Consider the following 68,121-nt stretch of genomic DNA (forward strand, 5'->3'; position numbering starts at 1 on the left):
TGGAACCGAAGAATGAACGTTTTGCGGTGCTGCAAATGCTTGCATTTGATGCGGTACTTGGATTGTTTTGCCACGAGTTACCGGCATGCAATGCGCGAAAGTCACGTGGTCTGTCAATCTCTATAGCATCAACTGTACAATCCATTGTAAATAGTAGTCTGTCCTCTGGTGTTGTACCAGTCAATCTCAAACATGCAGTGATTCAGCCTCTACTCAAGAAACCTGCTCTTGATCATGATATTATTGCGAATTACAGACCTATTTCCAAACTGCCTTTTATCTCAAAGATTCTTGAAAAGGTAGTTTACAAGCAATTAATGTCCTTCCTAGAAGAACACGGTATTTTAGAAGTTTTCCAATCTGGTTTTAAAGCTTTACATAGTACCGAATCTGCCCTTTTAAGAGTTTTTAATGATGTGTTTTTGGCAAATGACTCAGGTGACTGTGTTATTATTGTGCTGTTAGATTTAACTGCTGCTTTTGATACAGTGGATCACAATATTTTCATTTCCCGTTTAGAGCAGTTGGTGGGTATGCGGAGTACCGCACTGCAGTGGCTCAGATCCTATTTGGCAGAGTGAACTTTCTCTGTGAAACTGGGGGAGTTTTTATCCTCTGTTGCTTCTCTTCAATGTGGGGTCCCACAGGGTTCAGTTTTAGGCCCGCTTCTTTTCTCTCTATATCTCCGACCCCTTGGGTCTATTTTCAGGAAACGTGGGATTTCTTTCCACTGCTACGCCGATGACTCCCAGATTTATTTCCCACTTAAAAAGATAAATGGCTTCTCAGTAGACCTGCTGCTCAGATGCCTTGATGAAATAAGGGCCTGGATGGCTTTGAACGTTTTACATTTTAATGAACAGAAAACAGAAGTGATGGTTTTTGGTGGCGCTTCTGAGGCCACTATTATAGATCTTGGTCAAAGGAGCTTGCAAAGAAAAGCGTCTGGACTTCTTTAGGTTGCTTGAAGACGTTTCACCTCTCATCCGAGAAGCTTCTTCAGTTCTAAGGTCAAATGGTGGAGAGTCCCAGATATAAACCTTGTGGGAGTTTCCCCCCCACAGAAGGACAAAAGGACCCCCTGATGATCCTCTAATCGCCTGAGCCAAGGTGTGAAACTGGGTGTGGGTCCCAATCAGCCAGAGTTTCGGGTGTGTTCATTGTGAAACCTGGCCCCACCTTATCATGCGAATTCCTGAGGTCAGATGGCCCAGGATGTGAGTGGGCGTTAAGGCGTCTGGGAAGGATCTCAAAACTGGATTATAGATGGCAGAGACTTGGTGTCGTAAGCCCCGCCTCTGTTCAAAGATGGTCGCTCACAGTGGACATAGATGGCTTCTTTCACTCCTCTTTCAAACCATCTGTCCTCTCTGTCCAAAATGTGAACATTGGCATCCTCGAAAGAGTGAACTCTGGTTTTATGTTAAAGTGCTTTATAAATAAAGGTGGTATGGTATGGTATAGTATAGTTAGGGCTGGACCAGGTGACCCTGGATCCTCCCTTAGTTATGCTGCAATAGACGTAGGCTGCCGGGGATTCCCATGATGCACTGGGTGTTTCTTCTTCATGTTCAACAAACATGTTTACAGCCTGATCAGACCTGAACTATGACTCACCTGGATTGAAGTGTGCATTATCAAGGGCATGGCCTCTGAAGCTGCTGGTCATACTCGTCATACTCTGCTTTGCAGCTGACGATTGGTTGCTGGTGGACACTCCACGCTCTGGTTGCCTGGGGAACCCTCTAATGTATTTAGTACCAGGTCGTATGCCACTTCTGGGTTTTCTTCAGTCTCATTGGATCATCTGGATGTTGTGTTTATTTCGGGTCCAACACTTCCTGTTGCTGACGGTCACTTCCTGTGAGGAGAAAGAGCTCTGGTCACTACTTCGATGTAAATCAATGTGGACAAAGACTGGCATTCAGGTTAGCTGCTGGCCTGCCAGCCCAGTGGAAGCTGCACGGAGTGGAAGTGGCTAACTTAACTCCTGGGTTCCTCAGATTCATCAATCAATGAAGCAATCACACAAATATAAACAAGCAGAGTGAGGGGGCGTGGCTTAAAACCAAAGTCACAGCAAGCAACCTGGGGGCGATCAAGAAGCTTCCTACTTGACCTCCATCTTTGTCTACAGTCTGTGTAAAGGTGATTCCAACAGTCTGCAGCAGGTCAGAAACAAACCTGAGACTCCGCCTTCTCCCCAGGTCATCACCTGTCCCACACAGCGACTGTCAGGCTGACTTCCTCACGCGGAGGAGGAGGCACCCCTCTTAGCAACAGAACTAAAAATACTGCCTGTTTACTGTTTGTGTGTGTGTTTGTGCGCATCTTTAAAATATCATGACAACCAAAAGCTTTTAGTTCAGAGAGTTTAAAGATTTCAAAGAAGCAGAAACACGAGAAGACCACACACACACACACACACACACACACACACACACACACACACACACACACACAGCTGAATGACACTCTTGCTGCGAGTCAGACTGATGGTGCGTTCCAGATTAACAACCCCACCTCAGCTTTCCCCTCCAACCCCGGCTTAACATTCCAAGATGGCGGCAGTGACGGTAAACAGCTGTTTCTAACGTTTTTCCTTATTTGAGCTGATGGAGTAACAAAGAAGCTGATGGTATACAAATGTAGCACAGTTAACAGACAGCTGTACTGCGTATTACTGCTGTGCTGAGAAAAGTTACATGTTCAGAATTTACCTGAAAATAACACTCTGTAGATCTGTTTACCTCACACCGCTACATCTGTATATGTCAGAGGTTGTGTGTGGAGGCGTGGAAGAGATGACCCAAACGCTGGACTCACGGTGCAGAAATGAAGAGGATTTATTGGAGGGTGAATGAACAAAGCAGGAACGATGGAGTGACTGACTGGCTGAAAGACTGGAAGGATGGCTGGCTGACTAGCTGAACGTACAGACGGAGACGACGACATAACATCAATGACACGACAGAGAACTGGTGAAACCGAGGAACTTAAATACACAGGTTGAATGATGACAATGATTGGAAACAGGTGAGTACAGAGCTGAACATAATCTGACTAATGACATGGAAGACAAGCTGACACGGGGAAAAACAGGAAGTGAGAATATTAATGTGGCGAACTAAACTGAACATGAACAAACTGAAATCACTGGGTCAACGACCCAGGAAACCTGACAGTATATATGTAGCACATCTGTATATTTGTTCATAGTACACCTGTATATCTGCCCGTCTGTATAGCAATATAGAACATCTGTGTGGTGCACAGATCATCTGTATATCTGTACATTTGTTTGTAGTTCAGCTGTATATTTGCTCTTTCTGTACATCATCTGTTCATAACTATTCCACCATTTAAACTACCCTTATCTGTCTATATCAGTACATCTCTATATTTGCTCTCTACTTAACTTATCTGTATGTATTCTGCTCTTATTGCACTTGCTACTCTTGCACTTCTGATTAGATGCAAACTGTATTTCGTTACCCTGTATTTATACATGTGTAATGACAATAGAGTTGAATCCTAATCCTAATCCCTGCCACACAATCATTCCATCGATCAGTCAAGTCTAAGCAGTCTGTAAGCGCCGTGATAGCCAATGAGCAAGCATGGCGGTGGATAAAATTCTCATCATAAGGCTTCAAAAGCCAGCATGTGAAATCCCACCCACCCATCTTTATACATCTGAATCGCCCCAATCCATTTTTAATAAGTCATCAATAATCAGTCATGTGATGAATCACTTATCGTTAAAATATCAATAACATATAAAACATCTATGTGTGCTCAGGGCACGACCCTGTCTTCCTGGCTTTTTCAGGCCACCATGATGTGGCAAACAGTTTACTGAGTGACAACTCAGTGGCAGCAGGTATATTAAGCCACACCCACTCCAGAGTACTGTTGTTACCTGTGATTATCGTCCTGACTGAATAAAAGGATCAATAAGTGTTAGTGTTTAAAGTTGCTGATTTGCTGTCAGCTGACTAATAAAGAGGAGGAAAGCTGGTGGTTGAACGGCTCAGCAGCAGGACACTGGCACCCTCCACAGGACAAAAAAAGAAAAGAAAAAGCTCAATCTGATCGGTGAACACTGGAAAAACACAATTCCTGTTATTAATCATTGATAGTAGGGGTGCAACGATACTCAAAATTCACGGTTCGGTTCGATACGGTTCGATATTTTTTCGATACAAAAAAATTTTTCATGCCTTTTTAATTTGTCATTTATTAAAATTATAAATATATATTTTAACTCAAAAGTACAGTTTTTAAATTTAACCCTAACCCTTTTTGCGTGTTTTTTATTTTGACAGCGAATGCGCACCTGCAGACCACTTATGTGCAGCCCTGGTTATTTAGCTCGTCATATTGCAGCCACAGAAATTCTTTTGTCCATGAAACCATAAAGCTGCACTTTCTTTTTGCCTTATAGTCTGATTTGTCATAACTTCTCCGTTTTGTGGTAAGCTTTTCTTTGGCTGTCACTTCTTCACCCTGACCTGTCTTATTTGGCTCAGCAGAACTAAAATATATATCCTGCTGCTTTTACACACGCACTCACATAAGCTCAGCGATTCTCTGCGCGATCAACCTCTCACATGTTTAAGCTGCGGGAGATTTCACTTGTCATGTTTGCATAGTAAGCTAACGATTAATAAGACGATGTCAGAGGAATTGGTGCACAAATTATCATCACTCACAGATCAGTGCTGTCGCTCTCTATACACAGTTCGCACGATTGCAAAGTGAAAGCAAAAAAACAAGCGCAAATTCAAACGCGATTTCAATATGTCACATATTGACAGTGGCTCACCGATGCCAATGACATAATTACCCAGCTACATTTCTGAAAGAATGCAAAAGCATTGACATATATTTTTCCTACAATAGCCCGACGGGCAGGGCAGAGATAGATTTTGGTAGCCCGACTGAAAAAATCGCTAGCACCGGGATGTCGGGCTAGCGATTTTGCGAGCCCTGTATCTGATGGAGGAATCACTCATCTTTGGAAAAGAGAGTTTATTACAGAGAAATGTCTCTTTCCAAAATAAAAGCTATACTATCCGCTTCTTCTGGGCTATATTCTCAGCAGCATAAGGAGAATCATGTGCTAACAGCTGTCTAAATGACTCGGCTAACGTTAGTAGCATGCTTGTTGTTTTTGTCTTTGCACTAGGATGATGTCGGTGTAAATGTGCAGTCATATTCGTTGTGTTCCCACTAGTGCTTTCAGGTTAATCTCGTTGAAATGACCTTAACGCCACAACACGGCAAATCTCTGTTAACGAGCTACCGCCGATCGCTCCGTGCATGGGGCTAGACGGCCAACACGTTAACGAGCTAACTGCGCTAACACACTAGTTCCCACCCATGTAATTGAGCATTGCGTGGCACATCCAACATACTGTTTTACTTTAGTGCATGACTCGCTTACCTTCAGGGTCATGCCTCACATGAAAACCAAAATAATTCCAAACGTCAGATCTGAATGAGGGTGGGGGAGGTCCATGTTGCTGAGAGCTTAACTTCTGTCTCGCTAGCTTGCCCTGCGCTCTTCCTTCTGACGATGCTGTCTGTGTTGAGCGCTCAGTGGATCTGCGCTTGACAGTGCAGCCTAGGCGGAGTAGTCGAACGCAGATTCACTGAGCGCTCAACACAGACAGCATCGTCAGAAGGAAAGTTGATAAAATAAATGACAAATGTTGTATTGTTCGATACATATGCGTACCGAACCGAAAGCACTGTATCAAACGGTTCAATATCTATACAATATCGTTGCACCCCTAATTGATAGGTCTACTTTTTTAGCTTCGCACTCCTGTAAAAACTTTATTTAAACATGTGATCAGCGATCAATAACATTGAGTTTGTTTTCAGTTAAAAAAAATGTAAATGACATTTTTTATTTACAGCTGATTGATATTCACTTCATTCACACGCTCTCAGGATGCTCTGACCAAGCGATAAAGCACAAACAATGATCTGAAACCAGACACTCACCGAGGCTGCTGAAGCCAACCAGCCCTGCGACCTTTGACCCTTCAGGTAACGATGCGATTCCTGTCAAACGATGCAGAGGGCAGTGTCATCGAACAGGTGATAACCAACCGGACGGCCGCTGCGATTGGTTCTTTGTATTCTTGGAAATAAGCACCTGAGCCCAGGTTTTGCAGATACTTCCTGTTGTGATGAGGAGCGCCGGCGTGCAGGTCGGAGGGTTTCATCCTGACTTCCTGTCCTCCTGGAAAGTACTTTTACTCGGGTACTGAGCTCCGTCTCTGCTTTTTCCCCATTGTCCTGAGCACATCACCACACTCTGCTTTTACTTGTTTAAAATCTTTTATTTAAAACTCAAACACCACAAAGAGTAAAACATCTTGACCCTACAGACAGGGTGAGGGTTCAAAGGTCAGAGATGGGGTTACCTCGCTGCAGATACATCAAAATAAAAAACTTCAAAAACCCCAAACTGAGTCTATTTACAGTATTGCCTTAGAAGTGGTGAGTTCACCCTGACCTCAGCAGGTCACACACTTTGACCTGTTGAATGACAACACACCAGTTCAAAGGCAGCAGGGGGCGCTAACACAGCAACAGTAACGACCACTTCAAAGCGACTGTGGTGAGGAAAAACTAACATAAATAAATAAAGTGTATTTTTCATTTTAGATGGAAGGAGTTTAGTGTAACTTTCTTCAAGCCGTTTAGCCTCTGAAATGCATTAAAAACGATCATAAAACATCCAAATCACACAATTTCAGTTTATTTCACATCAGCTGATATTTTCGGAAGCACCGCCCCGTTTTTCCTGACTGGCTCCTGAATGTTCCAGCTTTTACTCTGATGGAGGAGCTGATATCGTGAAAACTCAAACGCTCCCCTCACGTTCTCAGCTTTATTATTAAACTAATCACTTCCTGTTTCACTGTCATGTTTCTCAGAGCTACTGGCTGTAATTGGGCGCTGAGCTGATCACATTTAGTTATAGATTCAGGGCAGAGAAAGTCAAAGGTCAAACAGTAAAACAATAAAAGGAAGGTCATGAGGAGATTTGGAGAGCGCGCCCTGCTGCTGGGAAGGTGAAAGTGCGTTTATCGGATGGCTGCAGTTCCTGCTCGCAGTAAACCACCAACGAAAACCCGAGCAGATAGCGAGGTGGGGCCGGGCTGATCAGACGAAGCGGGCTTGGACTCATTGGTCTAATTTTCATCTGTCTGTAGCTCTAACACGCTAACGCTGGAAGCTAGTGGCTTTCTGCTGTGTTGGAAGTGTAGGACAAACCATCGGGAGGTCGTTCAGTCCCCTCGGAGGAAACGCCGCCCCTGAAATAATAAAGAAAACGGCGACCAGAGGAGCTGAAACCCACTGAGGACGCGGGAAGCTCAGCAAACTAGCGAGGCGTTCAAACGCGGCTCAAAGTTCGGGGTGGGGAAAAGAGGGAAACGTGGCGTCTTCAGCAGGAAGCGTGGGGTTCGGACAAAATCTCTCAGAAATTCTCTAAAATTAAACACTTGACTCACAAACGCAAACTATCTCAAGGGACGCCGCCGCCAAGGAGAACAGGACGCCACACAGACGGCGGCCAGCTACAAGATTAGACATCATCATCATCGTCATCCTCCTCGCCTTCATCGTTCGCCTGTCTCTTCCTCTTCTGTCCCTGAACACCCGCCGCATCATCTGCAGAAACAGAACGGACCAATCAGGGCACGCCCCGCCCACCTGGAGCCTAGATACAGCTGCAACACTGAAACACATGCTCACCATCCTCCTCCTCTTCGTCTTCCTCATCGTCATCCTGAGATGAAGCACAGAAAGAAGAGAAGCAGATTTACGTTTCTGACTGGACGCCTCTGACAGGAAGTGAACGAACACGTTATCAGAGGAAACAAATTTAACTCGTCGTCAGGTTCAGAGGACCAAAAGTTCCAAAAACAGATGTAATAGAACATAATGAAAAACAATAATGTAGGAAATAAAAACAAAATGAAATACGTCATAAAAGAAGGATAAACAAATACAAAGAAATGATTACATTACAAATGGAGAAATACAAAAGTGTCGCTTTTGGTGAAAATTTTTTGTTAATGACAAATAGTTGTTTTGGTGCTTTTAATCCTCAAAACTGTCAGTGACGGGGGGCGTGGCTGACAACAGAAGGTTTGGCTGTCGGACACACACACACACACACACCACACACACACACACACTGCGGGGAAACTCGGGGTTCAGGGTCTTGGGCAAGGACACTTTGTCATGCAGACTGGAGGACCTGGGATTGTCTGCTGACCCCAGGATCATCTGCGGCTCCACCTGCAGGATGAAGCTGGATTTGCTCACCTGGTTGGCGCGGTTCACCTGGAAACCCAGCCCCGCCTCTGCACTCTCCGAGCCGTCCTCGTCCTCGTCTTCCTCCTCATCGTACGCGCCAGTTGGCCCCGCCCCGTCCTCGCCATCCTCATCTGCAAACACGCACACGGGCATGACGAAACAGAGACGAGGAGGAGGACGGCGCTCCGTCTGAGCGGGTCTCACCTTCGTCCTCCGCCTCGGAGTCGGGTGCCTCGTTGTCCTCCTGGTCGAAGCCGTCCAGGTAGGTCACCTGGGGCAGCAGCTCAAACACGCTCTCCCGGTACTCCTCCAGAGATGTGATCTCGCAGTTAAACAGGTCAAGGCTCTGCAGGCTCTTCAGGTGTTGCTACAGGAGGAAACGACACGTTAGAACCTCAGAACGTTTCCTCTGTGAGCATGGCTGGAGCAGCGCAAGAACCTCACCAGCGCCTCCACGGTGCTCAGCTCCTTGATCTTGTTCCCACTCAGGTTCAGGTAGGTCAGGTTTGGACATTTCTCCGACAGCATCTCAAGAGAACCCGACAAATTGTTATCGCTCAGTTCCAACTGAGGGGGAGCAAAGACAAGAATGTCAGGAAAACCATCCGCCAGGAGAACCACAGTCCATGTGTGAAACAAAAAATTAGGATTTCTTCCTTTTCACTTTGTGGGTCCACTACACCTTCATTTACACATTAATTTAGCAGATTTTGATTTTGGTGGCATTGGTTCTTCATACTGCCAGTTACACCTGTCAAAGCACAAAGGCCCCCTGCTCGTTAGATCTCTCCCACCCGCAGAGGGTGCTCTCTGACCTCAAACCCAATCTCCTTCTTCCCCCTGAAAATGTTTGAATGCACCGTTGATGAGGTCAGACAGGTGAGCTCACCTTGCGTAGTTTGGGCAGCGAGGGCAGCTTGGCGAACGAGGTCAGACCAACGTTGACCATGCTGAGGAACTCGAGCTCCGTGAACTCATCGGTCAGACCGTCGACCTCGCCGTCTGCCGAGCGGCTGTTGTCCAGCACCAGCTCTGCGATCTGAGGACAGAGCAGAGCATGATGGGACATAAGCCTCTGTGTGTGTTTTATTAATCAGTTTGAACATGAAGTATTGATGAACCCTATACCTGACTGTACAGAAGACAGAACGTGATAGATGTGATATTTGTTTATTTATCAGTTTATAAGTCAAGCCCGAGTTAACACGAGGACCACAGTCGAGGTCATTCTGAGCCTGTACAAATTATTAATTATACTTACAGGTTGCCTGGCAACTCATATTGATTAAGAAGGCTGCTGTAACATGAGCCAGAGCGAGCCAGGCGTGATGGACAGGTAAACACTCACACTTATAATCAGAGTGGGCGGAGAGTGTGGAAAACCAATCAGAGCAAATAAAGGTAAACCCAGTAGAGATGGCTCGACAATGCAGCTGAACAGGTGAGTGCAGAGCAGGTAGTTATCTACATGTAAATTAGCCCTTTTGTCACGTTTGATCGTCCACACAGCCTCCGTCAGCTGGATCAATAATCTGATCGGAGATCAGGGTTAGTGACGTTGACTCTCGCTGGCTTCCTGTTTATGTAACGCGCCCGCACCCCCTCCCGGCTCCTGTAGGGAGGGGGCGGCACTCACCATCTGCTCACCCCCCCCCCCCGAATGGCGGAGCGTGTTATTCAACTGCTGCGGCTTATATAACGCATAAGCGCGCGCACGCGGCACCATACGACGGGCGCACGGACTCCGGTACTTCGCTGTAACGGAGATTAGGACATTCCCGAGCAGTAATCCAGTCCTAATCTGCAAGGCTAAAACCGGTTACCCGGTACTCTCGTTACAGTTACGGCCCGCAGGGTCCGCCAGGAGAGAACATTTCCGCGGTTAATCCGCTTCTGTGACCCGGTACCGCCTCTGAAACGAGCTCCGTGTCGCTGTCCCGGAGGCTCCGAGGAGCGGTCTGTTCCGGGACTCACCGTCCACCCTAGGCGGGTTACCCTGCCTCCTCACGCCGGACCCGCTGGGATTAAGACTATAAACCCGCTGCTATTCGGACGGCCAGAGCTGAAGGATGCTCCGCATCCCGTCGTGACCGTCAGCTGGACGCCCGAGAGCGGGCACCCGGACCCCGGGCGCACCTGCCGGGCCACATCAAAGACCGAACGGCTCACCTCCGCCGGGTTCCGGTTCCGCAGCTCCAGGGTGATCCTCTTCTTCATGTCCATGCTGTGGCGGTGAACGGCTGACGGCGTCCCGGGGTCGGAGCGGTGCCTGCCTTCCTCTGCTGGCTGCCGTTCGCCTACTGATCCTCCATGATACGGCGAGCCCCGCCCACCAACCCACGGGGTTGGACGTGCACGCCTGAGCCACCGCTGATTGGACGGCGGGCACATCAATCAGACTTGATTAGGTCTAGTCCTACCAGATAGGTCGTTTGTCATGAAACCCAGACGGCACTGCAAAGCTTCATGGGAGTTGCAGTTTAATCGCACAAAAGCTTCCTTTTTCTTTCATTGAATTAAAGAAAGATCAGAGTGAAATAAAGCAGTTCTAATAAAAAAAAATGAACCGCTCTATAATTATTTACAGGACGGAAGCGCTGCACTAGTTTCAAGAGTATGAATACAATTAAACTTGACTTTACAGCTGGCTCAATAAATGCATCATGGATATAAAACTTAAACATCATTGTAATCATTTTGCCATCACAGCAGCAGCTGGCCCTTGTTGCTTTGTCAGTCTCCCAGCACTCATCACCCCTGTTACCAATTAAGTTTGTGCAGAAAACACTTGAATGCAAAAATCAGAGCCTGGATGCCACGGTGTCCAGCTCAGTTCTTCATCCAGAATCAGGGACGCGTTGTTCATTCGCCTGTAAGCTACAGGACAGGAGCTAAACTAAAACAGGACATTTCCTTAAGGTCAGTAAACACCTCGCTATTAGCTTATGAAACAAGCTTTTATTGAAAGGAAGAAGCGTTTACCTGAGATCACAGGTACACAGGCAGCCGCCATCATCATCATGAAGCATTAAGGTACAGTTTACAAAAATACAAATTTATATGTACACTGAAAAAGTCGACGTCACTGAGTGTATAAAAATGGCTGAAGTTATACAGGTGATGGAGGACAGGTGTGTTCTCAGGTGGGCTTCTATAAGGGAGCAGGCTGGGCAGACATGAGCCTCGCAGAGGAGCACTCCTGCAGCCTCAGGTGTGACATCGCCTATCTCTGAAATGAAAAAGTGAGCGGTGGAGCAGTGCAGGTGAGGCACACTGTCCAGGATCAGGCAAGCTCAGCTATACTTGACACTTTTCACCTGGTAGGCCAATTAAGGTTTCCATTTCCTGTCTAGAGTATCCTGGAATGAATTAGCGTTTAGCACTTCCTGTCCTGACAGGAAGTGAAAGATTCTAACAGGAAACACATTATTCACGGTGAAGCATTTACACAGAACAGCTGTTTGCTTACGAGACAGCTGTGGCGGTGACCTTGAGGTGATGTGACCAGTCTGATGTTGGTGTAAAAATCAAAACATGTAAGTGTCACAAACCAAAGTGGGAGGAGTTAAAAGACCAAATTTAAGGACGGTTATGTAGATGAGTGAGGTGGAGGAGGGTGGAGCAGGGCAGCGTCACACTGCTGGTCATGTGACTTCAGTAGTGACATCAATAGTCACCTGACCTTAGCGTGCCCCTTTAGAAACCACCTGGAAACAACATCATAATTAATGAACAGAGTCCATGATGGAGCTGGTTCAGCTCAGGTCAAAGGTCACAGGAAGACAGAGTAACGCTTCCTGCAGCTCATGAACACAAGGTCACATCGGAAGAACACAGCAGAGTCCGAGCATTCCTGGAAAACCGGCTCCTTTCACAGCACCCTCCGCTGGATGGTGAAGGGGGTAAAGCGGGTGTGAGTGGCAGGAATCAGTCCATAGAAGGAACATTTGAAGAAGCTTCCTCTCCGCCAGCGCCGGGCAGAGGAAACACGTTAAAGCGGCATTCGGGGAACAAATGGCTGAGGGTAAACAAGGTCCCTCTTCCTCCTTGGGTCATCAATGTCCTCTACGCGGCAGCCATTTTGGACCCTGCTGAAAAAAAGAAGTGAAAGGTTTCTAAACCGGGGAGTCTGGATGGCACTGAGCCGAACTCCGCCCCCTGTTGAAGCATGTGTCACGCCAGGATCAGGTCTTTTTGTGGGCATGAGTACATCGTGCAAATCCCGCCTGCTGCGCTCCGTTAGGAGCTCACCTCCGTCGCCTCTCCCCCCGCCTCCACCAGCGTCACTTGACCCTCCTCTCCCTCCATGATGATGCCCCCCTCCTGCAGCACCACCATCTCGCCCTCCTCCTCCACCACGCCGCCAGATCCCTCCTCCTCATCCTCCTCTCCTCCCACCACCTCCTCGGGGCTGGCAGCAGCGTTGGTGGCGCCAGCCGCCGTGTTTGCGGTGGCGGTGCCAGCCTGACTCTGGGCCATGGCCTCCAGCTTGATGCGGTACTCCTCCGCCTCCTGCTCCTTCCTCAGCAGCTGCTGTCGGTACTCCTGCGCCTTCCTGTTGGCCTCCTGCAGCTGCCTCTGCAACAGCTCCTGCAGGAAAACAAATAATCCTCATCGATCAGCACAAAACCATACAGACCAGCGCACCCCACCCAAACCACGGAGAGAAACCCATGTGGTGTGACGTGTGCACACGTATTGAATGCTGGTGTGGTTTCAGACATTTGTAGCACTGAGGAGATTTCGAAAGAGGAAATTGTCAGATTCATGAAACTGGACTTCAGGTTTGGACATCACGCTCGAGGATCACGCCGTACGCATTTGCAACTCTTTTGGGGAAATTTCGCTCCAAACTAACCCACACTGTGAACCCACCCACAGCACCGGCTCACAAATGATCCCCGATTCAAATCCAATTCAATTACAGCGGGGCAACGACAACGGTCTAACTTCCTGTTGGGTTTGTGGCGTGGTTCCAAGAGGCACGGCCATGTTAACGGCGCTACAGAGCCATATTCAAAATAAAAGCATTGGATGAAATCAACTTTAGATCCACACACAGTGGAGCTGGCACACATCATTCAGGCGAACACAGCTCTGCAGGTTTATACAAATCTGACACACACACACACACACACACACACACACACACACACACACACACACACACACGCTTCTTTATGGTCCCTCAAGACTACAGTGGGTCATTGGCAGGGTGACATCTTGTTAGGCCTGGGGTCAGTGTTGTTTTCTATACACTGTAAAACGCAGCTCGCTGAAACTGTGAGCGGCGTTCAGAGGTCACTGATCACAGTGTGGAGGCGGCGCTCACCGTCTCTCCCGTGTTGTTGTGGTTGTTGGTCACCTCCAGCTTCCTCTTCCTGGAGGGCGGGGGCTGCGGCTCCTCCGTCACCACCTCCTCTGTCACGGTGTTGGCAGGCACGGCAAGCACTGGATAAGATAAAATAAAAATCAGGATGTAAATGGCCTCAGGACTTCCCGCCACTTCCTGTTCAAAGGCATCAGCATCATACTCTGCTGTCCATGCTGCATGGTGACGAAGAACGGCTGTGCCATCCCTCCTGTTGTCTGCAGGTTTCCGTGCTGGTCGGTTACTATGGTGATGACCCTCTGACCACCTTCGTTTACGACGGTGGCGTGCTGGATGTTGGAGTCAAGAGCGCTGGCAGCCATCGCTTCCTCAGAGTCTCCTGAAAAACAAAAGGGGGTCGTTACAGCGATGCTGTCTGCGGCTTCTCATCGGTGTCGGGGACCGCGGTACTGTTTGTGCAGCATTTCAAAAATGGCGTGAAGGAGGCGCTCTCGTGACTCACAGAGTATTTCCACTGACCAGCCATTCGGTGGCAAGAAATCTGCTGAGGTTGCATTTTTGGATCGCTTGGAAACCCCGGTGTAGTAAGTACTGAAAAATGACCAGCTGCTACCACCGTGTCAAGCTGTGACGTGCCGACCAAAGAGGTAGAGATGGAAAAGGGCTCTGTGTGTGTGTGTGTGTGTGTGCACACATCTCACCTGCATTGGCCTTGTTGAGCAGCTCGGCCAGGTTGACCACGCCCCCCTGAATGGCAGGTATGCCCTGGATGATGAACTGTGGTTGGTTGGTGGTGCTGCTCGTCTCCACATTCATGCTCACCTGGTTCATATTCACCTGATTCTGCATGCCCTCCTACACACACACACACACACACACACAGTGAAGCATTCATTAATTTAAAGGTGCCTTTTTCTGCATTTCTACCTCCGCAGAATCAACCAATCAGGAGGCTTCTGTTAGTAGCATTTTATTTATCCTCACTCTGGCGCCATCAGGTGTGCGCAGGTGCTTTGTACTGAAAGGCAAAGACCCTACAATCATACAAAGTAACCCCACCCACTTCCTGTAAACACTGTACAAAGACACAGGAGAGACTTTTGGAACGCCCCCCATGTCCTTTTCTTCTGCCGGCTGTGGGTGTAAAGGGGTTGGGATAGGTTAGGATCCAGGCTGCTATGATTCCTGTTTCCTGTTATGAGGGGAGATGTTATCAGAACGTGTGATTGCATGATCACCTTGGTCACCTATAGCATGTCAGAGTTTCTGGCTTCGATCCTAAGCCCGTTGGTCGGCAGCTCTGAACATCCAGACATGTTGAGTCATTATGGAGGCAGATGAAACCATGGTCTCATTCCATGTTACACCTCTCTTCACTTGCATCCCAGTCACTGAAGTGTTGGAGGTAGTTCGTAATAGAGCAGGGCGATATGGCCAAAAATATTTATCACGATATATATATTTGAAAATTTGCGATAACAATATAACTGACAAATTGAAAATAAAACAAAAAACCCATCCATTTGTTTTCACTTAAAAAAGCAGCTGTTTTTTTGTGCATTAAAGCTATAAAAACATTTAACAGTGCAAATGTAATGTAATAACATAATGTAATAAATTCTGTTTTCATGGATGCCTGGATGTTAAACTTCATAGTTACACCTGGTAAAACAGCTACGCTGATCATTTTATTAAGGATGAAAGAATTTAGACAGTTATCAACCACTTCAGCCCCATGCCCCTGGTACCGGGGGCAAAAAGGAGGAGATCACGTTTAATTGGTTATAACACGGGGTGAGAAATATAAGTCCAGACATGTGGTGTCCACAGAAACCTCTGAATCTCAGCTAAAATGTCATATAAACCATTTCTACAACCACCAAATACATTGAAAACAAGCCATGATTAAACGAGCAGTTATGTAAATGCGCAGAAGACTGCTAAACAAACAAAACCGAACCGGAAATTCTCCAGACTTCATGTAACCGGCTAAAGATAGTGATAGCCCTGGAAGCTAACCAGTCTGACTCCACACACCAAGCTTCACCACGATCAGACCAAAATTCACTGAATGAACCGCAAAAGAAAACCACAAAAACACACAGCGGCGCAAATACGCTAAGACAGAGATTGGCTTACCCAGGGCTGTAATTTTTCACTGTTTCACTTTAGAAACATAAATCTTTGCACAGATGATGTTTATATTATGTTGGTTATTATATTATGTTGGTTACTGAAATTCTGGAACCAAATGTGATCTGAGGCATATTTTTAAAAGGGTTATTATATGCTAAAAATTTTAAAAAGAATTACGCAAGGATAAAATCTACTTACTTTTTCTGTGTTCCAGTCTCAGTAACTTTGACACAGTAATATCTGCTTCAATAGTTACACCTCTGATGAAATCTCACAAGTGTTAGCTTTATTTTGATACCAAGATTGTAAGCACAGAGTTTGTAATTGCAGAGAAATAACCAATTAAATTTGGGCATTGCATTTTCGAGCATGAAGCTCAGAAACCCCCTTCAGGCTTAAGAGGTTAACTCTCAGTGATGGTGCAGTGTTCGTTTGACTTTGGGACCTGAAGCTGACGGAGGTTTGGACCCAGATTACTCCCTGATTTAAGAGCACCTCCGTCCGACAAATATGGCAATAACGACGCCCGCTTGCATGTTCTACAAAAAAAAAAAAAAAAAAAAAAAAGTGCTTTGTTGTGTATCTGGCAGACAACACCAAACCAGTTCCACATCACTGAAGTTGCAGCATTTTTACAAACCAATTCTGGTTCATCCGTTTCACTCAACGAGCCGCTTTCCCCCTTCTCATTCTCTGTTGCTGCCATGCTTTTTCCACCATGTGCGTATTATAAACAAAGGCACTGCGCGTGCATGTTTTACCCGTATTCTATCACAATATTTTATTTTGTTATCATTGCCTAACATTGTACCGGTATTACCGTGAACGGTATAATATGGCCCAGCCCTAGTTCGTAAGAGATTACAGGATAACCCCAACCTCAGCAACAGGACCACTCTCAGCATCGACTACATGTGTTTGAACTGTGTCTTCATTTCATCCGTTTCAGAAGTGGAGAAGAGGGCTTTGCTATCCTACCCTGGAACATCACCAAGCCATTGGTTCAGGTATGTGGATGACACCTGGGTGAAAATCAAATCTCAGGACGTTCCACAATTCACGGATCACATTAACTCGGTGGACCGACACATCAAATTCACCAGGGAGGATATGAAAAGTGGCAGCTTAGCCTTCTTAGACTGTGAGATTTCCATCAGTAATGGGGGACATCTAAAAGCTGACGCACAACTGCCGCCCAAGCGAAAACCTGTAGTGATCCCGTACATGTCAGGCGTATCGGAGCAGCTGAGACACATTTTTTCTAAACACCGCGTCTCTGTGGCTTTTAAACCCCAAAAATTGGCCCACCCCAAGGATCTGACAGCCCATTGTTCCTTCAGTGGGGCTAGTTTTAGTCATTGTGCAAATGTCCCGTTTATAAGGTTGGAAACCTGCAGTCAGCTGAGACTGAAGAAGTCACCTGGATGATGACGAAGGGTCCAGATGAATAGAATCAACCTTTTGAGAAGTGCATGTGTGGCGCGGCTGTGGGGGACGCGGACACACCCGAGCAGCAACCGCGCCTCAACAGCTTCAAAGCAGAGTGCACTGGGTCCCGTTGTTGTCGTTGGTGTGTGTTAGACAGCAACTGAAAAGCTGCAGCCGTGTGTGAGGTACGACAACCAGAAATAAAAGTGCTGAAAATGTGGTCGTCTCTGCCACGCGTCTGTCACGGTACAATTAGCTCAGACCTCTGTGTGTTTACAGCAAAGCTTGTCATTAAAGCAGGATTTCACAGCAGCAACAAACTGAACTCAGCTTATTTTTCACAGCAGTGTGCACACACAGCGCCTCTCTGCAGTAAACAACAAGTGAAACAAAGACAAGTGTGTTAGTCTGTCGGATTATTGACTGAGTGTTTGTGCTACTGAAGCACAGTAACACAAGTGCTGTCATCACTCGAGCTGCTCTCAGCTGACTGACGGTGTCACGGACGTGAAATGGCTGTAAATAAATTCTATCAGTGACTGCAGCACAGAAACTCTCAGCAGCTCACTGCACCAGACGGAAAATGTTGTTATAATGAACATTGATCCATTGTTCCAGTCTGCTGCTATGAATTATGGGATAGCGTTTTCTGCTCCCCTTTCATAAAGAACACTCCAGTGTCTCCTCTGCTAAAGGAGGCAATAAAGGAAGCATTAAAGATCCTTTCCTCAGCTCTGATTACGGCCTCCCGGCAACAAACATTCCTACACAAAACAACTCGGGCGAAATGTCTGCCTCACCTGATCTCCGGGCAGCCTGAAAGTCTCTGTTATCGACCTCGCTGCAGAGTGCGAGCACACCTGTAACCTTTCTGTCACACTGAAACCTCAATGTTCTGCTTCTGCTTGTCGACTCACCTGCAGCAGCAGCATCAGCTCCGTGTTCTGGATGTCCATGGCGATGTCGAATGGCGTCTTGTCGAATTTGCTGAGCGCGTGTACGTCAGCGCCGTGCTTGATGAGCGTTTCAGCCACGCTGTGGTGCCCATGCTGTGCTGCCCAGTGCAGCGCCGTCATCTTCAGCATGTCTTTGGCGTTGATGTCAGCGCCGTTCTAAAAGGGAGGTCCACATATGTCAAAGATCACAGCGCTTAGAGCACACAGAGCCTTCCAATGAAGACAAGCCGTCTTACCCGGACCAGCAGCTCCACGATGACCGTGTGTCCCTCGGCGGCAGCCATATGCAGCGGGGTGCGGTCCACTTTGGTGCGGGCGTCTCTGCTGACACCGGCCCTCAGCAGGACGTCGGCAGTGGAGTAATGGCCGTGCTGAGCGGCCAGGTGGAGTGGGGACGTCCCAAGCTGAAGGTGAGTGAGAAGGAGCCAGAACAGGTGAGCTCAGGTGCAGCTTTCTATCTCAGAGTCTCAGAAACAACTCTTTTTCAAGGTTCAAGTCCCACCCTTCATCCACTCACTTCCGCGTATCCTGTTCAGGGGCGCTGGAGCCTATCCCAGCTGTCTTAGGGTGAGAGGCGGGGTACACCCTGGACAGGTTGCCATTCTGTTGCAGGGCTAACACATAGACACAGGCAACCACTCACATTCACACCTAACTTTAACCTAACCCGCTAACAAGTCTTTGGACTGTGGGAGGACGCCGGAGTACCCGGAGAGAACCCACGCAAACTCGACACAGAAAGACCCCGGCCTGATGGTGGAACTGAACTCTTGCTGTGAGGCAACAGTGCTAACCACTGTGCCGCCTGCTGACGTTCCCATCCCATTATTAGTGCTATTTAAAAAAAAAAAAAAAAGCATGCAGCAGAGTCTCACCCAGTCAGTGGTGAACGGCGCCCCGTTGGCCATCAAATTTCGAACTTCGTCATCCTGACCTTTCCGGGCTGCCTCTAGCAGCCGCTTCCCCAAATCGACCAGCGACATCTGCAGAAAGGGATCGATACAGCTGATCAATTCTCCCAATCAGTAACTTCAGGCATCCTCAAACAGCCAATGAAAGCTGCAGTGTCCATCCTTTATTTGCAGGGTGTTGTTTATGACCAACAAAAACCTTTAATTCAACATTTCTTAAAAACACTATTTAACTTCTCTCAGCCTGTCTGATTAAACAACTCCTTCAAACGTACCAGCTCGCTTATCTGAAGCTAACAGTTAGGTGTCTATTATCGGACACACATGGTTCATCTGCGCCTGCTCCGTCGGTAAGGCTCAAGTTGAAGTTGCCCGCTTATGTTTTAAGAGCAGAAATGTAAAGTGTGTTTGCTAACATCTACTCATGTGCAGTGGGTTAGCTCCTCTTTAAAAGACACAAAGAACAAAAACCTGTGTGTGTCGGATAACGGGTCCGTAGCTGAGGGTTTAGCACGGCAGGGCTACAGAAACCTGCTAAAGTGCACCAGGGGGCTGACTGAACCCCCCCCCCAGGCCCGCTGTGAGCGGGTTGTGGAGGCTCACACCCGACCGAATGATTTTATTTTACCAGAACGTGCCCCAGGCCGTGTCCGATAATGGAAATCGGGTAGTCACACCGCTCTCGTGATTGCGAAACAGCAGAGAAGGACGAGATTCTTCTCCGCGGCCGAGGAGCCATTTTAGGCGCCTCGACGGGCAGAAAAATTCCGCCATGAGCTGCGTCGCCCCGCGCAGCCTGTCCGTGCTCTTCTTCGCCACCCGCACCGCCGCCACGGTCACAACAACACCGACAGGAAACCGTTTGATATTAAGTTGTTGGTTTTCCGGGGGAAGTCACACAGAAATTTCCTATTTTACACGCGGAGAAAAAACTACTTCCACATCCGGTTAGTCGGTGTTGTCGGAGCGCGCGCAGTCATACCGCTCACCGGAGCCTCGTGCGGAAAGGTTTACTCTGGCGCGCGCAATTCCACCTTCGTGCGGAGGACGCGAGCCGGAGCACGCGGGCGGCTGTGGTCCCGCGGCGGGCGGCTGTGGTCCCGCGGCGGGCGGCTGTGGTCCCGCGGCGGGCGGCTGTGGTCCCGCGGCGGGCGGCTGTGGTCCCGCGGCGGGCGGCTGTGGTCCCGCGGCGGGCGGCTGTGGTCCCGCGGCGGCCGACGAAGGGAGTACTTACCGGCTCCAGGTTTGTGGGGCCGCGCTACTCCTCGCTGCTAACCTTAGCGGCTCGATGCTAGCCGCCCCACCGTGGGCGTCTGCGGGAGCTTGTGCTTGTTTTGTGATCCGTGCTACGGAAGAATGGGTGCAGTCAGGCGTACACTTCAAGACTAGAACCGCACCAGAACATGAATGCCGAACACTAAGAGAGCTTGGCCCGTCCGACTCTAGCGAGTCTGTTTACGGAGAAAAGTTAGCGAGACGCGGCCGGATGGTAAGGGTGTAACCTTCAAAATAAGAGCCTTTACAGCCGTCCAGTGATTTAAATGTTTTTGTAAAACTGTAAACCGTCATCATCGCACTCCTGTCAGCGTTAGGACTATTAACATGGATTGTTCAGATTAATGCCATTTAGTATTTGTGAATTAAATATGTTTCCTGAAAATTCTGAGTAAAGATCTTAAAGTGCATTTCAATCATTTGGTAGCCCTCAATAACAACATTCAGCCAACAGGCTTTGGAAGTGAAGAAAACCAGACATTATTGTCATGAAGATATCTGCCTATAGTCCGTTTTTGACGAAAATGCAGGTAAAATTCATATTACAACTAATGTAAATTTATAGTATTTTCCCCTCGGCTAATTAATAGCAAATAAACCAATAAACTACTGATTAACGGTAAAAGTGTACCTGAAATCCACAGTTGGACCGTACACTATTTTATGTTGAAAGTCTTCAAAGGAAGTGTGGTCCTCTGTAAAGCTTATAGCTATGTTAGCCGTTAGCCTGCGCGCATGTAAGCTGGAACAAGTTAAAATAAAGCTGCTTTACCTTCTTATCTCAAGGTTCTCGCGATCGTACGCCTCCTGGCGTGGATGGGACCCGGAAAGGTGCGCTTATCTGCTCAGAAAACCTTCACAAACAGGTATTTTTTTTAAAAAAAAAAAATGTTTAATGTGCTACAAACATGGCGGCCCCGCGACACCGGAGGTGGAAGCCGGAGAGTGTTAACCTGCCAGGGGGCGGGCTCTGTGCCGGCGGAGGCGAAGAGATCTGAGGTCAGTTTGAAGAACAGAGTGTGCATCACAGGGCTGTGATGCAGTGACCGAGGCTGACCACAGATCAGCCAACAGGAGAGGCTGATTCCCGCCTGCGCAGCAAAGAAGAGTACGACATGTTGGGAGTAGTAGAAGAAGAGTCGTGCGTTTTGTTTTCTGGAATTTCACATTTAAATATGTATAAATTAAGTTCTTAAATTATTCATAAATCTCCAATAAAAAAAGAAAAGTGATAGTCTGTTCGACGTGTTTCGATTATTTAAAGGGATAATGGGTTTTTGTGAGCTGTCACGTTGGACAGGACAGATGTGTGCGTTTTCTCTGAGATGATCTATGACCCCAGGTGATCATAGAAGAAGAAAATTATCTTGATGCATGATTAACCTGAGAGGAATCAGACCAATAAGACCTGATGTTTGGAGACGTGATTGGTCAAATAAATGCGTGTCAGCCGGGTTTTGATCTGAAAGAGCTTAAACCTCCACTTTCGATGTTCAGGTGTGAAACATAAGAAAGTACTTCTAATCAGGTAACAGCACAGACCTGCTGATGGCTCAGGTGCGTGGGCAGCTCTGCTAAATCCTGCAGCAGAGATCACAGAGAAGCACACCTGGGTTTCCTGTCAGTTGCACCTGTAGCGCCTCTGGACCAATCAAACGCTGTTTAACAGGTGCAGGGAGGTTTGAAGCTCTGAGGCACATGATAGAAATCAAGTTTCTTCTTCTGTGATGTTCGACTCCGTTAACCATAATCCACCACCAGGCGCCGGGCACAAGAAGAAAGAGGTTCTGTTCAGAGGATCATTTTTCAGGAGCTGCTGATCAAATGTATTGATTATCCGACTCATTCTGTAATCATCAGCAGGTGATGAGGTAATCACTCGGGTATGTGCTGTGAACATTACTCAGTGATGTCACAGAGGTGTTTCTGACCCTGAAGCTGAACACGAATTTATTCGTCGTGTATGACGAGGTTTACTCCATAGTCACTGTAATTCACATACATGGCCAGTTAATGATCGTGTGACTTTATTAGTTACTTTTACTGTAATAAAAGCCAAACTTACGAGTAACTGTGGACTTTTTTATTGTTGTTGGCAGGAGTGCGAGGTTTGATTACAGCTACACAAATAAATAATAAACAGGGCAGACTGTGAGGTTAACCTGAACAGCTGTAACAAAAGAAAAGAGGCACAGATGAAACAGAATAATGTGATCTTCACAGGCGTCTGTTCAAAAACCAGAAAATTAAAAAGCCTTGTCACACCAGTCACATCATCTCCTTCAGTTCTGCAGGTGAACCTCACCTGAGAGGGTGACGCAGTTCTTCAAACATCAGCTGCTCCATCACAAGTCAAATTTATTTTACCAAACGATAATCAAAGGGTTCAAAGAGCACCACACTTCCTGTTCCACCCAGGAAGAAAACTGGAAGTGTGGTGCACCTAACGTGCTGTCCTGCAGACCCTGCATCTTTGCTTCAGTGTGGTCTGAGGTCAGAGGTTAGCTGGCTTCACAGCAGCAGGTCAGCGAGCAGGGCGTCCACAGCGGCAATCGGAGCTCTCCAGTAATTAAAGGAGGAGAACTCTGACAGCTCCCTCTGCAGGAGACACAGGGAATGACACATTTCAGTTAACAACAGGTCTCTGTACAGCGCAGCCCAAGGGCAAAATCCAAGAGGGGAGTAAACTCTACATGCAGAAAGGCTAACTTACATCTATGTTAGATCCTGAGAGCAGGGCTCAATAGTGTAACGTCATGTGTGAAGTTTTAAAAACAGCGCCCCCTCCAGTCAGTACGGAGCCTGCCATTAACTAGTGACAGGATCGATACCTCAGAGCAGGGGTGGCCAACTCCAGGCCTCGAGAGCCGGCATCCTGCAGGTTTTAGACCTCACCCTGGGTCAACACACCTGAATCAAATGATTAGTTCATTACCAGGCCTCTGGAGAACTTCGAGACATGCTGAGGAGGTCATTTAGCCATTTGAATCAGTTGTGTTGGATCAAGGACACATCTAAAACCTAAAGGACACCGGCTCTCGAGGCCTGGAGTTGACCACCCGTGCCTCAGAGGAAAATAAGGACAGTGAAGCTAAACATCAGTGTGAGGGAATCACTGTAGTGCTGCAGCAGTCAGTTCATGTTAAACCAGGATCTACTGTCACTTTACTGTCTGTCTACAGCAGGAAATGGCTGTTGGGCTAAAATCCAGCTGTTAGCTGTGATGTTGGGATTTGTGGAGGAGAGCCTGAGTCACGTGGAGTCAGAAACTCTGCAATCAGAGCTATTTTATGCAATAAAATAAATAAAATAATCTGTTTTTACCCAAACACTCTTTATCCAAAGAGTTTACGACATACATAACTACATCACACCACTTTCGTACCATCAGCACGTCTGCAGGGAAAACAGCTTCCTCGCGTCATCTGACTGACTGCATTACTTCATATTAGCAGTGAGGAAAAGTGAAGCCCCCGTGTAAGTGAAGGACGTGGAGATTTCTTTCCTGTGGACATGATGTCAGGTTTCCACTCTGCTTTTGTCTGTGGTGTGACACGCGTGCAGTAACCGTGATGTTGGAAACTGGCTGTGTGGGGCAAAGAGAGAACAATTTATTGTTGGCTCGGCCGGGAGAGGAAAGTCTGGAGTGTGGACTTGAGCTTGTCGGTCTGGTGAACCCAGAGTCACCTGATATGTGTAGTGTCTCATGTCCTCTGGAAACAGCCAATGGAAGCACTCACAGCACCACCCACAGGAACTGTACACTAAATCTACATGCAGGTGCAGATAAAGCAGCTGGAGCTGGAGCTGAAGCTGGAGCGTCTCCATTAGAAGCAATATTTCCTTTGTTTGTGTTCGCACTTTCTCAGCAGGAGTGTGTTCACCTGCTGTGAGGTAAATACACCTGGAACTGATCACATGATCAGGCCTGCAGTACTTTGAAAACTGCTGTCAGAGATTTGAGTGTTGTATCACAGATTTTTCCCAAATAATGATTTGGGAAATATCGGCTCGTCGGACACTGCTCAGTGGGACATTTTCATGTGTCACCTGTTTTAGCCTCACCTCTTCATCACAGCTCCACAGCTCCAGCGTCTTCTTCTCCCTTCCCTTCCCGCTGTTGGCCGCCTCACAGTCTATCAAACCCAGGTCCTCCAGCTCAGATAGGTCGAGAGCCGGGATTGGCTGCCTCCAGAACAGGAAGGAGTCATACTGGCTGCTCGATTTCTCCATCACGTCTGAGACAAAACACACAAAATCACTGATCTCAGAGCAGATTTTCACCCTTGATATCATTTAAACATCGATTAAACCAGGAGGTCAAACCCGTGACCCTACAGAGTCCAGCCTCCACAGATGGTGCATCCAATAATCCCCCCCCTTCCACCCCACGAGTGGGGGAGGATATTTATGTGGTCAGCTGAGGTTCTAAAACAGGAAGTGGAACATCTGATCTAAGCAACCCAAAATAATCCTCCATGTTATTCCTGCTCTTTTTATTCCTGGGCCTTAGTCATAGACCTGGTCTTGGTCCTTGTAATGGACTTGGTCCTTGGTCCTGGTAACCGGGTAACCCACAGCCAGCGATGAGATGAATCACCAATAACGTAATAACTTATTGATTACTGGAGCGGCCGCTGTTTGAGGCGTTGGCCGGTGCGCAGGCGCAGAACAGAGCGACAGATGTCCCTTAAATCTAAAGACTAGGAATAAAAACTAAAATAAAATGGTAAATGGCCTGTATTTATATAGCGCTTTACTAGTCCCTAAGGACCCCAAAGCGCTTTACATATCCAGTCATCCACCCATTTACACACACATTCACACACTGGTGATGGCAGCTACAATGTAGCCACAGCCACCCTGGGGCGCACTGACAGAGGCGAACATTGATTAAAACATTGATTTAATTTAATAATCGAAGATTTAAACACGTGTAATCTTCACGCTGCCGTTTTTACACTAGCTGACGTCATTTTACCATCAGCTCCATCTTTCTGACGAAGAGATGAAATTCTGAGAAGAGACACAGATTTAAACTAAGCCCACCTGCGCGTGTTTACCTGCGTGTATTTAGCTGCGCGTGTTTCCGGTGTGAGGACGGCCGCTCCGCTTTCTCCTCTTTTGTTCTGCGGGATTTGGTGATCAGCCGCTGCGCCGCTGCAGGTTGAAATGAGTTCTGCGACTGCGTCAAACTTACCTGAATGTACACCAGAACTTCCTGTCCCCGATTTCACAATAAAAGTCTAACAATGGTTTGACCTTTACTGCTTATATAACATCATCGTCATCTTTATTTATAAAGCACTTTAAAACAACCACATCTGAAGCCAAGTGCTGGACATTGGAACTAAATAATAAAATTACATAAGATATAAATAAAAACAAACAAAAGTAAAATGATTAATTAGTTAGCTAATAACTAATTTAAATACAAGAGAAACACGTTTTAAGACGTGTTTTAACAGTGGACCGTGAAGGGGCCTCTCTAACGTGCACGGGTGAGTTATTCCATAATTTGACCTGAGACACAGTCAGGAGGGTGTGTAGGGATGAAGAAGCTCAGAGTGGTATGGCGGGGTTTGCTTTTAAATGTGAAAGCATTTAAACTCTGAAAGAGACAGGCAGCTAGTGAGGCCAGCACTGGGTTACACGCTCTCTTTTACCAGTTACAGTTAGCCGCAGAGTCAGAGACTGACTGACCCCACATGGACACATAGACTGAGTTACAGTGGACCAGACGGGAAGTAATAAAAGCATCGATCTCACACGCACAGGAGTCTATGTGTATCTACAGCACATTTATTTATTTTGAAAGGAAGAGCAAAGCAGTTCCGGTGAAGACTTTCTCTGTCTTTATCTGTGTCTCTCTCTCTCTCACACACACACACACTCACACAGTCTCTCTCTCTCTCTCTCTCTCTCTCTCTCTCTCTCTCACACACACACACACACACACACACACACACACTCACACACACACTGTCTCTCACACACACACACACACACACACACAGTCTCTCTCACACACTCACACACACAGTCTCTCTCACACACACACACATACACACACAGTCTCTCTATCTCTCTCTCTCTCACACACACACACACACACACACACACACACACACACACACACACACACACACACACAGTCTCTCTCTCTCACACACACACACACACACAGTCTCTCTCTCACACACACACACACACACACTCTCTCTCCCTCTCACACACACACACACACACACACACACACACACACACACACAGTCTCTCTCTTTCTCTCTCTCTCACACACACACACACACACACACACACACACACAGTCTCTCTCTCTCTCTCTCTCTCTCACACACACACACACACACACACACACACACACACACACACACACACACACACAGTCTCTCTCTTTCTCTCTCTCTCTCTCACACACACACACACACACACACACAGTCTCTCTCTTTCTCTCTCTCTCTCACACACACACACACACACACACACACACACACACAGTCTCTCTCTTTCTCTCTCTCTCACACACACACACACACACACACAGTCTCTCTCTCTCTCTCTCTCTCTCACACACACACACACACACACACACACACACACACACACAGTCTCTCTCTCTCTCTCTCTCTCTCACACACACACACACACACACACACACACACACACACACACACACACACACACACACACACAGTCTCTCTCTCTCTCTCTCTCTCACACACACACACACACACACACACACACACACACACACACACACACACACACACACACACACACGCTTTTACAACCTGTAAATACTCGTGCACAAACGTGTGAGTGCCAACTCGCCTTCAGTTCTCTAATATTTAATAGTCTCCTCTCCTTTTCTCCTTTTCATTGTTGCTATCATTACTACCGCTGCTAATTCCTGCTATTTTCTTCTCAGCGTAGCTGCACACTCTCTATATGCTCATGTAAAGCTGAGGAGCACGAGCCAAAGAATTGCATTATGGGTAAATGTGGCTGCACTGTTTATCTGTACATGACAATAAAAACTTGAAACACCGGAGTCTGTTGCAGGGAAGTTCACGGTGCCCTGACCGCAGTCCTCCAGCAGGAGGCGCTGTGGCCCTGAGCTTGAACGCGGGGGGAGGAGACGCTCGGAGCTGGGGGCTTTGGAGGAGCAGAGGATGGATTTCCTGGTTGGAGCCACACCTCAGACTGAGAGCTCCTGAGAGCTGCGGCGCTTTTATTCCAGCCTCTGCTGTTGCTGCTCTGCGGTGAGTCTGGGCCTCCTTTTTACTCCTCTTTGCTCCTCTTTCTTCTCATCAGACTGAAGCAGGGTCAGGCCTGGCTCAGTCTAACGCTGGTTAAAACGGGAGACGTTCAGCTGGAGTTACCGGGTCGATGTGAACAAAGGTTCGTCTGTGAATGATTAACAGAGCTGAATGTGAGCTGAAGGCTTCTAGGTCTGCACACTCGTGTTTGACACGCAGGACTGGCTGACCTTTGCTCATTTCTTTGACCTTCATGTTTGACTGTGTTCAGGGTCAAAGTTCAGGTTTGGGAGGTCTGTCTTCGCTCTTTTTCTGACCTGACATATTAAGTGTAAGTTCTTACCTTAGCTTAACATAATGGCTGGAAGCAGGGAGAGTGCCTAGCTTCATGAAGAGAAGGATGAGAATAAGTCAGATCTGCAGGTTTGTACAGGGACTCTGTGTCGGTGTGTGAGCGCAGACTCATAAACCTGCCAGTTTTCCTTCTGTAGTCCAAACTTCACTCTGACCTTCTCTTTCTTTCACTTATTTTCCCCCGTGAATGCTTTCAGCAAACGGAACATTGGCGTGTATGATCCGGTTGTTTCTGAGTGGAGTTTGGTCTGAAGAAAGGAAAAAGTGCACGTTTCAGACTGGAGAAAACAAAAGGTTTTAAGTGGAGTTTTATGTGAGGAACAAGGAAGTTGATGAAGAAGTGTGAAGGACAGGAATAACACGACGACCTAAAGACTGAGTTCAGTTTTTATGGAGGAACGTGAATCAATACGACGTGCATGTTTTGGACAGCAGGCGTGAAATTGGCTGATTTCTGACTGGACTTTGGTGCAAAGGGTCAAATCTGCAGGTTTCAGATTAATTTTGCTTTCCGCAGCACTGACATGCTTCACACATTTCTCAAATATAGACAGCTGCACAAAATGCAGATCTATGGGAGCTGAGTGTGGAGGTTAAAGGTCACAGGGTTCAGGGGACGGAAACTTTGATCCAAAAATACAGCTCCCCTCCACCATCTCCATGATGGAGTTTGTGGTCTGGCTCTGTCCTCCTGCCGCTGCCTTCATGTGCATCGGGACGTTTCTGAGTGTCACACAGCTCAGATAAAGCATCATTTCTGAGTCCAAACAGGCTGTGATGGTTCTGGGGTTAACCCTGATCCCGAGGCTGATTCTGGACCTGTCACCTGTCGGCCCGTTGAATGCAGACGGGTCGGATCGAGCGGCAAGGATGCATCGTCAGCCGTCACCTTGGTGACGGCAGCTCCCAGCGCTGAGGTCGTTCTCCTGCAGATGTTTGGGGACTGAATCGTGCTGACGTGTGAACACTTTGTACGCCTGAAGGTCTGTTTAAAACTGGCTCAGTAAGTGTAGGGTGTTTCCTGCAGAGGAACAGGAAGTGATTCAGAGGCGCGGGGCAGTGTGTGGTGGCTGGACTCTGACCTCTGACCGTCTCTGTTTGCGAGGACAGGAATGGGTGAACGGCTCAGAGCGCTATCCTGGTCGTCACAGTTGGTTTGTAGGCTCAGGAATCTGCAGTGATCAAATCTGGAGCTGTTTGTGTTTTACACTCGGGGCTGAAGAGGTTAACGTGACGTTCCCGTAACACTCCTCTGACATTACCGTGACTGCACGCTGACCTGACTTGTTCCTCTGGACGTGTTGGGACACCGACATCCTGCTCAGAGGTTGTGTAACTGACGGTCGGTCGATACGAGACCGAGTGTTTTTTACTAGTTCTTCTTGTTGTGCCTCCTTTAAAATGTCTTTGAACTCTTCGTCACATTAAAGGTGGAACTGGCTGATAAGCATCAGCTGCTTACAGGGAGAGGAATGCAGCCTTGTCAGGCTCGCGATTAGCATCATTTATCACTTTCACTCGATAATCGCACACAGAGCATGTTTGATGTCTGAGATTTCAAATCAACCCAACTTTAGCTTCTAATGACCGACTCTTTGTAGCTGCTGAAACCTCGGTAGGATGAACATCTGTAAGAAACATCTGGTTTGATGTGAAGCGACGGCTCACCACAGACGTGGCTGAGGGATGTGAATCTGGACACTTTTATTTTTCATTGAATGATTTAAAGTAGACACGGCAGAGTGGCTCACGCTTTGCTCTCCGGACGACGAAGACGCTGGTGTGAAGGTCGACAACGAATGCGCCGGTGTGAAGGTTGAAGACGAAGACGTCGGTCGAGCGGTGTTGCTGTGATTCAGACCTGAAGCCGCTCGCCGTGGTATGAACGGTGTGAAAGCAGCCACAGAGTTGTATTGTTGAAACAACATGTTGCCGCCTTCACTCGAGCACACGTGCTGTCTAAGAAGAATCGATGTAAAATTCACACGCGTTCATGTTCCTCCTCAGGTGGATGCTGGCTTTCATGCCGCTGCACCTCAACATTCTGATCCATTAATGCTGTTCTCTTGGTTTGAGTGAAAGTATTATTGTGGATGTAATCCATACTTTTACACGTGTTATTTGTCCAAAGTAAGACAACCCCACCAGAGCTGGCTGCGTAAATATGTTTTCTTCACAGTAGAACTCAGAAAACTTATGTTTAATGTGTAAGGTTTGATTTTGCTTTTTACTATTTCAAGAGGCAAAGGAGCTCGTGTTGAATTTGATGATCTCAAAAATTTGAGACAGGAAACCAAAAAGCTGGAAAAGTAGAACTCCAGCCAATCAGGTTCATTGATTAACGTGACACAAACTGTGGAACAATTTCAGAATAAAGTTCGTCACTGTGAAGATCTCATCATCTACATAACAACACGTCGTCAGCGTGAATGTGGAGTAACGAGCAGCGTTTCATTAAAACATGGTTATGTGATGAAATCAGTGCAGACGCTTTATTATTAGTCTGTTTGTCTGAAACGTGCTGGATTCACCTGGATCCATTCGGACTCTGTGATCCTTCTTTTCTCAGTGAAACAGTTGAAAACTGTTTTTACAAACAGATGAATGAACCTTTGAGCTCCTCGTAATAAGGACTGATTGGCTCTTATCATAGGGACAAAGTGTTCATGTTTCATGCAGTAGTCATAGATGTGCACTAACAAAAAGTTCTGTGGTTTCTCAGGTTTGTCCTGGCCCATTACTGTGAAAGCTTTACACGCTCGCATTAGTACTGTCAGAAAGAATCATGATACATCCCACCGTTCGTATGTCGATGATACACACTTACTCTCATCATTTTCCTCTGAGCGAGCATCTGTTCACGTGACCTGTGGGATTAGAATTGAACAGTTTGTCTGAACTCCAGCGCACGAGTCAGGACGCTCAGCATCATCGCTGAGCTCAGCCGTCGATACAGATGATGAAGATAAGATCACCTTTATTAGTCCCACACGTGGGAAATTTGTTTTGTCACAGCAGGAAGTGGACAGTGCAAAAGTTATGAAGCAAAAATTAGAATATAATAAGAATAAATACAGTACACAGCTGTACAGAATAAGATACTATATACAGTAGAATAAAATAGAATAAAATATACAATAGGATAACAATAGAATACAAATGCTATATATAACTGAGTAAAAATACAACGATGCCAGAAAAGAGTATTGCACTTAGTGTTATTGCACATGTGTGGATATGTTTGATTGTTGGAGTCTTTATTGTGGAGTCTGACAGCCGTGGGGAGGAAAGACCTGCGAAATCTCTCCATCCCACACCGTGGGTGCCGCAGTCTCCCACTGAAGGAGCTGCTCAGTGCTGTCACAGTCTGCTGCATGGGGTGGGAGATGTTGTCCATCAGGGATGACAGCTTAGCCACCATTCTCCTGTCACTCACCACCTCCACTGGGTCCAGAGGGCATCCTGTGGATCAGCCTGTTCAGTCTCTTCCTGTCCCGGGCTGAGATGCTGCTGCCCCAGCAGACCACACCATAAAAGATGGCTGAGGCCACCACAGAGTCATAGAAGGTCTTCAGGAGTGGGCCCTTCACTCCAAACGACCTGAGTCTCCACAGCAGGTACAGCCTCCTCTGCCCTTTCCTGTAGAGGGCGTCTGAATTATCAGTCCAGTCCAGTTTGTTGTTCAGATGAACACCAAGGTACCTGTAGCTGTCTACAGCCTCAATGTCCATACCTTGAATGTTCAGTGGTTGCAGTGGAGGATGTTTGTGCCTGTGGAAGTCTACCACCAGCTGCTTGGTTTTATTAGTGTTGATCTGGAGGTAGTTCTGCTGGCACCAGTCTTGGGTCAGTCCTCTGTACTCCCATGTCGTCCCCATCAGTGATGAGGCCGACTATTGCAGAGTCAATACCAGAGCTGCTCTCTGTATAAGAGTCTTCTCTGAAACTGAGAAGTCGGCCTTTTACATTAACTAGGTTAGACTGTTGCCATGCTCAGTTTGCAGGAGTCTCCAAACCATCAGCAGCTCATTAGGAGTAGATGGACATGTGACCATATTACTGCAGTACTGAAGGTACTCTGTTGGGTCCCAGTTCAGCACAGAGGTGTCTTTAAAATCCCTCAATTACTTCATAAAGGTGTCAGTGTGTGTGTGTGCGCGCTTTCTGACCTTACAGACACCTTTATGCTCTTCATGGACTGAAACGTGTGAGTGATGTTGTCGTGATCACACAGGTGTGTCACAGGTGTGTTTGTGGTGCTGAATCACTTTCACTTTAGTTTCCAAACAGACTCGTTGATTTATTTCCCTGTTTTTGTCGTAGCGGTGTAAACGGTCACCTTCCTCTGCACCGTGTTTTTTCTTCTTATCAGCTGAGATAAGCATCAGCAGGAAGCCAGTGTCTCAGTTTAGAAAGGAGGAAGTGAAAGCAGAAAATAAAGCACTTCAATCTGCCTGTTATCTAAGAATTTACCTGAAGTATGGAGTCGTGTGTCGTCAGCGTGTTGGAGAAGCACGACTGAAATGACTGGATGACGGTAAAGAAAGAAGACCAACATCTGTTAGTGTTAGACTGCAGGCAGGGTCAGCCACACTCGCTCAGGACCAGCGTGTATGTTTAGCTGTGGTTTGCGTCCAATGCTGAGTCTACTGTGTGAAAATAACCCCTGTTAGGCTGAGCGCTGTTGTGATGTCAGCATGTCACACCTTTCTGTGTCATCGTACGTTATCAGAAAACAGTGAGCATGTGCTCCAGCCACATGCTCTGGGTGCTGCCCTTCAGCAAGCTTCCAGGAGATGGCCAATCAGACGGGCCTCTAGGGAGATCTTAAAGAGACAGGAGCTGAATGAGCTCGTTTCAGAGGCTGAAACGCAGGTTCAGAAACAGGGGGATGATTGTGAAGCTTCTCTGTGGAGTTCAAGCAGAAAGGTCCAGCACGATGTTTACAGCAGATTGTTCAGTCAAAATGTCACATTAACTAAACACAAGTCTAAAAAAATCTTCTACTGATGAAAAAGCAGAAGCTGATGAAGGTCAGAGGTCATTCAGCAGATGAGTTTAAATAAAGGCCTTCCTCTGTCAGCTGACTAAAGTGCAGTCATGTGACCTGCAGGCCGTCGTCCCACACAGACAAATGGGCCGTTGTTGTTGTTGTTGTTTCAGCTGATTCGGCCTCCTGGCTCATGAACGCTCAGCTGATGTCACATCAGGTGGTCAGATCAGGTGGTCAGCTGTGACGACGATGGTAATCACATGATGTCTGCGGGTTAGTTTCTGGTGTTTTCACAGATGAAACTGTCCTGATGTCAGATAAAGATGAAATCTCTGGTTCACTTCCACCTTAAACTTCCTCGCACACTCGTTAAACAGACTCGTTTCACTTCCTATAATCAGACCGGCCCGTACCACCTGCAGCCAGACGAGGGAGGAAGAGTCTGTTCCTCCTCCTCGCGTTGGCGTGACAGATCTCCTGCTAGCAAACACAAATGCACAGTTTACACATTTTCCGCCGCTCACATCACTCCTGCAGGAAAAGGCCTGACTTCTGATTTTAGGCACAAGAATAAGACTTCCCAGGATGAAGCTGTCGACTTCACATCATTCATTGACAGAAACCCAAACGTTCGCCTCGGTTCAGCGACGTGTTTAGACGTCACACGTGACAAAAAAAGCAGCTGTAGTTGTGTTTTTCTCCTAGCTCATAACAATCCAGAGTTAAGGCTGCCACAAACGATTACTTTGATAGTCGACTAGTCACTGATTATTTTTGCGATTAGTCGACTAATCAGATCATCATCCATTGGACGTAAAACGTACAGCTTATTGCACCAGCAGCATCTGCTCTCATATAACTATCATTAGCTTACAGCTTTAAGTGTGTAAGGTCTGTGCTAACTAAAAATAAAGACGAGATGATAGTTTATTCAATTTTAATGAAATTTGCAGATTGTTTCGGTGAAGTTTAATAAACTCCTTGCTATCTAAAATATAACAGGACACCGGAGTAAATTCTCGAGCATCTCACACTTCTGATAATCAGCTGTCTGCTTGATGTTTATTCAGCTGTGTAAAAACTATAACTTTAATCTCAGACAAACCGATTTACTCAGGAACAAATAAAACACAAAAAAAAAGCCAAACAATAACATTTTAAGTTATCTAAGTGACTCATATATCATGTTTAACCTGAGTAGCGAAAGACTGCGGTGGGTTTGAAAACGATTTGCCGGGAGTCCGGTGTTCTCACGGCGCTAGTGAGCCTAGCCCCCGGCTCGCTAATGAGCTAGTGGGTAACAGACGTCTCCGAAAACGTCGGAGCGCTTTTGAAAATATGTGGTGTCCTGATAAACTGAGCAGATATTTGAGGTTTACACAGCTACATTCTCGCCTGAAAATATGTTAAACGTTTATTTTGTGACCCAGAAAGAATAATAAGAGTAATATTAAAACTAACTAGCTGCCGCCATTGTTGGAAACTGGGCGCTATGAATTCTGGGATAGGTTGGGCCACGAAGTATACACCTGACCCATCCTTCAAATCTGGGGAAATGAAGGACGCATTTTTTTGGCCACGTATGGGGCAGTCTTCGAATTTGGACAGTCTTTGCCGTGTCGCTGTAACTTAATCGGCCTACAGATGAGGCCTTCAAAGGATGCAGCCCCTGAATTTGGACACAGCTTCTTCTTCTTCTTCGGGGTTTAACGGCAGCTGGCATCCTTGTACATGCAGTGCTGCCATCTTCTGTTTCAGTCCGTTATTGCACTCTTAAAAATCCTGCTACTTATTCCTGCGTCTTTTGGGATCTTACAAAGCTTCAAACGACGTAAATTAGTCGACGACGATTTTAATAGACGACATAATCGTGGCAGCCCTACTAGAGGTCTGAGTGCAGCTCCTAACAGGGAAATGTAGCGCGTCAGGTCATCGGCTCACAGCTGAATTACAGTGAGTTCAACCTGAAGGCTGAACTTCAGGTGATTGCTCTGATCCTGCAGGTCAGGTGACAGAGGATGATTCGATTGACAGAGCAGAGCGCAGGACATCCTCTCTGGGCCTCCGTCAGGAGTCGGAGCCGCAGGCTGAATTCCTGGCTGCTGATCAGGGTGGATGTGGAGCGTGAAGCTACATGTTCCTGGCCTCCACATTCTTCCCTTATCGTCTGCTGAAATGTGCTGGACCGAGTCCAGAGCAGACGCTCGATTCAGTCCTGCGTGGAATCGGGCCGCATGCCCACGTAAAAACAGCGTTTCACGCCTGTGCTGCTCATGAGCTCACACATGAAAGGTGTGGGAGGAGCTTACACGTCTTATTAATCTTAAAAACCAGCACGCAGAGCTCGCTGCAGCATAGATGTGTTGACAGTGCTTCCACACTTTTCTAGATTCTCTAAAAATGAAGTAGAAATCATTTATTTGTTTCATGTTCTGTGTGTAAGAAGTCAGAATATATATTATAAAAGTGCACGAGCGCTCCCTCAGCGTCGGTCTCCACTGATCTGCAGCGCTTATTAAATGTCCCACCTGAGGGGTCAAAGGTCAGAACTGTGTGATTTAATCAACAGCTGGAGTCAAGTTTCAGGATCAGCTTGAGAAGAACGCCCAGAAACACACACACACAGCAGAACTGTGTGTTTGGACACACCCAGTGTTTAGTCATGCTCGATGTGTTTGCCTTGTTGACGTCTCTGAGGGTTCCCACGTAGCTGGGTGTCTCACTGCGTTCCTGTTTCCCTGCCATGTGGGGACGTTTGGGGGAATTTTCTGTGGTTTTTGGGTCTCAGATGTTGGGCTCGCAGTCATTTCATCGCTGTGTGTAAATCTGCTGTTGCTTCCCTGCATTGGTGCTGCTGTAAGGACATGTGAGAGTTCACAGGAAATCACAGCAGAATAAATGTGAAGGCTGTAAGCTGGCTGAGAGTGTCAGCCGTTCATGTTTGAACCTGCAGAGCTCGGAGAGCCTTTATGTAAGCATTAATAACTGAAGTGCAACTCTTGGGTATTTTCAGCATGATTAGTTACTGTGTTTTAATCAAACTGACAATATTTGTGAAACTTTTAGATTTTTTTAAAAACTACAAATAAATCAGATGGTGTCTGACAGCCAGCACGGTCCAGGTGTTTCTATTAACTTAATCTATCCATATAGGATTTTCAAAATAAAGCAGGCTGGATATAAATTTGTTGCTAGGTGTAAAGTGAAGGTGGAAACTGTGAACTTCCAGCTGTTAAAGCTGTGATGATGATAGTAGTCATTTAATTAGATCAACGTTTCTCTCTCCACAGATCGTGCATGAACGTGCAGCTTTGAACTCTCCACACTTTGGATTTGACCTTTTTTTTTTTTTTCTTCACCAGATTTGTAGAATAAACACGTTTTTTTTTTTTTTTCTTCAGCTGCTAAAGAGCCGTTGAATTAATCGGGGACATCCCGACTCCACCCGGTGCCGGCATTTTGGGGGTTTTAGGCACCTGAGCTTTGTCGTCAATCAAGTTTTTGGCCTGAATGCCCCAAGATTACCCTCAGGCTGTAGTTCCTCCTCTGGCCTGCAGGGCAGCAGCAGAGAGCAGCGTCCGGCCGTTGGACAGACCGAGCCTCGGCATGAGCGACTTCTGGCACAAGATGGGCTGCTGCGTGGTAGCTAAACCACCGCCGGTGAGACGTGCTGTCTTTTGATAACTTTAAATGCTGCATGTGATTCTAAGTTTGTACAAATATTAGAATTAATCATATTAGCTAATGTTAGCGGATACAATGTTTCAAAGCTGAAGGTAACTGGTAACTACCGGGGTGGCTGTAGCTCAGGTGGCAGAGCAGGTCAGCCACTAATCAGAAGGTCGGTGGTTCGATCCCAGGCTGCCTCCTGGCTGCATGTCAAATATACAAATGGGCAAGATACTAACCCCATGTTTGCCTACTGGTGGTGGTCAGAGGGCCCGGTGGCGCCTTTGTCCGGCAGCCTCGCCTCTGTCAGTGTGCCCCAGGGCAGCTGTGGCTACAATGTAGCTGCCATCACCAGTGTGTGAATGTGTGTGTGAATGGGTGAATGACTGAATGTAGTGTAAAGCGCTTTGGGGTCCTATGGACTAGAAAAGCGCTATACAAATGCAGGCCATTTACCATTTACCAACTTGGACTAGCTAAAACGATGGCTGATGCTTAGCAGGTAAATGAAGTGGACAGTTATGTGATCGGTGTTGTTTATGTGCCTGAACGTGACGCTGCACAGGTAAAGGCGGGGCTTGTGTGCTCTTCCACAAATGTCCCCACGAGGCCTCAGAGTTACTGTGGCCTCCACACACACATATGCACAGCTTCCCTTTTCTCTGTGACCTCTGACCTCTGCAGCCGTCGCTTCTCTTTTTGCTTCACGTGACATAAACAGAACGCAAACATCAGCACAGATCTCCACGTTACACCCAATAAAAGGTTCCTGATGGTAGCGACGCTGCCGTGACGGGAGGAAGTGCTGCTGTGGCCTTTCTCCCCAGAGAGCCTCCTCCTCTTCCTCCTCCCTCCTTCCTCTGGCTCTATTTTTAGCTCTGTGTTTGTTCCATTGTGGCACTGCAACAATACACCTTTAATAAACACAGCGAGACGCACCGATGCCAGCGCTGACTTCACTCAGGAAGTGTGCGTAAGGTTAAAGTGGGCAGGTTTGAACTCCAGCCGCACAAAGTTTATCATAGAAGGTTTTGGTGGACGTTTCATCGTTATTGTGCGTATTTTCACATCGTCTCTTTGTGCAGCTGTTTGTGATAAAGTTGTGACGGTGTGAGTAATGTAGACGTCATTAAATCAAAGAGAAGTGGGGTTGTTTCTGCGCACGCTCAGTTTGTCGTCAGCACTACAGATGTTGTGTAACGTCTGAGGCTGACTGCACATATTTCACCCATCAGGTCCTGCGTAAATTCCACTCGAACGAGCAAACGCGTCGCCTGTTTTAAGGTTTTTACATTTTCGTCTTTTTGGGGCGGAGCTTTTACATTTGGCCTGTTTAGGACGAGTGGATGATGTCGGCCATGTTGGAGGTCTGTGAGCTGATCCTGGCTATGATCCTTCCAGACTTTCACCAGCTCAGACGGCTCTGACTCACTGATTACACGATGACGATGACGAGGGTGGGTGTAGTGTTTAGCTGCTCAACACAGACGTTGCCAGGAGATTTGTTTTCTTCTTCTGCTGTTTGCTCGGCAGCGTCTCAGGGTTACGTAATGAAGCTGTGAAGCCACTGAGCGTGCTCAGTTTGTAAACCTTACATCAGCTCAGATTCAAATTCAAATTCAAATTTTATTTGTCACACACACACAACCATACACAGTATGACATGGGGGTGAAATGCTTGTAGCTGTACAATGCCCGACCATTAAATGACAGAAGAAAAGTTTTACAATATTTACAATTTACTACAAAAATTTACAATTTTCTGCACTTTGATTGGATCTCTGACGTTTCAGAAACATAAAGAAAAAGCTTTGATTACAAGTTTTTAGAGTCATGGAAATAACCTGAGGCAGAGAGGAAGGGTGTGTGCAGGAGAGCCCTCCACACAAGGGAAAGACCACAACACTGTCACAGAGACACACACTGGTGTCTGGGACTGAAGTGAGCGTGTCTGCACTGCTGTTTGAAGGTCAGGTCATGTGACAGGAGTTAAAACAGGCAAACTCACATCTCTGTCACAGACTTTGGATCTTATTAAAAACATGTGTGACCCTGTAAACAAATGCAACGTACCTACAACCCTGCAGAAGGAGCACAGACACACAACACAGACGTGTGTTTAAGTCTGTGGGAGACGCCAAAGACACCACTGCAAACATGGCTGGTCGCTGCTCACGCACAGAAGGCCCACGTAACAAACACATGAAAAGACAAAGGAAAAAACTGAATTGCACAAACTGCTGTGTGTAATTTATTTTATTTTATAAACCAAAAGGAAACCTGAACAACGGAGACACAAGAATCCTGTAAAACGGACAATTTAATAAAGGGCTGTTCTGTTCTAATGGCAGCAGCACGTACTGGAGTGAATGTGGGACCCCTGGTGTGGAGCAGGATGTAGGAGGGACCCCGGTGCGCCTCGCACTGATTGGATGATTGACGGGTGTTATTTTAACCTCCCGCTGAGTCAAGCGTGACTCGTCCAGTTTGTCAACCGAGCAGTTGTTTTATTCCTGACGTTGCCATGACGACCGCCACCCCCGCGGAGGAGGCGGCGCGCGAGCCGAGCGGCGACGATTCACGTTCAGAGGGGGCAGCGTGGCCGAGCGGGACCCGCGTCTGTTTACACCTGTGTGTGTGTGTGCACACCTGTGTGTGTGTGTGTGTGTGCCTGCACACCTGTGTGTGTGTGTGTGTGTGTGTGCACACCTGTGTGTGTGTGTGCCTGCACACCTGTGTGTGTGTGTGTGTGTGCACACCTGTGTGTGTGTGTGTGTGTGCCTGCACACCTGTGTGTGTGTGTGTGTGTGCGTGTGTGTGCGTGCACACCTGTGTGTGTGTGCATGTGTGTGCGTGCACACCTGTGTGTGTGTGCATGTGTGTGCGTGCACACCTGTGTGTGTGTGTGCGTGCGTGTGCGTGCGTGTGCGTGCATGCACACCTGCGCGTGTGTGTGTGTGTGTGTGTGTGTGTGTGTGTGTGTGTGTGTGTGCGTGTGTGTGTGCGTGCGTGTGTGTGTGCGTGTGTGTGTGCGTGCGTGTGTGTGTGCGTGCACACCTGTGTGTGTGCGTGTGTGTGTGTGCGTGCGTGCACGCGTGTGTGTGCGTGTGTGTGTGTGTGTGTGTGTGTGTGTGCGTGCACACCTGTGTGTGTGTGCGTGTGTGTGTGTGTGTGTGTGTGTGTGTGTGTGTGCGTGCACACCTGTGTGTGTGTGTGTGCGTGCACACCTGTGTGTGTGTGTGTGTGTGCGTGCACACCTGTGTGTGTGTGTGTGTGTGTGTGTGTGTGTGTGTGTGCGTGCACACCTGTGTGTGTGTGTGTGTGTGTGCGTGCACACCTGTGTGTGTGTGTGTGTGTGTGCGTGCACACCTGTGTGTGTGTGTGTGTGTGTGTGCGTGCACACGTGTGTGTGTGTGTGCGTGCACACCTGTGTGTGTGTGTGCGTGCACACCTGTGTGTGCGCGCGTGTGTGCGTGCACACCTGTGTGTGCGCGCGTGCACACCTGTGTGTGTGTGTGTGTGCGTGCACACCTGTGTGTGTGTGTGTGTGTGTGTGCGTGCACACCTGTGTGTGCGTGTGTGTGTGTGTGTGTGCGTGCGTGCGTGCACACCTGTGTGTGCGTGCGTGTGTGTGTGTGTGCAAATAATCAGTTTATCAAATCATCTGAATCTCTAATTCTGGTGTTTCTTTCTTGGATTTCAAATCGATTCAGTGATTCGATTCGGGGCACGGTTATTCCGGGTTTATTTCAGTGTTTTATTTGTTCGTGAGTAAACCGGTTTGGCTGTGATTAAAGTTAAGCTTCATAACATATTACTCACAGTTAAATTAAGAGGCTCCAGAGCTGTGACATCAAGTACGCTGGTGTTCCAATTGTACAAATCGCGAGTCCGTGCTCGCCAAGTACACGAGTAAGGGTGTCATCTGCATAGCAGTGAAAATGTTTCCTGTGGAGCTCCATGATCAGCTGTTTATGAAGGACAAACACACATCAGAGACTCTAATGTGTGTCTATATGATCATAGAAGAAGAAGAGGAGGAAGATTGATCGCAGCATGATCGGAGAACCGACTAACTTCATCCACCTCACACACATCGGCTCTGGAGAGATGGCAGAAGGCCTGCAGCCGGTCAGTAACAATCCTGTCTACCTGTTTACTCACCATGCAGCCGTGTGTGTGTGTGTGTGTGTGTGTGTGTGTGTGTGTGTGTGTGTGTGTGTGTGTGTGTGTGTGTGTGTGTGTGTGTGTGTGTGTGTGTGTGTGTGTGTGTGTGTGTGTGTGTGTGTGTGCACATCACAAATCAGCGCATAAAAAATGGGTAAGTAACAACAGGGACGTTTGAGAACAAAGTAAAATACTGAGCAGAACAATGACGTGTGTGAAACCATCACTCTGAACAGAAACCAGTTACAGGTATGATGGAAGCTGTCGCACTTCAGTCGTAACTTGAACCGTAGCGTGTTCGAGTTTTACCGCGGGTCGCCCGTCGACCCCAGACTGGGATTGTGCCTCTACTGGAACTGAACCAGCAGCCTCTACTGGTGTAAACCCCTACAGTTTGGAGCAACAGCATTTTAATATACACTCTGTGTTATAGATGAGAACACCCACATACAGTTCAGTGTTACACCTGTTTAAACCTTTGACGGATTTATTGGTTATAAAGAAGGTGTGACTGTGTCATTTTAGTTCATCATGATTGTTGTCTTCTGTGTTTGATGCATGTGAGTGTGCTATGTAAAGAAGTGTTGTTGTGTTTTACAGTCTGGGTCGGTCCAGGAGCAGATGAGGTCCAAAGGCCCAAACATGAACGGCAGGAACAGCCTGTTATAGCCGGTAAACCAGCTCAGCTTCTCTTTTCATTTCAGCTCATTTAGCATCACAGGCGAAGATGTTCCAGCAGCCGCTGTTAAAAATCACTTTTTAGAAAAGATGAGTAAAGGACTGATTATTTAGTCGGGTCCAGGACTGTATGGTTTCCTGTACCGTGGTATGCAGATCTTCTGTACCTATAACGAAACAGGAAGTAACCCTGAGTAGGTTAAAAACAGAATAGACAGCTGGCAGCCTTAGCTCAGTGTGGTTGAGCCCGAGCTTCCTGTTAGCGATCGAAGCAGCGATGAACCCTGCCTTCCCGTTAAACCTGAGTGTGCACCTTGCACCTGTTTGATCTCCATGGGTCACTTTATCGCAGAACACAACCTGATGAAACAGAACTACAGTTTTTTGTATTGTCGGTAATGTCCTTAGAAAAACAAAAACCAGCTGTGGTGCTGAGCCGGTCCGACGGTTTCCGTCCACCCACCCTGACACCCCTCCTGCACACTCTGACCCTGTCACCACCCCCCCGCACTTTGTCACCATTCATTTGACCAGTAGAGGGCACTTGCCCATAAACTGTAACTATTACATAATTGTTTATGCTGCAGCACACCTCCAGCATCGGTCAGTTCACTGTTCCTCCACGTGTTTAGAGTTTGTGGAAGTGTACAGATGTTTATCCTGATCCCCAGAGGATGAACCCTTTGGATTGAAGGATGTTCTGCCTGTAGGGGGCGCTGACTGCCACATTTTTACACTAGTCAGCACCGTTTGACGTTTCCTGTCTTTCATCTTCTAGGAGTGTATGACATCGACCCAGACCAGCTGACCGAACTCTTTCTTCTCCACACTGAGCCTCGCCTCTAGCACTTGACTGCCAGCCAGGTGCTTTGACTCCCTCCTCCACCCTACTGAAGTGCCCTTGTGCAAAGCGCTGAACCCCTAACACCTACAGGAGGCACTAGCCTGACCAGATATAACTGTGGATTTTTTTTACTCACAAAGACTGATAATCAGTTCCCACCTTTGAAGAAACCAGAATAAAACTAATATTTTTGGTCACTACAGGTTTCCCTGTCAGTATTAACGTCATTAGACTCCATTTCCCAGCATCCATTTCAATTTTTTCAGTATCAAACAAATGACAGGATGTCTGTATTTATGAAAGAAAAAGTTTTCTGGCTCCAAAGTGTTCGATTTAAGATTTCACGTGGACGTTTTTTGTGGAGTGTTTTTTACTGGACTTCATTTCGAGGATGGCCCGTTGTTTAGTATTCAGCTCCTGAAGGATCATTACACCTTCTGGGGCTTCGTCAGCAGATTCTGAACCGTGCGTATGTTCAGGGATCACGTGTCCAAAGTGATTACATCACTGGATGCCGTCTCCCAGGACGCTGCTGGTGCTGAATTTTAAAGGACTCTTGTTTTAGGAGACGGGAAAGTCCCATGAATCCCTGCTACACTGGACTGCACTGTGTGTGCTTGTGCTCTTACATGTCTATCTTTGTGGAGACCTGTGTGATTGTTGGATCATGTGAGGACATGCCTGCAGATTGAGATTTGTTGTTCAGGTTGTGTCATGGAGGGTCCTCACAACGATAGAAATCCAGACATGCAGGACTGGACCCACAGTCCTAAACCTCCACTAGAAAAACACCAAAAATTATCATTATTATTATTATTATTATTCAGAAAGTTCTTTGTTTTTATTTTTAACGCTTTTTAAATTCTTCATCCAATTACTGTGTTACTCAAACTGTGGTTCAGGGACCCCAAACGGGGCTTCAGATGAGATATTTTAGCTCCCTGTTTTTAGCGCACTGCTTGAAAGGCCTGTTGTAAGCTAAGGTGTCACAGTTATTACTGCTTTAAACGTGTGTAATCTTCTGCTGTTCCTGATTGGCTGTCTCACATCTGCTCAGCTGTTATCCAGATGTTCAGGTTGATCTCAGCTCACAAACCAAATGTGTTTAATGTTGTCTTGAAAAAGATCATTTTGTAGTTTTTGAAACATCTGCTGATAAAAACTGCTTCGTGTAAGTTTCACTGCAGCTCTTCTGTCACAGCTGAAGATTCGTCCACGTTGTATTTATTTTTGCAAATCACACTAACGTACAGGTTGGTCCAGCTGTTCCCAGCTCTGTGTGCACCAGCCAATCCTGTTTCACATCCAGTTATTAAATGTGTTTGCCAGTAAGAGCCAGCACTGATTGTTTCTCCAAACACGCACACAAACGCAGCACAGTCAGGACAGTGAGCCACATCTGATTGGTCTGTTTATTCGAGTCGCGCCGTTCATGAACGCCATCCTGTGCCCGGATGCTCTAACAGCAGCACTGACTCGTCAGGGAAAACTGTCTGACTGGTTACCGCGGAAACCACAGAGTGACATGGCAGCTGGGCACTTGCTCCACATCGACAATGGCGACGACGGGAACGTAAGTGCCCGAGCTTCTGGTGCATTGGTGAACTGTGCAGAGCGTGGGAGGAGTTATTGTATTTGACTCGGCTCGTTCCAGCTTCCCACTGAAAACGTTTGTGTTCACAAACTGAGACATGCGGCATTAACGCTGCCGTTAAACCAGCTTCAGGAACGCCTCTGACCGTGTCAACACTCGACTTGAAACCTGAACGTGTTGTACTTTGGTTCAAAGACACGGGGACTGTTTTAATGGACACAAAGGAAGGATAGGTCTCTGATTCCAACACTTTCACCCGGGACAAACTGTTTTCCTGTGGAGCATCGTTGTTTTGGATCATTTTAGCTCCAGAAACTGTTACTCTCATTCTAGACTCATGCTGGGAACCTGAACGTCCCCTCCACCGAGGCCTGAAGAAGATCAGGATGTTTTCTTAAGATCAAGATGTTCAGCCTGAGATTTTTTCCCAGACTAGTTGAAACTCGCATCTTCTTCCTTTTTTGTGTCATATCAGACGTATTTAATCCTCCTGAGAGAAAATGTTCAGGCTGCTCTGAACGCTCAGTTTCCAACAGCTCGTTCTACTTTTATAACGCATCTCTGCCCACCGACTAACTGCAGGTTTCCAGACACTGACCAATGAGAAAACAGTGGGATTTAGGGAGGGCTGTCTTAAAGAGACGGGAGCATACGAGGGATTGTTTGGATGTGGGAGTCGTGCACAGATAATGATTTGATTACAAAAATCTGACCACGTCAGAAACCGTCCCGACTGCGGTGACTTTACAAAGCGTGTAGGTGGAGACGAGGACGTCCAGGCTGGAGTCGACGTTGTGGCTCATTCTCGCTCTTGGATTCTGGGAAATGAAGCCTCTTCCTGTCGACAGTCCTTTCCCTTCAGGTGGAAACAGACAGAGTGCTTTTGTGTCACACTATGCTTTTATTTTGTGATAGACGCTGATTCTATTGGTGCATATGATTGTTGCACTGAGAGTGCTGATCACAGAGCTTCTCTGGAAGAGCCTCGGTGGGAACGCTGTCCAAAACCACACAGTCTTCATCAGATTAACTTTTCCTTTTGCAGCTGTTTGTCATCTGACACTGATAAACTCTGATGTCAGCCAATCAGCAGCCCCCCCGCAGCTGCGCTGGGATTAAAGTGAATGCAAATGATTGGGCAGAAGGGTTTTAATGGATTTCTTCTGAGCTGTGTTCACGTTTGATTGGCTGAGGAAACTGTCAGTCAGCGAGCTGTGGGGGTTTTGGTTTTAAAGCTGTGAGCGTGAAACATGACACTTCCTGCTGGTCCAATGATGGTCTGCCCACCCGGCGAGATCTGAGGAACGAGCTGAAGTCGGCAGCGAAGCTGCTTCCTGCGTCCGTTACTGTGCAGATGACTGATGTGAAACGTTGAACTCTTCTGTGCACTGAGTAATAAACTGGATCACACATTAGACTCGTGAGCCTGGCTCGGTTTACGAGGATATTTGTTCAAAGATCTGGAAGGTTTTAACTTTGCATGCAGGAAAAGTCACGTTAATGAAACCTGCAGCAGCTGCATCCTTGTGTTTACAAAACCTGAGTTTGTCACATCATCATCATCAGGTTTGTGTGGCGTCTTGTGTTGTGTAAGCGGCTCCTCCTGCAGAGGCACAAAAACACCTTTATTCTTCTTATGTAATGCGTGTCTCATGATGGCTGAATAAATCTGTCTCACCAAACCTGTGTTTGTGGCTTAGTGTGACAAGAGTGGAAGTTTATTCTAAGAGTAGTACAAACATAACACTTTGATCAGTCCTAAAGTACTGAAACGTGGATGGGAACGCCTTTGAGGGTCGATGGTTCAGTTTCGTTTTGTTCCCAGTAAATCACAGCAAACATGTTCAGCTGTCGTCATGGAGACGGGGTTTCATCTCGTAGGCCTGGATGTCTTACAAATGTTTGAATTCAGGTCAGGGGTTGGTCAGTCCACATCACCGCTGCAGACAGGACGGGGCTCCACCCACCTGTCACTCACACCTCACCACTGTCTCTCTGCCATTCCTGACTTCCTCTCTGGCAGCCAATCGTCTGCTTTCTCTGATCCACGAAGACACCGAAGCTGCTTTTGTCCTTCTCCGTCAGCACTCTCAGAGCAACCATCACATGTGTGGTTGTCTTTCTCCGCAGCACCATCCTGCAGAGTAGCCACATTCTCTGCTAGCAGCACCTTACAGTGTCCATACATACAGACTGCAGTGGCTGTAGTGCACCTGTGTATGTCTCACTCGTGTACATGACCCTGTGTTTCTCCCTCTCACCTGTCCTTCTGCAGTCCTCTCCTCAGCACCACCCAGCACCCTCTCCCACTGGGACACTCCTTCTCTCTCCTCTAACTGACCTCTGAGCTGTGGGGCAAACACTTTGACAACATCACCGATTTAATGTCCACTTTCAAATGCATGATCCTGTCTGATGCTCTCTTCACCCACAACACTGTTCACATCAGGATGCCCCACAGCTTGAACCCACCTCCACTGCTCCTGGCCCTGCTTCCTTTCCAACTGCTCTCCATCATCGCAGCAGCGCTCCCGGTGGCAGTGCCTACATTTAGATTACTGATGTTGTTCCTCTCTTCAAGCACAGTCTCCACCAGCACGCTGTTGGCCAACAGCACTGAGGTCTTAAATGCACTACATGGACAAAAGCATTGGACCAAACCACTTAATCTTTAAATGCAGGTGTTTTCAGGCACAGGTGTATAAACTCACTCGGGCAGGCTGGGCCGTTCCTCCGAGCTCACCGAATCAGACTCAGCCTGGCTAGTGTTAGCACAGGAACAGCTCCTGTAGCTTAATGTGCAGGACTGACGGGGACCAGAGGTGCTCTGACAGAAACTATGAATGAGCTCAAACAGGTCTAAGGAAGGCCGCAGCATCGCTTTCTCGTGAAGCGTGAGTCTGTGCACAGGCTAATGAGAAACACTGAGAGTCAGGGCAGACGTGTGTTTCTACACGTATGACCCCGTTCACAGGCTGCGTTCACATTTTATTACATGCAGCTGTGCACAGACCGCAGAGCTATAATGATGATGGTTAAACTAGGTGTTTCTATGGAAACGCCAGCCGAGCACTGAGGAGGAAGCAGGACGAGTGGAAACACGGAGGCGGTCAGAGCTGGTTTGTTACAGGCTGAGCGTGTGTGGGAAACGCGTGTGTGATGTCATAAATGTTCCACGCTTTCAAAGGGAAACAGCGCAGAAAAGCTCCGGCTCCACGTTCCTGCCCCGAGCCGCAGAAACGCTTTTATTATGTTTGTGTGTTTTATATCTGAACTCTGGTATACAGCAGCAAACGTCCACAGCAGGGTGTTTGTGGCTTTGAAGGAAAACGGTGTCCATCTGCAGTCACGAGCAGCACATGTTTATACAGACAGATTGAGACTACAGAGGCTTTTATTTTGTAGGATCACAGAAATGCTTCTGGCAATAATTTTACCTTTATGTTGAAAATCAGTTCTTGACATGTTCTTCTTCAATTATAGTGATAATAAACCCCCCTCATTCAGCCATGGGTGAAAAACCTGAAGTCAAAAATGTGTTTTTATTATTTATGAGGCTCAGTAAGAGTTCTTAGCCTTGGAAAAGCTCCCCGAGCTTTTTCCAGACGGTCGATGCCCTTCATGGACAAACCCCTCGCCTCATGGAAACGCTGCATCGAGAGTGCTGAAGCGAATATCTGATCAACAATAAGCTGGAGCTGCTCTTTCTTGAGCTAATGTTCGGAACTTTGATTTCTGTTTTGTGGTTTGTGGGTCCTTTTTTGATCAGCTGTAAAACAGCCTGTTTGTTGTTTCCAAGAAAAGCTGTTTTGTCTCACTTTTGATCGGGACTGTGTGTCCTCGCAGTTCATTGTTCATTTAGAAGACACTCTCTTGAAGAGCTCTCGCGATCTTAAGATAAGATAACCTTTATTAGTCCCACACGTGGGAAATTATTGTTAAAGCAGTGGACAGTTGCATAGACAAATTAGAGAAAAACACTGGAATAAGATGTCAATAAGACTGTACACAATAGAGTAGAATAAAATACTATAGACAATCAAATAAAATAGAATACAAATGCTATATATAATATGAGTATAATACAACGATGCCAGAAAAGAGTATTGCACTTAGTGTTATTGCACATGTGTGGATGTGTTTGATCAGCTGAAGTCTTTGTTGTGGAGTCTGACAGCCGTGGGGAGACCTGTGAAATCTCTCCGTCCCACACCGTGGGTGCAGCAGCCACTGAAGCAGCTGCTCAGTGCTGTCAGAGTCTCCTGCATGGGCTGGGAGATGTTGTCCAACAGGGGTGACAGCTTAGCCACCATTCTCCTGTCAAAGCTTGGCTGAATTGTGTTAAATCGTTAGAGATGTATCTAAACAGAGACATGTCTGTCATATCTGTGCTCCGTCACCCTCAGCAGCTCGGTGATTATCTGATAATCATTCGATTATCAGCACCTGGCTGCTAGCGTTGACTTTGTCAGCTCACCCAGTGTGGACATATGTGTCTGTATGTGTGGCTCCCCTGAAGTCACTGAGGGCGGTGAAAAGATCGATTTGAATTCTGATTAATTTGTAAAATGCAGCCAATTATCTTCTGTCTTTGTGTTAAATATTGCACTAAGCTGTGAAGTGTAATGGGTCGTACGCTGCATGCGCTGCTGCGTCGCCGCTGTTCAGGGCTGGATGGTCTCATTTATGTGCAGTGACAAGCACAACATACAGCAAGTATAAGGTGTTAAAACTGTGTTTGAATAAATCTGTTGTTACTGTCCTCCCAGCTGACAGTCTTTTTGAGTGTTCAGTCTTTGACAGATGGAGAAAAAGCAGAAAAACACATTTCGGTTGGCTTGAGACTCGCACACAGTCGGCTCTGTGTTCCTGTTTATGGAGTTTCCTCAGCAGTGACCTCACTTCCTTCCTGTCAGCCTTCATTTCCTGACCAGCGGCTGGTTTCATACAGACCACTTACACACACAGCAATGTTTCCATCACTTCAGAGCAAATCTCAGTGAAGTACTAACTGTAACTGTCATGATTTACGTTACAGGGACCTAAAGGTTCTGGGCCCAGGCAGACCAGAACCCACAAGGTGACTGTGTGTCCCCATAAAGCAGTGAAACAGGAACAGTCACACACCCACAGACATGTTTTCCTTTTCTTTATAAATGCTCTCTGTGTTCAAGTGTCCACACAAACTCTGCCGTTTCAGTGATGCGAGTCACCGAGACAAACCAGCGCGGCTCTCAGGTTTTCTTTTTTCCTGGGTGGGGAGTCGGGATCAGGCGTGGGGTGGTGACACACTACAAAAGACATTTACTTCAGCAGCAAACATACCTTACATCAGGCTCTGCTAACAGATGGGTTGCAGTTGTAGATTATCCCTCGTGTCATACACATTCAGGTAACTAACATGTGATGAACACACAGAAAGTGAGCCAGTTATATCCAGTTGTTTATCATTATAATTATATCGGTGTTCCACTTATCCTCGATAAAGAGGATGTGACAGATGTTACAAAGCAGAAGAGGATTCTGGGATATCGAGCCGTTTGCATCACCAGCAGTGAGTCAGACTCGTTCTCAGTGACTGTGCACACTATTCGCTGTTTTCAGGATCACAGCCCAGCAGCTGAGAATCAGCACCATGTCTATAATAACATTATTTATAATAGCATCATTTTGAAGTGTGAATCTTGCAAAGTAGGAAGCGGGAGGTTCAAACACAAAGCCCAGATTGTGGAACTATTGGGAGTTTATTTAGCAGCACAGAACATTTCACTGTAAGGCGAACCCTGACTGCAGACAGGGTTGAAGGTTCAACTCTGACAGAAAACACTGAAAGTTGGAGGAAATGTGTTACAAACCTTAAAAACGCATTTCTAAAATAAAACCCTTTGATTCAAAATATCCACCGTTGAAATCTCTGACAGTTCTGGCTCACAAACACTTTTTTGTATCAAACTTGAATGTTTGCGTGTCGTTCTGAGGACGCACAGAACCTGCTGTTCATTTTACATCATTGTGCTTTTGTCCTAATACTCTTAATTTTAAGTTCTACAAACCAGGTTGTAACTGTGGGAAATGTTTCAGTTAAAATCACAAATGAAGTCATGTATCTGAGGGGACACTTGTTCTTTCCTGGCTCATACTGCAACAGCCCTCAGTTTAAACTTAAAGCATAAAGATGTTGGACCCATTAACACTGTTCACCACACAAACTGTCAATAAAGTTAGAAGTCTTGAAGTGCCGGCGATTCACTCAGGAAGCCCAGATGCTGACACAGTGCATAAGATCCTGCTGGATGTCAGAGAAACACGTACGTGACTCTGCAGCGCCACCTGGAGTCTCACCTGGACAGGCTGTCATCATACCTGCGGGGAAATCAATATGTCTCAATATTTCTTGTGTTCAGCTGAGGTTGTTCCTGTTTTTAATTCATTTATAAGGAAATGTGTTTTAAAACATACGTCTAATCTGTCAGCTTTGAACAAATAAGTAATGATGTCACTCACTGCTTGACACAGTCTGGGATCTGAACATGCTCAGTGGGGATGACGTTAGAAAGTTCCTTTAAGCTGCTGATGAACTGAAGTTTCCTGCTGAACTTGGTGCTGAGGATGAAATAAAAAGACAGTTTGAGTTTTAGTCATTCAGATATGACCACTTCCTGTCCAAGAAAACAGCATGATGGGGTTTATAAGCTTTTACTAGCAAAACAATGATCTGTGTCTGTATCAGACGGGTGGTGATGAAGAAAAGATTGTGCACCTGATGAAGGGCTTGATGATGGTGATGAGAGCTTTAATGTACCAGGTGGGATGAACCACATAGAAACCCTTCAAGTTCTTCCTCAACCTGCAGGCAGAAAATCACCAAAATCATAAAGAAACACCGAATTAGGGACTTGGAATAAACCAGCGGTCTCCAACCTTTTTTGCGCCACGGACCGGTTTATGGCCGACAATATTTTCACGGACCGGCCTTTAAGATGTCGCGGATAAATACAACAAAATAAAACTAGTACCGGTACCGAAAAAAACGAAGATTTATTCATAACACACGTGAAAAGACCCAGGAAAACCCAGTTAACGATCAAAACGATAACAAAATAACGCTGAAAACCGATAAAACCCCTGAAAACCACACATTTCACACCTGAGCCTCAACTCTCGAGGTCCGGTACCGGTCCGAGGCCCGGGGGTTGGGGACCGCTGGAATAAACCAACCATCCAACCAACATCCAATCATCCATCCAGCCATGGTCTCCCATTTATCCATTTCTGGGTCATGGATGTTAGGGCCTATGTCAGGGTTAAGGGTCAAACAATGAAATACAATTTGTGAAGTAAAAGACAAAAAAAAAGTTAAAAGACTGAAAACAGGTGAATGAAGGAGGAAATAGATTAAAAATTATGCCTGGCACACCTGAAAATCACCTGAAAATCAGTTCATGACATGAAGACGATGTCCTCCAGATATTCATAATAATAATAAACCCCTCTCCTTCAGCCACGAGTGAAAAAACTGGATCTAAAACTGTGTTTTTATTATTTATTAGGCTGAGTAAGCATTCTTAGCAATGAAAAAGATCCCTGAGCTTTGGACACATCAGTGAAATAAAGCTTGAATATGTGCCCATTGATAAAGTCCTGATCAAAAGTTTAAGACCACGTGAAAAATGGCAAAAACTCCTATTTTGCATCGTTGGATCTTAACAAGGTTCCAAGTAGAGCTTCAACATGCAACAAGAAGAAATGGGAGTGAGACAAAACACGCAACAGAAACTGGGAAGTGTAAAGGATGAATAGCAGCTCGCCCTGCCACCACCACGACCCGGCTTTGGATAAGCAGACGATAACAGATGGACGGATGGATGTTCGGACCTGCTTTTTCTTACCTGCGGTCGATGGTGGTGTAGCATTCTCTGAGCCAACTGATTCCTGGCAGTTTGTCCTTCTGACCTCCAGCACAGAGATACACGATCACATAGTTTTCCGCCACCATCAGCTCCAGAGTGCCCACTACGAACCTGATACATACAGAGAGGCAGTGGTGAGGCGGTCGATCGCAAAAGCTCTGAACTGATCTGCCGCATTGCCACTGGTCAATTATCTGACAGCTGAACCAGAGCCAGTTCCCCTTCAGCACCATCACATCCACAAAGACTCTTACTGGTTTTACACTGGAACCCGTAGTGGGTCTGTGCACTAAGACAAATTCAGCCTTTTGATCCGTCTTTTTCTTCGCCACGACTTTGAGTCTGATTCTCACTGTGGGGTAGGTAAGAGCAGTGACTCAGAGGTGAAGGTCAGGGGTCAGAGGCCAATGTGTGTTCATTACCTGAACAGATTATCCATCACATACTGGTAATTCTCCAGACAGTTTTCTGGCAGGTAACAGGAGGAAAACACGATGATGTCATTCATACCATCTCCATAGTAACCTGGATTGCCAACAGGTGTTAAAAGTGTGAGGGGGCATAAGATACAACAACAACAACAACAATCTTTATTTATAGAGCACATTTAAAAGCCTTGGGCATACCAAAGTGCTTTACATAAAACAATAAAAAATAAAACAGTTCACACATTAACATCAAATACATAAAGGTAACGAATTATGTTCACAGATAAAAGCCACCAATAAGAGTAAACTGCAGCACATAGGTTATAGCAAGGTAAGACTGTACCACCATGATAAAAGACACCAGTAATGGAAAGATAGCAGAGAATTTAATACAATAGGTCAATAGGTCACTGCAAGCAAGCCAGCATTTAACTGGTAGAAAAGGCAAGTTTAAAAAGATATGTTTTTAGCCGTGATCTAAAAGAATGAATAGAATCAGACGCCCGGATGCCAATCGGGAGATTGTTCCACAGCTCCGGTGCAACTAGAGCAAACGATCGATCACCTCTAGATTTCAGTCGAGATCTGGGCTGAACCAGCAGTAACTGTGAGGATGACCTTAAAGCCCTAGCAGGAGCATATGGGTTTAAAAGTTCCTTAAGATAGCTTGGTGCAGTGTTATTGGTAATTTTAAAAGTAAACAACAAAATTTTAAATTGAATACGATATTTGACAGGCAACCAGTGCAGATCAGCAAGGACAGGAGTAATGTGGGCAAACTTCTTGGTTTTAGTTAGAATGCGTGCAGCAGCATTCTGAACTGTCTGTAATCTATGTAAAAGGGAAGAGTGGAGACCACAATAAAGTGAATTACAGTAATCTAGCCTTGACGTTACAAAGGCGTGGATGAGCTTTTCTAGGTCTTTATACGGGATATAGTGCCTGGCCTGCCTGTGGTGTGCTGTGGTGTGCTGGGGGAGCAGCACAGCAAAGAAGGACTCATCCAGGCTGGAGAAACTGATCAGGAGGGCTAGCTCTGTGGTCGGCATGAAGCTGGACACTCTGGTGACAGTGGCAGAGAAAAGGACATTAAAGAAACTGATGGACATTATGGACAATGCCAGGCATCCTCTGCACACGGCCATTAACAACCAGAAGAGTCTGTTCAGTGACAGGTTGCTTCTCCCCAAGACAAGAACTAACAGACTTAAAAACTCCTTTGTCCCACACGCCATCAGACTGTTTAACTCCTCTCTGGAGGGGAGAGGGAGGGGAAACAGGAGGACAAAGGAGGGGGGAACAACTAAGCTGTAGTGCCTCTTCACCTCACTGTGCAATACCTTTTGTGCAATACTTTTGTAAATAGTCAACAGTGCAATAGACTCAATACTTGAAATGTGCAATTCACTTGTATTTTTATTTTTATTCCTATTTATCCCCTTCGTATATTTTATTTATATTGTCTCTGTATTTATATATGTGTGTGTGTGTGTGTGTGTGTGTGTGTGTGTGTGTGTGTGTGTGTGTGTGTGTGTGTGTGTATATATATAATATTCTGTAACTCTGTAACTTCTGTCGGTGCTGTGCTTTTTTGGAAATCGAATTTCCCAGAGGAACCCACCCGAGGGATTAATAAAGTTCTATCTTATCTTATCTTATCTTAAATAAGGCGAAGCTGGTAAAAACTAGATCTGACAACAGCAGACACTTGTTTATCAAGTTTAAATGAGCTGTCAAATAAGACACCCAGATTCCTAACAGTGTCAGAGAAAGAACTAGTGAGAAAACCAAAGGCATCCCGAAGTTTGGCACGAAGGGCATTACTACCAAAAATCATAATTTCGGTTTTCTTATCATTAAGGATAAGAGTATTTGCCAAAAGCCATTTCTTGACCTCACACATGCATTCTCGGAAGCTATTCAAAGACAGATAAAACAGGTAAATCAGTGCACAGGTAGCAGTACCTCCATGAGACAGCACCCTGAGGAACGGCTCCAGGACGCTCATATTGACCCGGCTCTCCTGCGGAGGGTCACCTGTAGTGAAACAACGCCACCTGGTGCCATGGCTGTCCACCACATCCTCCCTTTCCAGAAAACCCAGTCCGCTCTGGTCTGTTTCCATCAGGCAACCAGTTTGTGGGTCAGACCTGGAGCTGTGACCTCTGTGGTGGCTGGAGGCAACACCAAGACGCCGCAGGTCATCTGAGAAACAATCAGGTAAGAAGATAAACAGCTGTTCGCAAACCTTGGCCTGTATGACCTCTCTATGACCGCTCACCTTCCAGGTCCAGGTCGTACATTGGGAAGGGCAGCGATTCGCTGTCTGAGGGTGTCTCTATAGCATCTAGATCAAAGTCAAGTGCTTGGTCGTCTTCATCTTCAGGGGAGGGGGAAAGGAAGACAGAAGGCAGGTCATCAGAGACCATGGACCCGCTGCGACCTGCAACCCAACACCAAAGAGCTGAAACGAAATGAAACGAAAACTGTGGAGTTTTAAAGAGAATTCCCAGCTATTGTTTCGTTACCTAATGACAGGCTGAGAGTCGGAGCCACCAGGACTTTTTTCTTTGCTTGCGGCGGGCTGGTCAAAGCTAGAGTGCTGGGAGGAGCTGCAGAAAGAGAGAACACGGTATGTCAACAGTGACATACCTGCTGAATGTTTCTGTTTACCAATGACAGCCACCCGACAATGAGGGCCTGTTTGGATTTTTATTTTCATTTTTTTAAAGCAAGTAAGCGCAAACATTAGTTTTTGAAGGAAAAAAAGCCTAAAAGCTGCAGATTCTGCCTGCCTCGACTCAGCCACATGAGATCACAGAGCAGCACATGCTGAGGTACATAGTGTGCAGTGATTCCCAACTTTTTGCAGAGTCAAGCCCAACAGACCTCCAAAGTTCACGTGGCCTTCGGATTAGCTCAAGAACAGCACGTAGAGAGCTTCATCAAAAAGGGTTTCCAAGGATGAACAGCTGCATCCGAGTCTTACATCAGCAAGCACCATCTAAAGCCTCGGATGCAGGGGTGTAAAGGATGCTGCCACTGGACTGTAAAGGAGTGGAGGCGTGCTCTCTGGAGTGACCAATCACGTTTCTCCATCTGGGACTGTGATGCATGAATCTGACTGCACTGTGCCAAGTGTAAAGTTTGGTGGGGGCGGGGGGAATCAGACAGCATCACTGTCTGAGCTCACAAATCCGCTTCTGAAAGATGTGGTCAAAGGCTACGTTCACACTGCAGGCGAAAGCTCATCAAATCCGACTTTTCTGACCATGTGCGACCCATCTATCCGATCATGGTGTGACAGTGTGAACGGCGCAAATCCGATCTGGGTCACTTTCATATGTGGTCCTGAATCCGATACATAGCCGATGTTTCAGAAAGCGACTGCTGTTTGATGGTCAGGTCGCATTAAATACGTCTCTTAAGTCTGACACAAGAAGACGCCAATTATCAGCGCCGGAGAAGACATCACGAACGCTTCCTGTCCATCCAGTGAAACTGTTGGGAACAACGTTGGAGAAACGTGAACATTTTATTTGTACTGCAGCTATCCTTTGAAGCACCGCTCCTCTAAAACAGCAATAAGTTTGCTCTGGGTCTAAACGGAGCGCGTTGTGTGTGACGTCTTCTTTTGCGCATGCGGCCGCTTTGAGGGTTCACAAAAGAGTGCGTTTGCTGTCGCATTTTGTTTGAAGTGTGAACACGCAGACAAAAAAATCGGATGTGATCAAAAATCGGAGTTGAGCATTAAGACCTGCAGAGTGAACGTAGCCTGAAACTTCCAGAAACACTCTGAAGCTGTTACAGCTGCAAAGGGGGCCGACGTTGTATTACAGCCCATGGACTGCGAGTTTCACTCAGGTTCACACGCATCTGTGAATATATACATAGATAACAAAATAATGTCTTTATTATTAATTATTATTATTTTGTATATAATTTAATATGTATTTTAAATTTTCATTCGTCTTTTTAAAGGATTACTTTACAAATATAAATTGATCTTAATTTGCCTTTCTTTTTTTCGAGGCAGCGATTGAGCAGGAACAGGACCCGTCCTTCGGTAGTAACTGTTGCTCGTACTCAGCCACAGTAGTTTTTTCACCCCGCGGGGTGATAAGCTACTGTAAATGTCTGCCACAAAAGCTGCTTGGCCATGACTGTTTGCACAGCTCAGCATAGCTCAAAGTCAAACCATGAGCTGTAGCTGGCTACGTTTCACTGCCTTGAGCCTCATGTTTGCTTCCTTCTCCTATTTTTGTTCCTTGCTCTCTTCCTTGCATCCCTTATCTACTTATTGCTCTTTCCTGTCATGCTTAGTAGGACTACCTAAGGGAGGATGAGTCCCGGTGACAGCTTGATGGGTGATATGGGCAGCCTTTCTTTGTTCTGTGGTTAGAGGATGGTGTTTAAGGAGGGAGAGAATAGGAGCTCCAAACAGAGGAACCAGGTACCAGGCAGCAACAAGGCCAAAGTGTCGGGGCCTGGGTCTAGGCGCCCAGGGCTCATGTATCTTTGTATACATGTATATTTTTCTGTGTGTGGTGTTTTGTTTTCTCTGCTTTTTCCCTTCGTCTCTCCGTGTGTGCTCCCGGATGATTTGGGTCGCCTGAGGGATCGCATCCCCGGAAGTGTTTGTGCGCTAGAGGCAGCCACAGCAGCTGCAGCAGATCGTCAAGGGAGCTGTATTTAAGAGTGTGGCTGATCTGGTCGGCGCTGGATCCTTGAGTCAAAACTCATTAGTCCAGCCGTGGACTTTTGTATGAGAAAACCGTCACGACTGTAGATATCCCGCTAACCTGAGTGTGTTTGTGTGTTACCAGGAATCGGGGTGTTTTTGGAGTCTAGGTGTGGGAACGGGAGTTTTGGGGGTTGCCCCTTTTCTCACCTTGCATGGACTTGTGCACTGTGTGGGATTCAGGGAGAATCGCCAAGTTGTGTTTTTCCTACTTTTACTGCTACTCCACAGTCTGCCATCGCAGCCCGTGACACAGAGTTCTGCAGCTTTTCTTCACACTCTGCTATCGAGTTAAATGACACGGATATAAAACACAGAATAACTGGCAGGAACTGAAAAGTTATTTGGAGCTGTGCATGGTTAAGAGAAAAAGGCTGAAAGCTGTGTTAAACCAGCATTGTTACCAAAACATGTACATGCTTAACATTCAAAGACCAGTGAAAACGCTTGTTATACTGGGAGGAAGTGATTGGCCCGTAAGTCTTAGAGCTGTATGGTTTGTAGACTTTGAACTTGGGTTTCTATTAATCAGTGGAATTCATTGTATGGAGGTTTGCCTTCAGTGTATAGAAAAACGAAACGACTGCAAAGCATTTGCTCATTTTCTGTGTAGTTAGATATTTTATTCCTATTCCAAAAAAAAAAAAAAAAAAGATATTTTATTCCTGCCAACTGTTGAACAGGCGCGACAGGCAGCTACGCCAGTCAGCGGCGTCCTCTCCACACTCCAGGCCAGCTGGGGGCAGTAATGCACTAGTGATGGTAAATTTGATTCTTTTTACTGAATCGATTTTAATGAGTCACTCACCAAAGTGAATCGCATTTTTTGAGTCATTTGATTCACTGAGTCAGTTGGGCTTGTGAATCATGATTCATGAGTCAGTAAAGTGATTCTCGAGTACTGAACGATTCGTTCATGATTCGCGCATCACTATAATGCACCACAAAAAAACACAAAGAAGAAGTTATGCGGTCCTGCAGCGGCTAAGTTACCGTCTTTGGAGCTCGCTCTTGCTAACAGTGATGACTTGGTGGTGCACAGGGGAGCAGATTCCAGTCCAGCTCTGGTCTGGTTCTGATCTTTTTACTGGGCACGTCGGGGCATTGCTTTGGTTTATGAACAATATCGTATCCTGTGTGATTGTTGTTGGTTGCCCACTCCCTCCACCCATGTGGTGGAGTAGATGGGCGCAGCTCTGTTGGTGGTGTCTCTGGTTGTTTTGATATTTTGTCTCTGCTCTAGATTTCAGTCTGTGGACGGCTAACCTGGCCATAGGTGTGAACGGTTGTTGGTGGCACAGTGTGTGGGTGCACGCTGCCTCCGGTCGCTGGGAAGTGGAATTATTTGCAGATTTGTATTTGAATCACAAAATTATTGTAAAGGTTTGAGATGAAAATGTTTATTTTAATTTAATTACAGCTGAAAATGTATGAAGCCATTTCAAAATATTATTGTTTTAAAGGCTTTGTTATTTTTTATTTTATTATATTGTTTTATTTTTCATTTCCTGTATGTATTTACAGTAACATACTGCTATTTATGGTTTATTTTAGATTTCAATATTTTTGATGGCTTCCTTAATGAGTTTGATGTTTTTTTCATTATTAATATTTTATTATTGCTTTCCTCCTGTGCGCAGCTTTAAGCTATGACTTTGTAATACACATGTATTTATTTTGAATCACCGTATTTGCTTTCGTATATTTTTCTTTCTTGTGGCATCAAAAGAGCAGAGAAAAGTTCATCGTCTCAGAAACAACAAACTGTCTGCGTACCCGGTCTCTGTCTCGTGGCTGTCAGTGATTTATCCTCCGAGTCGCCACCGCCTGACAGAACACAGGAAACAATCAGAGAGGAACCTCCGAAGAAGAAGAAAATAAAGGAATAAAGGAGCAGCTGTCAGAGTTACCTGGCTGGACATCAGACACCTGCTGCAGTTCATCTGCTGGAAAATTGTGAATATGTTGAGAAGAGAAAATGTCATCTGAAGGAAAAACAACTGGACGAGTCTTCCTTACCCTCCTTGTCTTCCTCATCCTCCTTACACACATTGCCTTGTTCAGCCTCCTCATTTCCAACAGATATTTGCCCCCCACATTCTTCCTCCTCCTCATCTTTAAAACCAAAAACACCACAGAGTTCATGACAGGGACTGGCCTGAGACCAGGACGTACCGTTTGTCCTCCATACCCTCTGACCGCTCTGTGCGTGGCGTGGAGATGAGCGGTTTGTCACCCGTTTCCTCGTCGTCTGCAGAGAAATGCAGATTCAGGTTTGAGTTTTCCTAAAGCGATAGTGCTCCTTCAGTAATAGACACAGCAGTGTGATTTGGTGATATGATTAATTTCACTGATGATGTTCATTTGTTTGAATGAACTCTACATATTGGATCTCAGTGGGTCAGCATGAATGAACGTGAGTGTATTTGAATACATGAATAGTGTCTGACATGCCTGACGGCTCTGTCAGTACCTGATCGACCGTCTGCAGCAGACGTTGCGCTCACAGCTGTCGCAGTGCTAGTAGAGGTCGTATCATCTGTTAAGCTGTTGGCTGCTTGGATGCTCTCGGTAGCTTTGGCTTTCAGAAATGATCTGCACACAGAAGCACACTGAGCGATACTTTACTTCTGTTTATTCTTTTTTCTCTCGTCCAGTAATGCTGCCTAAATTTCACTCTTACCCACTGTGGCATGACCCGGCCACAGAGTTACACACTGACACACTTTCCTGTTTCTCTAACACTGCAGCTTTACAGCAGCACACAGCAACAACAACAGCAACCAGCTCAGGCCCAGAGTGTGCTGTCTGTGATCAATAGCAGTCTTCAGTCTGCTCCAAAACTGTGGAACAAAGTGCCCTTCACATCTCCACCTCCCTGACATCACACATGTTTCAAACCTGTCTGAAACACACTGTTACTCTCTGCGTTTTACATCAGGATGACCTCTGACTGCTTCGATTGTCTGATTTCTCACTAGGCTTTTCTTATTTTCTTAAATTGTTGTTATGTGTTTGATTATTTTATATGTACGTCCCAGCTGTTGTTTTTAAAGGTGACTCAGACTGTGACTGAAGCTAGCTCTATCGTCTCTTTAGGGCCCCTCCCCTCGCTAAAAGCCCTTGTTCTTCTGATTGGCTGCAGAGGAGCAGGAGCCCTGGCCATAACGACGCTACAGCTGGACGTATCTGTTTGTTAAATGATTTTGTTTGATTACATTTCAAACTGAAGGAAATCAAAAGGCTGAAATGAACTCTGACCTCTGTGTTTCCTCATCAGGCTCCTCCTCTCGTGACTCCATGTTGTTACTGCTGCTGAGGATCAGTGAGACCGCGTTAGTCCAGAGCCTGCTGCCAGATCAAGACTAAACGAGCTAACATTTCTGGTGTTTAGCATGGAATTCATGAAAACATTATTCTGTAACATTATAACCGTCAGCACACTGTGAATCAGCTGAAACGTTGCTGCATTAAGATCTGAGAAAACACTCTGGGCTCAGGTCAATAATCTTTATTGACACAACTGTTATCTAACAAAAACAGTGCAAAGGAAAGACAAAGAACACATTACAAAATAAAAGTCTAAGCAGAAAAAGACTTCCTGTGATAAAGAAAAGTTTGAGAGTCAGAAAAGACTTACAGCGAGTCCTCAGAAAGACGACGGCCAGGTGAAGTCAGACAGGTGAGACGGGTTCAAGGTAAATAGCTGAGATCACCTGAGAGTCAGTGTGTGTGTCTGAAGGCTCACCTGATGACATCACACCTGCCTTTAGTGAGTTTATGAGTGAACTCTGATACCTGAGCCCCTCCCTCACCCGTCTCTCGCTGTACTTTTAGCCAACAGGACAACAGAGGTGTGGCGGGTTTGATTTGTTGGTGCAACAAGAGGCCCGCCCCGTTACCACAGCAACTATGACTGTACAAGTAGACATGCAGGTGTGGAAACTGCAGCATGCAGGTCGCTACCTGCTGCATGTGTGTCACTGTGGTTCAGGTATTACTGTTTCATGAGAACATTAAAAGATCCCAGGGAAGGAGGAGCATGTGTGAGTCTGTTGCACCAGTGCTTTGGTTAGGACTGCTGGCAGGGGCTCAGAATGAAAAGCTTCAAATATTTACAGGATACTTTGGTGGCTTATCATTAATGAATAATTCTGAGAATTTTGGAGTTGCTTTATAAATGAGCAGAACATATAAATGCTGTAGTTATATACACTGTAACCCTGCCCTCCAGGATCAGGGACTTCCTGTCCAGGTGGTTAACATTGGCACCGCCTGCTCCTCCACCCTGACCCGAGGCTAAGTCTTCGTGTCTACGCCCTGCACACTCATGATCGCACACCTCCCTTCCCCTCTAACACCATCAGTAAACTTGGTGACGACAGAACGGCCGTTGGCCTGATCAGCGGAGGAGACGAGATTGCGTACGGGGAAGAGGTTAAACACTGTCGAGATGTCGTGCTGACTACAACCTTCTGCTCAACACCATCAAAACGGAGGAGACTGTAACTGACGTCATAGGGAAACACATTCCCCTAACTGTGTTCGGCGAGCGTCCTCCTTGAGACTCCTGGGGGATCTTAGAGAACGTGCTCACCTTCTGCATCGTGGCCTGATATGCCAGTTGCTCAGTGTCAGACACTAAAAACCTGCAGAGGGTCATTAACACAGCACAAAAGATCTTCGGCTGTCTCTGGAGGACGTGGTCAGCGCTTGGTGTCTCGTTGCCCCTGCGTGACCTCGTGCCCTCTGGGATCAGGTGCAGGTGTCTGAAAGGCAGGACGGCGAGGCCATCGGAGCGCTGAGCCCGCTGAATGGACCTAGTGATGAATGCACGAGTGAATGTTTGTATGGTGGTGTGCTGAGATGAAAGCCTAGCAACAACACAGTAATAGTTATGTTGTCTCTATCCTGTAGTGCATTTTGTGCATCAGACGATAGTTTCAATAATATACAAGTGGAACATTTCTAAATAACAACTTGATGTACTTCAGTATTTCCAGTACTTTGATCATTTCTTTCTTTATTTAGTGCCACTCGAACATTTTCACTGCACTGTCTCCCTCAGGAAGATTTCTTTGCAGATTTTTCCATAAGAATCATGGAACAAGCTGATTGGTTATAAATGCAAACAGTCATTAAAACTCAGAGCTGAACTGAAATGAATGTATTGCATCTGATAACTGAAAATGAATCTTATAAATGTAAAATATGAATAAACAAGTGAAGATTTTTCTTCCTTCCTTTGAGCTCATCATCCAGGCTCGTCTCATCCTGTGCAGCTGCAACACCGCCCAGTTCAGCCTCTTCATTCCTCCGTCTCAGCTCCCTGTCTCTTTACAACAATATTTCATTGCAGTAATTTATGCGTCCTTCACTGATCCATCACAAACAACAAAAGCACTTTGTGGACGGGGCGCTCCGATTTCTCCTCTTTGCTGCTGCAGAAAGCTGCTCGACTGGAATCTTCACATTCCCGGTGCCTCTTCTCTGGAGCTTGTTTTTCTTTCTGTTTGCTGGGGAAGCGACGAGCCACCTGTCACCATTATAGATCCACTCTGGACAAAGCCAGCCCTTAAAACGACACTTACTCAAGGAAGATGAGGAGCTTTTTGATCCTCGTGTTCGGTAAGACAGTGTGGGCAGCTGTGGGTTATCTCTGACTCTTGCTGTCTCAGCAGCAGCTTTGGATCACAGCGGTCTCAGACAGACTTTTATCAGGAATCAACGCACAGTTTGTGGTCCTAAAGCTCCTAACCTGCACTGTTCAGCTCTATTTTTGTTCAGTCTACTTTCAGTTTTTTCTCTCGCTTATTTACCCCCTAATGGGGTTATTCTCACTTCATTCCTGAGTTTTAAGTCTTAAGTGCACTTCCTGTTTTATTTTGGTAGATTCTGTCTCTCTCCCAAACAGTGACAGCAAAGTTAAAAAACACTGTTGTGCGTGTGTCCCAGTTTCCCAGCATGCCTTGGCTGCAAAAGTGGAAGTGTACGAGGGGGCGGAGTCTGTGCTTCTGCCCTGCCGGGTAGGTTTTTTACTAGAGGACACTACAGTGACATGGACCCGCCCTGACCTCGATCCCAGCGCCATCCACAGGCGGCACGAAGACCGAGACGAGCCGGATGGTCAGAACATGCGTTACCGTGGGCGCACGGCAATGAGGGCGAACGAGGCGGACCCCAGAGACCTGAGCCTCACTCTGAGCAAACCCGAGCTGTCTGACACCGGAAGTTACGACTGCATCATCAGCAAGCAGAAAGACGTGCTAAAGCTGACCGACGTAGAGCTCCAGGTCAAAGGTGTTAGGAGGTGGTCGTAGGTGTATTGTTGTTGTTGCTGTTTGGGTGTTGTTTTCCTTTTGGTTATAGGTAGGCGAGGCGGGGCTTGATGGCACTCCTACACACCTGCGACGCATCGGACGTCATCTGTGAGCGCTTTTAGGGAGCAGAGTCACGGACGTCTGGTGTCGGAGTATTATCGCTGTCACAAGTGGTAACGAGCTAGCACAGGCTGCATCTGTTGATTTTATGCTGTGGAGCTGTATGTTTTAATGGATCCACGTTTTGCCTACTTTTGTTGTCTTAGCCTGTTCCATCGCCTGCCCGCCTACCTAGGATTTTCTGTTGGCTATTCTGGATCCGCGACGGAGTGCTACATACCATCAGGCGGCGATCACCGCAGTGGTTTTGGTTTAGGTGGTCAAGTAAGCTCTCCAACTCTCTCTCCGTCCACTTGTGTTTAACGTGCGGCTTTCAACGGTATGCCATAAACTCTGTTTATTTTCCTGTTGTCAGGTAACTCCGGTGTGTCTGCTACCTACCTGTATGCTTCGGCTCCGTCTCATCGCCTCGGTGTTTTTCTCCTGGCACGTTTTATTTTATCACTGTATATAGCCCTTTCCCTTGTAAATATTCCCCCTTACTTGTGGATATAAAAGACTTGCATCACTACTCTGCGTCCGTGTGTGTTTCTGCCACGCAATCCATCTGTGTAGTCCAGCTCACCTAACAGAATACTCCGACCATTTTGATGGATTCGGCAGAACACGCAGGTCCCGCGTCCGGCGATTTACTCCAGAAACACGAGGAGTCTTTGTCTAGTTTGTCTCGGCAGTTGGCAGCGTCCGAGCAGTGGGCAGGCCGAGTTAACGAGACCTTGTCGGCCATTCAAGAGACTTTGGCTCGGCTAGTTCCTCCTACTGCTCCCGCTGTTCCTGCTCCCCCGCCCGTACCGTCTGCCTCATTGAGTGTGGGCTCTGTTCGTGATCCCGCTCCCCCGGCTCTGGTGCCTTTCACGGGAGAGTTGGGCCGTTGCGGGGGTTTTTTGATTCAAGTTTCTCTGCTTTTTCAGCGTTATCCCCAAGCGTTTTCTAATGATGCTGTTAAGATTTCTCATGTTATCGGTGCCCTTCGTGATCGTGCTTTAGACTGGGCCGAGTCTTATCTCGCTCTGCATCCCGTGGAGACTGTCACGTATGTGCAGTTTGTTCGGGATTTTAAGGCTGTTTTTCACCACCCCCTGCGCTCTGATGAGGCCGCGCGGCAATTGCACGGGCTCCGCCAAGGGGGCCGGTCGGTGGCGGAGTTTTCTATTGATTTCCGGGTTAAAGCTGCGGAGACGGGGTGGGGTGAGGACGCGTTGCGCGGGGCTTTCGTCATTGGATTGGACGATCGCATGAAGGATGAACTCGCCACTCGCGATGAACCGGAGAGTTTCGAGGCACTGGTTAATCTGGCTATTCGCATCGATAATCGCCTTCGCGAGCGTGAGAGGGAGAGGGGTGGCCGGGTCTGTGCTGAAAGTGCTGAGCGCGCCGTGGTGCGCTCGGTATTCCGTCCTCCTCCTCCCGGTCCGGCCCGCGCACGGTCTCCTCCGGCGTCCGCCGCTGAGGAGCCTATGCAGTTGGGTCGTACACGGCTGACGCTGGAGGAGCGTCGGAGGCGTTTCGAGGGGCGGTTGTGTTTGTATTGTGGCCAGTCGGGCCATTTTGTGTCCGCCTGCCCGTTGCGGCCAAAAGGCGGTGCCCACCAGTAACTGTGGGGGTACTGGTGGGTGGCACTGACTCTCTTTCTCAAATTCCCCGCATGCAACTTCCTGCTGTGGTGTATGCCGCGTCTGGCGCTTTCTCTACTAACGCGCTTTTGGATTCTGGCGCTGAGCAGAATTTTCTTGACGGCGGTCTCACGAGGCGTCTCGGGATTAAGACTGTGCCCTTGCGGGTTCCCGTCTCTGTTGTGGCTCTCACCGGTCAGTTGCTGCCCTCCGTCACTCATGAGACTGAACCGGTTTCGTTGATTCTTTCTGGTAATCATCGTGAGGTTCTTCGTTTTTTTGTTTTTTCCTCCCCGGAGTCTCCCATCGTTTTAGGTTATCCGTGGTTCGAGCGTCATAATCCTCATATCGATTGGTCCTCCCGTCGCATTGAGAGTTGGAGTAGCCACTGCTTGTCTCACTGTTTACAGTCTGCTCTTCCGCCTTCGCCTGTCTGCTCGTCTGAACTGGCGCCTGAGGAGGTGGATCTTTCGTCTGTACCTGAACAATATCATGATCTGGGGGCGGTTTTCAGTAAACGCTGTGCGCTCTCGCTTCCCCCCCATCGCCCTTATGATTGTGGCATTGATCTGTTACCTGGGGCTCCTCTGCCCACCAGCCGGCTGTATAACCTCTCTGGTCCTGAGAAGGCAGCTATGGAGAGGTATGTTACGGAGTCTCTGGAGGCGGGCCTGATTCGTCCATCGTCTTCGCCGTTGGCGGCGGGTTTTTTCTTTGTGGACAAGAAAGATGGATCTCTCCGACCCTGCATTGATTTTCGGGGTCTTAATGACATTACTGTGAAGAACAAATATCCTCTTCCCCTGATCTCTTCTGCTTTTGAACCTCTACAGGACGCGGTCATTTTTACGAAGCTGGACCTTCGCAATGCTTACCATCTGGTGCGCATGCGCCAGGGAGATGAGTGGAAGACTGCCTTTAACACTCACCGTGGACATTACGAATACTTGGTAATGCCTTTTGGTCTGACGAATGCGCCGGCAGTGTTTCAGGCGTTGATCAATGATGTGCTTCGGGACTTTTTGAATCGGTGTGTGTTCGTTTATTTGGATGACATCCTTGTTTTTTCGCGGTCATTGGAGGACCATGTGCAGCAGGTGCGCAGCGTTTTGCAGCGCCTCCTGGAAAACAAACTTTTTGTGAAAGCGGAGAAGTGCGAGTTTCATGCTCGTTCTGTGTCGTTCCTGGGCTATGTTTTTGCTAAGGGGCGGGTGGGGCCGGATCCTGGCAAGATCAAGGCGATTGCTGATTGGCCGACTCCTTCCTCGCGCAAACATCTGCAGAGGTTTTTGGGGTTTGCTAATTTTTATCGCCGTTTTATTAAGAACTTCAGTCAGATCACCCTTCCGCTCACCCGGCTTACGTCCGCGACTCGAGTTTTCTGTTGGTCTCCTGAGGCCGAGCAGGCGTTTGCTCGGTTGAAGGGGTTGTTTTGTTCCGCGCCCGTTCTCGCCCACCCGGATGGTGCCAGACAGTTTGTGGTGGAGGTGGATGCTTCTGAGGTGGGTGCGGGGGCGGTGTTGTCGCAGCGCTCGTGCGATGATGGCCGTCTCCATCCGTGCGCGTTTTTTTCGCGGCGGTTTTCTCCGGCTGAGCGGAACTATGACGTGGGTAATCGTGAGCTGCTGGCGGTTAAGCTGGCTTTGGAGGAGTGGCGTCACTGGTTGGAGGGGGCGGAACAGCCGTTTGTGGTTTGGACTGACCATAGGAACCTCTCTTATATTCGGAGTGCGAAGCGGCTTAACTCCAGGCAGGCCAGGTGGCAGCTGTTTTTTAGCCGGTTCCATTTTACGATCTCGTTTCGCCCGGGTTCTCGCAATGTTAAGCCAGACGCTCTGTCCCGTCAGTTTTCCCCCGCGTCTGAGTCTACGGGGGTGGTTCCGATCATCCCCTCGTCTTGCGTGGTGGGGGCCGTGACTTGGGAGATCGAGAGCTTGGTGCGCCAGGCACAGCGGCAGGATCCAGACCCGGGTTCGGGCCCGCAGGGTAGACTGTTTGTTCCGGCGGCCGTGCGCGCGCGTGTCTTGCACTGGGCGCACGCGTCTCGTTTTGCTTGTCATCCTGGCGTGCGTCGTACGGTTTCCCTGCTGCAGCGCTCCTTTTGGTGGCCCGCTTTGGCGAGGGATGCCCGCGAGTATGTGCTGGCCTGTGACATTTGTGCACGCAATAAGAGCCGTCACCTGGCCCCTCCCGGGTTGCTGCATCCCCTGCCTGTCCCTGGTCGACCTTGGTCACATATTGCAGTGGACTTTGTTACCGGGTTGCCACGTTCCGCTGGTCACTCGGTGATCCTCACCATTGTGGACAGGTTCTCCAAGGCGGCGCATTTTGTCCCTCTGTCTAAACTTCCTTCTGCCCTGGATACTGCTCGCGTGCTCGTGGATCATGTTTTTCGGTTGCATGGACTTCCTTTGGACATTGTATCGGACCGGGGGCCTCAGTTTGTTTCTCGGGTGTGGAAGGCTTTTTGTACTGCGTTGGGAGTGGGGGTGAGCCTTTCTTCGGGCTATCACCCACAGTCTAATGGACAGACTGAAAGGGCCAATCAGCAGCTGGAGTCCGCCTTGCGCTGTGTGGCCTCCTCTGACCCCGCTTCCTGGAGTGGTCATCTCGCTTGGATTGAGTATGCTTATAACTCTCTCACCTCGTCAGCTACGGGGTTTTCTCCGTTTGAGGTCTGTCTGGGATATCAGCCGCCGTTGTTTCCTTCTCAGGAGGTGGAGATTGCGGTTCCGGCCGTGCGGGATCATCTACGTCGCAGTCGGAGGATTTGGCGCCGGACCAAGGCGGCGCTGCTCCGGACCGTGTCTCAGACTCGCCGGGCTGCTGATCGGAGGAGGACGCCTGCGCCTCAATACACCGTGGGCCAACAGGTTTGGCTGTCCTCTGCGAATGTTCCGTTGAAGTGCGTGGCCAGGAAGCTTGCTCCTCGCTTCTTGGGTCCTTTCACCGTCCAACGCATCATCAATCCTGTGTCGGTTAGGCTGCAACTACCGGCTTCTATGAGGATTCATCCTACATTCCAT

General features: G+C 47.1%; 7 protein-coding genes across 16 annotated transcripts in view; 3 read left to right on the forward strand and 4 right to left on the reverse strand.

The window, feature by feature from the left end:
- Positions 1 to 6,335: 6,335 nt before the first annotated feature.
- LOC113014715 (acidic leucine-rich nuclear phosphoprotein 32 family member E-like) lies at positions 6,336 to 11,018 on the reverse strand. 2 transcript variants are annotated; one of them, XM_026156426.1, is made up of 7 exons: positions 10,516 to 11,018; positions 9,236 to 9,385; positions 8,791 to 8,874; positions 8,551 to 8,713; positions 8,356 to 8,477; positions 7,780 to 7,813; positions 6,336 to 7,695 (listed from the first exon to the last, which is right to left on the reverse strand). In XM_026156426.1, exons 1-7 carry the CDS (start codon positions 10,735 to 10,737, stop codon positions 7,610 to 7,612), a joined length of 861 nt encoding a protein of 286 aa, XP_026012211.1. In that variant the 5' UTR covers positions 10,738 to 11,018; the 3' UTR covers positions 6,336 to 7,609. The 2 variants fall into 2 exon arrangements, with proteins under 2 accessions (XP_026012211.1, XP_026012210.1); XM_026156425.1 differs by having other exon boundaries at positions 8,791 to 8,913; positions 10,516 to 11,015.
- A 266-nt stretch (positions 11,019 to 11,284) lies between these two features.
- On the reverse strand, positions 11,285 to 21,220 carry gabpb2a (GA binding protein transcription factor subunit beta 2a). 4 transcript variants are annotated; one of them, XM_026156423.1, is made up of 8 exons: positions 21,157 to 21,220; positions 19,074 to 19,181; positions 18,435 to 18,602; positions 18,160 to 18,354; positions 14,380 to 14,533; positions 13,881 to 14,057; positions 13,679 to 13,797; positions 11,285 to 12,936 (listed from the first exon to the last, which is right to left on the reverse strand). In XM_026156423.1, the coding sequence occupies exons 2-8, from the start codon at positions 19,179 to 19,181 to the stop codon at positions 12,586 to 12,588; spliced, it is 1,272 nt and encodes a 423-aa protein (XP_026012208.1). In that variant the 5' UTR covers positions 21,157 to 21,220; the 3' UTR covers positions 11,285 to 12,585. The 4 variants fall into 4 exon arrangements, with proteins under 4 accessions (XP_026012208.1, XP_026012209.1, XP_026012207.1 ...); XM_026156424.1 differs by lacking the exon at positions 21,157 to 21,220 and adding an exon at positions 21,016 to 21,149; XM_026156422.1 differs by lacking the exon at positions 21,157 to 21,220 and adding an exon at positions 20,344 to 20,407.
- Positions 19,882 to 21,621, forward strand: LOC113015130 (protein FAM71B-like). Its single transcript, XM_026157068.1, has 4 exons — positions 19,882 to 19,944; positions 20,062 to 20,598; positions 21,171 to 21,215; positions 21,293 to 21,621. Exons 1-4 carry the CDS (start codon positions 19,882 to 19,884, stop codon positions 21,380 to 21,382), a joined length of 735 nt encoding a protein of 244 aa, XP_026012853.1. The 3' UTR covers positions 21,383 to 21,621.
- mllt11 (MLLT11 transcription factor 7 cofactor) lies at positions 21,265 to 25,582 on the reverse strand. Its single transcript, XM_026156429.1, has 3 exons — positions 25,448 to 25,582; positions 24,450 to 24,622; positions 21,265 to 22,982 (listed from the first exon to the last, which is right to left on the reverse strand). Exons 2-3 carry the CDS (start codon positions 24,615 to 24,617, stop codon positions 22,896 to 22,898), a joined length of 255 nt encoding a protein of 84 aa, XP_026012214.1. The 5' UTR covers positions 24,618 to 24,622; positions 25,448 to 25,582; the 3' UTR covers positions 21,265 to 22,895.
- A 1,928-nt stretch (positions 25,583 to 27,510) lies between these two features.
- Positions 27,511 to 45,645, forward strand: cdc42se1 (CDC42 small effector 1). Of its 2 annotated transcripts, none has more exons than XM_026156170.1 (5): positions 27,511 to 27,667; positions 36,413 to 36,671; positions 40,707 to 40,811; positions 41,448 to 41,519; positions 42,304 to 45,645. In XM_026156170.1, the coding sequence occupies exons 2-4, from the start codon at positions 36,522 to 36,524 to the stop codon at positions 41,514 to 41,516; spliced, it is 324 nt and encodes a 107-aa protein (XP_026011955.1). In that variant the 5' UTR covers positions 27,511 to 27,667; positions 36,413 to 36,521; the 3' UTR covers positions 41,517 to 41,519; positions 42,304 to 45,645. The 2 variants fall into 2 exon arrangements, with proteins under 2 accessions (XP_026011955.1, XP_026011957.1); XM_026156172.1 differs by lacking the exon at positions 27,511 to 27,667 and adding an exon at positions 27,689 to 27,806.
- A 4,043-nt stretch (positions 45,646 to 49,688) lies between these two features.
- Positions 49,689 to 60,801, reverse strand: LOC113014507 (BCL2/adenovirus E1B 19 kDa protein-interacting protein 2-like). Of its 4 annotated transcripts, none has more exons than XM_026156088.1 (15): positions 60,683 to 60,791; positions 60,304 to 60,354; positions 59,516 to 59,637; positions 59,234 to 59,293; positions 59,062 to 59,157; positions 58,953 to 58,988; positions 58,819 to 58,869; positions 54,830 to 54,913; positions 54,583 to 54,744; positions 54,267 to 54,506; positions 52,296 to 52,398; positions 51,853 to 51,984; positions 50,724 to 50,810; positions 50,468 to 50,566; positions 49,689 to 50,326 (listed from the first exon to the last, which is right to left on the reverse strand). In XM_026156088.1, exons 2-15 carry the CDS (start codon positions 60,342 to 60,344, stop codon positions 50,302 to 50,304), a joined length of 1,338 nt encoding a protein of 445 aa, XP_026011873.1. In that variant the 5' UTR covers positions 60,345 to 60,354; positions 60,683 to 60,791; the 3' UTR covers positions 49,689 to 50,301. The 4 variants fall into 4 exon arrangements, 3 of the variants coding, with proteins under 3 accessions (XP_026011873.1, XP_026011874.1, XP_026011872.1); XM_026156089.1 differs by having other exon boundaries at positions 58,953 to 58,985; positions 60,304 to 60,357; XM_026156087.1 differs by having other exon boundaries at positions 60,304 to 60,357.
- A 1,461-nt stretch (positions 60,802 to 62,262) lies between these two features.
- LOC113014505 (uncharacterized) overlaps positions 62,263 to 68,121 on the forward strand; it is a 10,837-nt gene continuing 4,978 nt past the window's right edge. Inside the window, exons 1-2 of one of the 2 annotated variants that reach the window (XM_026156085.1) lie at positions 62,263 to 62,670; positions 62,998 to 63,342. In XM_026156085.1, the coding sequence (XP_026011870.1) occupies positions 62,643 to 62,670; positions 62,998 to 63,342 (373 nt within the window). In that variant the 5' untranslated portion in view covers positions 62,263 to 62,642. The remainder of the gene's footprint in view (positions 62,671 to 62,997; positions 63,343 to 68,121) is intronic. The other variant, XM_026156086.1, reaches the window with a different exon arrangement.

The sequence above is a fragment of the Astatotilapia calliptera genome, chromosome 22, assembly GCF_900246225.1.
Source record: "Astatotilapia calliptera chromosome 22, fAstCal1.2, whole genome shotgun sequence".
In the NCBI taxonomy this organism is placed as follows: domain Eukaryota; kingdom Metazoa; phylum Chordata; class Actinopteri; order Cichliformes; family Cichlidae; genus Astatotilapia; species Astatotilapia calliptera.

Coding starts and splice junctions, on each gene's coding strand:
- LOC113014507 (XM_026156088.1), bottom strand. CDS start 60,344: ATGGAGTCACGAGAGGAGGAGCCTGATGAGGAAACACAGAG. Junction 52,399..54,266: donor CAGGGTGCTGTCTCATGGAG/GTACTGCTACCT, acceptor TTGGCAATCCAG/GTTACTATGGAGATGGTATG. Junction 50,567..50,723: donor ATCATCAAGCCCTTCATCAG/GTGCACAATCTT, acceptor TTTCATCCTCAG/CACCAAGTTCAGCAGGAAAC.
- LOC113014715 (XM_026156425.1), bottom strand. CDS start 10,737: ATGTGCCCGCCGTCCAATCAGCGGTGGCTCAGGCGTGCACGTCCAACC. Junction 8,714..8,790: donor TGAGCACCGTGGAGGCGCTG/GTGAGGTTCTTG, acceptor TTCCTCCTGTAG/CAACACCTGAAGAGCCTGCA. Junction 7,814..8,355: donor AGGTGAACCGCGCCAACCAG/GTGAGCAAATCC, acceptor GCTTCATCTCAG/GATGACGATGAGGAAGACGA.
- gabpb2a (XM_026156421.1), bottom strand. CDS start 19,848: ATGGCTCCTCGGCCGCGGAGAAGAATCTCGTCCTTCTCTGCTGTTTCG. Junction 18,603..19,073: donor CGCCGTTCACCACTGACTGG/GTGAGACTCTGC, acceptor ACTCACCTTCAG/CTTGGGACGTCCCCACTCCA. Junction 14,058..14,379: donor GCTCAACAAGGCCAATGCAG/GTGAGATGTGTG, acceptor TTTGTTTTTCAG/GAGACTCTGAGGAAGCGATG.
- cdc42se1 (XM_026156170.1), top strand. CDS start 36,522: ATGCCCCAAGATTACCCTCAGGCTGTAGTTCCTCCTCTGGCCTGCAGG. Junction 36,672..40,706: donor TGGTAGCTAAACCACCGCCG/GTGAGACGTGCT, acceptor ATATGATCATAG/AAGAAGAAGAGGAGGAAGAT. Junction 40,812..41,447: donor TGGCAGAAGGCCTGCAGCCG/GTCAGTAACAAT, acceptor TGTGTTTTACAG/TCTGGGTCGGTCCAGGAGCA.
- LOC113015130 (XM_026157068.1), top strand. CDS start 19,882: ATGAGCTGCGTCGCCCCGCGCAGCCTGTCCGTGCTCTTCTTCGCCACC. Junction 19,945..20,061: donor CCACCCGCACCGCCGCCACG/GTCACAACAACA, acceptor ACATCCGGTTAG/TCGGTGTTGTCGGAGCGCGC. Junction 21,216..21,292: donor CGTGGATGGGACCCGGAAAG/GTGCGCTTATCT, acceptor TGTGCTACAAAC/ATGGCGGCCCCGCGACACCG.
- mllt11 (XM_026156429.1), bottom strand. CDS start 24,617: ATGGAGAAATCGAGCAGCCAGTATGACTCCTTCCTGTTCTGGAGGCAG. Junction 22,983..24,449: donor TGTGGAGCTGTGATGAAGAG/GTGAGGCTAAAA, acceptor TGTCTCCTGCAG/AGGGAGCTGTCAGAGTTCTC.